The sequence below is a fragment of the Canis lupus genome, chromosome 33 (genome assembly GCF_048164855.1).
Source record: "Canis lupus baileyi chromosome 33, mCanLup2.hap1, whole genome shotgun sequence".
Taxonomy (NCBI): domain Eukaryota; kingdom Metazoa; phylum Chordata; class Mammalia; order Carnivora; family Canidae; genus Canis; species Canis lupus.
The window spans coordinates 29,134,123-29,192,608 of NC_132870.1; the positions used below are offsets into that span (position 1 = coordinate 29,134,123).

At 41.2% G+C, this 58,486-nt stretch overlaps 1 protein-coding gene and 1 long non-coding RNA gene across 6 annotated transcripts; both read right to left on the bottom strand.

Moving 5' to 3' along the window:
* Positions 1-12,313: 12,313 nt before the first annotated feature.
* Positions 12,314-21,632, bottom strand: LOC140623508 (uncharacterized). The gene is made up of 2 exons (XR_012023123.1): positions 16,792-21,632; positions 12,314-15,817 (listed from the first exon to the last, which is right to left on the bottom strand). It is a non-coding gene; the product is annotated as an uncharacterized lncRNA (long non-coding RNA).
* Positions 21,633-26,007: 4,375 nt separating this feature from the next.
* ETNPPL (ethanolamine-phosphate phospho-lyase) lies at positions 26,008-45,898 on the bottom strand. 5 transcript variants are annotated; one of them, XM_072810800.1, is made up of 13 exons: positions 45,880-45,898; positions 42,040-42,158; positions 41,604-41,763; positions 39,707-39,793; positions 36,155-36,245; positions 35,102-35,218; positions 32,953-33,035; positions 32,121-32,346; positions 31,065-31,219; positions 30,322-30,411; positions 29,941-30,071; positions 28,657-28,724; positions 26,008-27,302 (listed from the first exon to the last, which is right to left on the bottom strand). In XM_072810800.1, exons 2-13 carry the CDS (start codon positions 42,092-42,094, stop codon positions 27,174-27,176), a joined length of 1,392 nt encoding a protein of 463 aa, XP_072666901.1. In that variant the 5' UTR covers positions 42,095-42,158; positions 45,880-45,898; the 3' UTR covers positions 26,008-27,173. The 5 variants fall into 5 exon arrangements, with proteins under 5 accessions (XP_072666901.1, XP_072666899.1, XP_072666898.1 ...); XM_072810798.1 differs by lacking the exon at positions 45,880-45,898 and adding an exon at positions 44,901-45,124 and having other exon boundaries at positions 39,707-39,781; XM_072810797.1 differs by lacking the exon at positions 45,880-45,898 and adding an exon at positions 44,901-45,124.
* Positions 45,899-58,486: the final 12,588 nt, after the last annotated feature.

Below are 58,486 nucleotides of genomic sequence, written 5' to 3' on the forward strand. Positions count from 1 at the left end.
CTCAGCAAAGCGGGAAACCAGCCTGTCCACTGGATGAGATGGCGGGGAGAACTGGAGATTTCAGGGGAGAGGGGACAACACGAAACAGCTCTTTCCTGGAGAAAACAGGTATTCTCTATATGTTCAGAAGTTTATAAAACCCAACCAGTTGTCAAAGGAGAGATTTAAGCATAGACCGGAGAACATTTGCCAGTGATGACTTAGAGGGAATTCGAGTATCAGATTGAGGATGTAGTAAGGGTTAAATGTTCTTTTGAGCCCTTAATACTTATTATTTTGGAAACTTATGTCTGGAAGGATTTTTTTTTTGGTTATAATACATAAAATCACTGATTTGGTATAGAAATGTAAGTATTTATGCATATGTATAAATACATAAAAGTATTTGTACTTATATATACACTCTAATTTACATAAGACTTGCAGAATCCCATCTCATCAAAATATCAGTAAAATGCCTAACAGAACTCTAAAGATGAAAAAAACCTTGAATTTATTAAAATCTGAAAAATTAAAATTGAGAATTTTATCTAATAGCCTGAAGGGAATGTGTGCTATTTTATAAGCACTGGAAGTCCTCAATAATCTTGCAATAATAATGGTCATACACTCTCAGCACTCAAAGCACTGCTGGGAAATTGCCTCATTAACCTTTATAATACCCTTGTGGGGTCGGCAGGAATTTGATGAGATTTCCATTCTCTAGAGTGGGCAAATGAGACAGGGAGATTTGAAGAAAATTCTAGACATAGCTCAAATATAAGTAAATCTTGTATTGAGTCCTGTGAGAGTCATCAGTTTAGGGGCATAAGAATGAATTAAAGTCTATTAATCACCGTAAGATGAGCCAGTCATTTTTAACTTAAACCATAGATCTCAAGAATAGAAAGTCTTGCTAGGAAACATGGTGAAGGTAGAAGGTGGAGAATTTTATCCAGGACTTTCTGTTTCCATCTTTTAAACTGTTTCCAGTTGTAGGTGTTAAAGAAGCAAGTGCTAGGAGATAGCAACAAGTATGAGAATAAAACGACTGAACAAATACAGGAATTCTACAGTTGCTAAAATTAAAGGAAGGAATATGAATGAGAATCTTCTGAAACAGAAGAATCTTATGTGAGATGTATAAGGGAAGGAAAAGGAAAAGGCTCTGAAGTTTTAAGGTCTGGAAAAGTTGAGCTACTTTAAATCCTATGATTTTGCACTGACCAAAGTGTGTGTATGTGTGTGTGTGTGTGTGTGTATGTGTGTGGGTGTGTGGGTGTCAGTGTGAGTGTGTGTGTGTGTGGGGAGAATGGAAAAAATTGATAATCTCCTGGAAATAACAATTCCTAATTTGACACCCAAATGGCCTTCTATTAATACTAAGCAGCAGCTAGTATTTACTGAATTTCCCATTTTCCAAGTAGTCTTCTAAGCACTTTACATGTATTAATTCACTCCTTCCCACATATCTATGAGGCAAGTACTACTATTATACTCATCTCACCAATGAGTAAATTGAGTAACTGGCCCAATGTCAATCATTACCTGAAGCAGTCTGTTAATCTTGTTCAGGAATTTGTTTTGTACCTGCTATGATGAGCAGCTACATGTTAGGCCCATAGTAAACACCTGTTGAATGAACGAATGAATAAGTGAGTGAACAAACCAGTGAATAAATGACCTGGTAGGGTTCAGGTAATACCCAGTGAATGCTCAAAATACCCAAGGTCTCAATTGAGATATTTTGGCCTCTCTTGGACCACCTTTTCCTCCTTGGGATCCTTCTCACCCCAATTCCCATTGTTTTCATCCTGACCCTGGCTCCTTAGGTGTTTCCTTCACCCACTGAAACCATCTTTTTCTCAGAGTTTAAATTCAATGATCCACTGCTACTCTCAACTCTTTTTCTAGTCCCATTTTAGCTAAAAAATCAATACTGTTAATACTTGAACCCTTAACACCTGTGGTCAAAATTTGCCCACCAGAAACGATTCTCGCTTGGCAAGGAGGAGAGGTCAAAGTGGAGTCTCTAGAAATTCATCTTTGGCTAGATCTTTCCTGGGGATCCTCCTTTGATGGCACGGAAGCCACTAGATCCTCAAGCTCACAGCCCCAGAATGAGGAAAGCTTTAATAAATACCTTTTATATAGAAAATCTGGCAGATAAGCATGGAAACTCCAAGCTTCAGTAGGTAGGGAACTTGTCAAGATAAAAGCCACAAAAACTGATATCCATAAAGACATAGGTCTTTGTTATCCTTTTTGCACACCTATGAGAATAATAATAGCAATGGCCCAGTAACTGGGTTAATCACTTCTTATGTATCTTGTGATATCATGTTCACAGTGATCCTGAGGGACAAGACAACAGGCTTGTAGTAACCTTGACTAATGCAATAAATAAGTGGAGAAGCCAGGGTCCCAGTTCATTCTCCCTAAGTCCAAAACGGGTGCTGCTTGGTCCTTCATCAGCCCTGTGACCCATTTACTCTCTACTGGTGATCAGATGGAGACATGCATGGCCCCAGGCTCTCCACAGGCTCCCTGAGGGGAGCTTTGCAACAAATGCTCTTCAGAAAGCAAAGAAAGCTTCCCTCATCTGGTGCAGTAATTACAACATTTATTTTCTGAAAACTCTTCTAAAGTCAAATCCTACAGGCCCCAGGGAGGGACACATTCCTGTTCTGGATGTGGGACAAGAGTGTTAGCCATGGCCACACTGTTACTTCTTGTCACTGAAGTGACCCCGAGCAAACCAGGGAACGCTGCCTTTCTCAGCCTTACCACCCCGGGCGCTGAGGATGGTGCATTTGCACAAATTCCAGCATCTTCCTAAACTTTGAATTTCAATCCTTTTTAGAGAGTTTTCTTTCTGTTTATCCTCCTCCTTTTCTCATCTACCAGACTGTTTTTGTGTGTCTGGATCAGTCTCTGATATTCTTGAGTTGTTATCTTGTTTCATCGAATGCGCTGCAGATCCCCCGTAGGGTAAGCCCCCTAAGGACGGGGATCTTGGTCATGCTGTATATGCCCAGTGCCTAACTCTGTGCCTGGTATACAGCAGAAACTCAATAAATGTTTGCTGAATGAATGAGACAGTCAAACTCCACTAAATTGAAGAAAAATAGCAAACTACCTTAACACCTTGGCCCTGGGGTATTCAGGAATTTTACATTTCCAGACCTTGCAGTAGATCTGCAGAAATAGAATCTACATGGCAGGAGCCCGGGGAATTTGTATTTTTAATAAAAACACCAGACGCTTCCTAGTATTAGGCACAATTTAGAAACATGGCCCTGGGGTTTTGAATAAATATCCTTCACCTGGTCATCAGTGTCTCTTTTTCACACTCATTTATTGAGCAACTACTACAGAACTTCTGAGTTAATACCAAGCATTTGTCTTTTTCCTGTTATGTCACATTGTTTACATCGGTTCCTAGGCTGTTTTTAAGTTAATGAATCCTTTCACTTGTTCATTCATTCAACAAACACATATTGCAAGTCCATCCTCGGCCAGTTGTGTCCAAATACATTTGGTTGAAAGAGGAGATGTTCACTGAAGTTTTATCTCCGAGTCCCTGTTCGGCTGTTTTCACTGGGTTTGACAGGCAATTTCTGGGGAGGCAGAGGAGCGCGGAGAGGGGAGGAGCAGGAAGCGATGTGGCTTGGCCCTGTGTCAGTCCTGCAACACAGTCCTGCCCTTGGCAGTGAACGGACTCCGAGGGGCTGTCCGATCCCTTTATTGGCCACGAACGTGGTTGGATAAAATATTATGTGCCGCTAGGGCTTGGTAACTATTGCTTTTTCAACACAGAGATTTTGGGGGCAGTGGAATGTAATGCAGAGTGATTTTCTTCCGCTTGTGCAGGAAGGGTCATTTAGTCTCCGAGTCTATTTTGTTCTCGCGCTTTGCCTACGACCTTTGGTTTAAGCTGTGGAATCCTTCTTGCTAGAAGGTACTATTTATTAAGCAGAGCTGAAATTCCAGCTGAATTTGTCAGCTTGCCCCTCTGCAATTTTGTGTGTGTTCATGGATGTCTTACTCACAAGTGTCAAAGTCAAGTTAAATAGAGTAGGTGTGTGGACAAGAAAGCCCTCTGTGCTCCAGAGCACTGTCTGGGCCAGGCTGGTGGTTCCTAGGAGAGTGTATCCACCCCGCCTCCTCCCCTGCCCCCTCTGTAATGCTATCCCCCCGACTTTCCGGGTTTCTCGTTTTAGCCCTTCCATGTCAAAAAGGAAGAAAGCTGGTAAACAAGCCCCACAGATATGTCAAGTGTATCCCTTATTATATATATATTTTTAAGATTTTATTTATTTATTCATGAGAAACACAGAGAAAGTCAGAGACACGGGCAGAGGGAGAAGCAGGCTCCCTTCGGGGAGCCCCACACAGGCTTGATTCCAGGACCCCAGGATCACACCCTGAGCCGAAGGTAGACGCTCAATCACTGAGCCACCCAGGTGTCCCTCCCTTAATATTTTTAACTATCTTGTCACAGCCGTCTCAGTTAGTACTCAATTACTCAATAAATAATTATTACTCAGTTACTACTCTGGCCCCAAGTCTATCCTTCCTTCCTCCTTCCCTCTCTTCCTCTCTCCCTCTGGTAATTTTTTCTTGAGCATCTATTATATTGGGAGCCCCAGTAGTGGGGGCCCATGGTAGAGGAAACCGTATAATTGGTAAACTATTTCCCAAAAGCTGTCTGGGAACTGTGTGCATCAGACTAAGCTGGAGTGCTTTTGGGGAAAGACTTCAACCAATCCAGACCTACTGAATGGAACCCCCATTGGAGAGGCCAGGAGTGCATTGTTAGTAAGCACCCCTGGTGACTTCCATGGCACCAAAGTCAGAACAATTTCTCTTCCTCAGCTAGAGAAATTCTGGGGTCACTGTGAGGGATGGAGATGATAAAGGCAAAGCACAGTTTCTGGCACACAGCAGGTGCTTAATAGATGGTTGCTACTTAAAACTACATGCCCTGGAGGATAAAAAAAAAAAATTTAGTCAGCAGAATTCTCATCACCTTTTCCTAAAACCAATGCTTCTCTACATCAGTGATTCTCAGCGAGGGCTGCTCATTAGAATCATGTGGGAGGCCAGGCAGTTGTTTAAAATCCTGATGTCAGGGACCTGTACCAAGTCCATCAGAGTCCCTAGGGGTGGGACCATGCATCATGGTTTTAAAAAATACCCAGGTGATTTCAGTATGCATCTGGTTTACATTTCCTTCATTCTGTCCCATCCCCTTCGTCCGTGTCTAATAGTACACTTGAGCCCTCAAGTTCTTTTTTTGGAAAATAGCCTATGGCTATTGTTAGTGATCTAGAGGAATGCACTTTTGGGTTGTTTTTAAGGGGCAGGTTCTGATGCCTATCCTGTTACTGTGAAGACGGGAACCATGTGGCAAATCTGGGATTAGGGCCACAGAACAATGCTGATGAGAAATGTTATGAGCAACATTTGAAGAGCACAGGTGGAACTAGACAGGGAAGCTATGAGCAGAGCACGAGGACCAGTCACAGGGACAGACACTGAGGGAAGCTCAGAGACTCTGCAGGAAGGACTGACAAATGAAAATTCTCTAAGCTTTACTGTAGGGAAGGCGGGGGGGGGGGGCTTTTCCTCTTAAACCCCTCTTCACACTGAAACTACTTTGAGATGAAAACTCACCAGCCAACAACTATGGATATTAATGAAAAGGATAATGAGATGTTTGAGGAACCCAGAACAGTATTCGGTGAGTTCCAGGAGGAGCTGGAACGAAGAACTACCAAATCCTCAGAGCTCTTTCTCTTAACCTCATTTTGTTGTTGTTCTGTTCTGTTCTGATACAGAGAGCATGCTTGGGCGAGCACGTGCAGGTGATGGTGGGGTGGGGAGGAGCAGAGGGAGGGGAGAGAGAATCCCAAGCAATTCCATACTGAGCATGGAGGCTGATGGGGAACTCAATCTCAGGACCCTGAGATCATGCCTGAGCTGAAATCAAGAGTCCGATGCTCAACCGACTGAGCCACTCAGGAATCCCCTTAACCTCCTTTTTCTACTTATCTTTGCACCACTGTTTCTCTGCTCTTTGGGGCACAAGGCATATTGTTCCTTCACAGCTCTCGAGTTTATGTGTTAAATTTCTGGCTAAACAGGGGCGCCTGGGTGGCTCAGTTGGTTAAGCATCAGACTCTTGATTTTGGCTCAGATTATGATCTCAGGGTTGGGAGATTAAGCCCCATGTAGGGAGCTCAGTGCAGAGTTAGTTTGAGGTTCTCTGTCCCTCTCCCCCTGCCCCTCGCCCCATTGCTGTGTCCCAGCTCTCTCTCTCTCTCTCTCTCTCTCTCTCCCATAGATAAAATCTTTAAAAAAAAATTTCTGGCTAACCAGACTCAAACCACTCTGTTCCAATTCCAAATTTTGCAGCAGAGGGCCTGATTGGTTTCTGATCAGGTATTTCTTGTGACCACAACAATTACTTTCTCTAACTGGAAACTGGAAACTGTTTTGCACCAAGTCAGTAATTTTCTCTCCTTCAGCTGTGGAACAATTGGGCTACAAAATGCACTTGTGATAACTAGGGTTGTAAGATGTGTGCTCTTCTTCTTCTGTCCTCTCATTTTGACCATTAAAATTAATACTCATTGAGCCAGTCTGAGCAGGGGACTCACCATGATGATCTTTTAGTGCTCTGACATGTGGTCATGAGTCCTAAAAATCACACAGGTTGGAGAACATACCACTATTGTGACCGTCAATCATCACAGAAATAGAAGATATGACATGAGCCAGTTTGTGTGCATGAATGTGTATGTATAGCTCCTATTTCAGCCTGAAACTTGTTAGTACACAAATTTACATATATAGTGAAGATCTCCACAATTCAATAGTTCTGGGACATTGGGTAAATCATCACTTCTCTAAGATCTGGCTTATTGATCTATGAAATGGGGGCTAAAAATAATAGTATCATGTGAGGAGTAAAAAAAAAATAATAATACTCCTGAAGTACTGAGCAAAATACTTGGCATATATAGCAATCACTCCAAATATCTTAAAAATTATTGTTTTAATTTTTATTATTAAGGGACTAATTTGGGTGCCTAACTCCCAAAAGCTATGAAGGACATACAGGTGCTCTATGGCATTATTTTAAAGTGGTATCAATTCAGAACAAATTATTTAAAAAACTCTACCACTATCTGATGCAATTTGGCAGTGCTTACCCGTGGGAGTCAAAGGCTACAGGTTCACTTTCTCTAGAACCAAGGACAGAGTGAAAGGGGTGGGGAGAAAGCCTATTGCCAGTTGGTGACTCTGGCAGAAAGCTGGTTTAGAGATAAGCTTTATTGAACGAGTTTCACTTTGCCCTACACCTAAGGTGATGAAACTGACAGATGTCATGATTTCCAGAAAACGCAAGAGATAACGTCACTGTCTAGTCAACATTCCTTTTGTACAGGACATGGTGTAAGTCCAAGGCTGCATGCTGGGGACTCCTGAATACATAACCCTCATCGAGGTTGTCCTCTCATCTCTGGCTGATTCTATTAGAGTTTGCCATGGAAGGGGAAGGAAAACAGCATATTTTGATTCTCTGGCATGTGCTAAGCACTGTACTGTGTACTGTTTGCTATGTTGCAAGAAGAGACAAATCTGTGATGCAGGTATGAACTCTATGCTACAAATGGGAAAAATAAGTCAGGGTGGGCAAGGAGGGAGAGAGAAAGAGACCAATGTAACTAAGACTAATGCAACAACTAGCAAGAGGCAGAATTAGAATTGTTAAAATATTTTATTATGAAATGCACATACAAAAAATTAGGTAAATCAGAAATATACATCTTAATAGGTAATTATAAGGCAGAGACCCATATAACTACAAGAAACAGACAAAGGCTCCTCATGTATCCTTTTGAAATCATCTCTCCTTATTTCCCTCTTAGAAATAACCACTTTGGGGTGCCTGGGTGGCTCAGTTGGGTAAGCATCTGCCTTCAGCTCAGGTAGTGATCTCAGGGTCCTGGGACGGAGCCCCACATCAGGCTCCCTGCTCAGTGGAGAGTCTGCTTTCCCCCCTCCCTCTGCTATTCCCCTTGCACACACACTCTCTCTCCCTCTCTCAAATAAATAAAAATCTTAAAAAAAGACAAGTAACCACTTCACTGATTTTGTGGTAATCAATTCCTTGCTATATTTTAAATTTACCAGTATCTAAACATTATAGATTAGTTTTTCTTAGTTTTCAATTTTGTATAAGTGGAAGCATACTGTATGTATGTCAGTTCTTCCCAAAGTGATGTATAAATTTGGCAATCCCAATAAAAATGCCAGCAATTACACTGACGGGCTGATCTTACGATGCATACAGAAATGCAAAGAGCCAAGCCACGGATCAGCCTAGGATGGGGTGGCCTGTTTTCCACTTTCTTCTGAGAGTCAGTAGAGTGAGACAAACTGACAAATCAGGCAGAATGGAGGGGCAGATGAGAGTGTGGAGAAAAAGTTTAAATGTTGGCTTAGGCCAATTCTGTTATTTTAGAGGAATCAAAAATGCTCAGTTCTCTGCCCCATATGGATGTTCATAGAAACAGAGGGAATGACTTTGGTGATGGGAGGAGGACTGGGGTGAGAGGGTGGAACTCTACCCTGTTTATTTTCCCTTCTTTTGGATATTTTCCCTTAGCTGCCTTATCAACATAATTATAAGTAACCAGAGGACAGGATTCCTTTTTAGTTCTGCAACTGATTTTACTCTTTCCTTATTTAATATTACATTACACTAAATGATGTTTGGGAAGTAGTGAGGAGCAATCTTTAAACCAGTTAAGGCATCAAAGAGTGGCCCTGACTCCCTCATAATCTCCATCAGCCACCCCCAAAGACAACCTCCAAACTCAGTTAAGCTAAAGCAGAACAAGTTGCTTACCTTGCAAAAGCCTCTCCAAGACCAAGAGTCTAATTAGGCTTGTTGCCCCTCAAAGCCTCCATCTAGAAAATCATGCCTCTTGATCTCTATTTGATATATGTAATTCTAAAATTATGTAACCATATTTTCCTTATGACAAACCCAGAAAAAGCAGATATTTTGATGATATCAACACTAAAAATGTTCTGAGTAGCATGAAGAAGAATGTTGTAATGAGGTGGTTTTTCTTGCTATAATTTATTCATTCACATTCATTCAGCAAGAAATACATATGGACCTGTTAGATAATGTTAGCTTGCAAAGGAGAAAACCCATTTCAAACTAGCCTAATGACAAAAAAGATTTATTGGCTCATTTAACTGGAATATCCAGAGGAAGAGGGTTGATTTTTTTCAGCAGTTCGGCAATGTGCTTCTCCCATAGAGCTGCTACTTTTATCCTCTTGCTGGTTAAGTGTCTGTAGAAGTCCCAGATTTTTATCTTCACACCAGGAGAGCTCTTCTGTTCCAGTATTGACTCTACTGGGAACAGCTTACGCCAATGGTCCATGGACTGTGAGCCAAGGAACAGAAAACTGTTTGACTACACCAATGTGTGTGTGTGTATGTTAAATATCCATGTGAGAATCAAGTATTGTTAAAATAAGGGAAGAAGAGAGGCATGCTGGGTCAGCAGACAACAAATATCTAATGTAGAATGTGTGTTCCACTTTGTGGGAGATAAAAATGTGAATCAGAGCAACTAGTGCTCTCAAGGACCTCAAAGGGAAGTATTGAGATAAGATAGACTCCCTGAGTACCTACACATCACTGTGCTTTCCCCACCTGACCTAACTCTGATGCTATTATCAAAGTCTCGTGAGAGAGAACATTGTTACATTGTGGATGATTCGTAGGCAATGCCACTCTGGAATCACAGCACTTGTATAAGGAACACACACATGCACACATTCTGCATTGGTATAAAGAAAATAAAACATGATATTCTTCTTCCCTAGAGCTCCCTTACGTTAAGATATTCCCATGTATCGTATAGGTTCATTTGACTTGTCTCATTTGGAAACTATCATTGTGGTAGAGTGAATCATGGCCCCCCAAGGATGTCCTGTCCCAATGCCTGAAGCTGTGAATATTATTACCTTATATCCAAAGGGACTTTGCAGATGTGACTGAATTAAGGATTTGGGGATGGGGAGATTATCCTAGATTGTCCAACTGAATTCGATGTAATCACAAGGGTCCTAGTAAGAGGGCAGCCAGCAGGTCAAACAAGGAGGAGCTGGGATGAGATCTGGAAGTTGGAGTGATGCATTTGGAAGGTGGAGGCAATGGACCAGGAGCCAAGCAATGCAGGTGGTCTCTAAGCGCTGGAGGAGACAAGGAAACGGACTCTTCCTTGGAGCCTGCAGAAGAAATCACCCCTGCTAATATCTTGCCTTTTAACCCTGTAGGATTCTCTTTGGCTTCTGACCTCCAGAACCCTAAGGGAATAAATTTGTGTTTTAAGCCACTACGTTTGTGGTAGTTTGTTACAGCAACAAAGAAAACAAACCATCCCAGCCTCCCTTCCCTACTTTCAGATTCACCTCTTTGCTCTCTACCCAGCAGCTGCCTTAGAGAGCTTTATAGAATGCAAATCTGTTCACTTAAGGCTCTTCAAGGCCCCTCACAGTTTAGGAGATGGTGTCCAAATTCCTTTACAATTCTTTCATCACCTTCTACCACCCTTCCCTTCTCTTGGTCCTCTAGTCTTCCTTCTTCCCTTTCTCTTTCATTGGTCCCCACTGCAGACCCTGGGCTTTTGCATGTGCTGTCTGGAAGGGGGTGTTTACTCTTCTCTGCCTGGGAGATGCCTTTCTTTCCACATCTCTTGGACTCTGCAGACTTGGGGACTGCTCCCTTTTCAGTGATCCCAGCACGCTCTTCGTGCATCTTGATGATATGTAGCACATACCACCCTGCGCTGTCATCGTGTTGTTTACATCTTGTCCTGGCAAGGACTGAGCCTAAAGCAGGCATGTGGGAAAAATCCAAGAAATATTTGCCAAAGGCACTGATGATCATGCTGGCATCGCCCCAGCCTGCCTCCGGGTCTCTGGGGAGCCAGGCTGTCTCTCTTTTCCGCCTCCAGCACAGTGCAGAGGGACTTTACAATGGTTCCTTTGGGTTGGCACTTACCACAGAGACCTACATCTCAGTTGCAGGCTTTCCAGCCAATGAAAATGCTCCAGGAGAGGCTGGTTGGGAGACAGATGCTATTAGACCATGACCATCGTACATATGGACACAAGTATGGAGACAGTAGGCCCAGCATGGAACTATTTTTAGAAGAAAAGATAGACAAAATTCTACAAATCATCGGAGGTTTGTCAGAGTTAATATTTGGTCTTTAACCAGTGATTTCAAGGTACTTTGGAAAAAAAAAAAAAAACACATGAGGGAGGTGATGCCTTCATTATTGTGTTTCTCACTTCCCAGTCTCATGTTCCCTACTTCCCGACTCCTGCTTCCTGGGATTATTTCCAAAGCAAACTATTTGTCCCCAGGCCCTTGTCTCAGTGTCTGCTTTTTAGGAAAACCCAAACTAATGCACAGTGTAAAACCACATGGTTACCCATTAGGGAAAGTCAAGACTTTTATGACTTAATTATGGGATGGAGATAAGAAAATTTTGCTGCTCTTTCATTTTGAAGTTTCACTGCCTATCCTAAGCATTTGTAAGTCAGACAAGGCTCTGCTTCTCTTCCCCCTGACTGGCAGCTACTCCCCCTCCAGGGGCCCTGTCAGATGGACTCCCAAGTTCTAACACCCAGAATCAAGCCAGATCAGATAGAAAACTAATGCAGGACTATCTAACGCAAACATGCCATTAAAAGAAAAAAAAAAAAAAGGCTGTTTTCTATCATTCTTGGACTTGACCTGTGAAGCTTTCAGAAAGACACATGGAAACAATCATAATGAAAGGATTTCATGCATTTTTGGAGCAAAGCTTATTTATTCAAATTATCTTTATATTTGGATCCCATCACATTAGAAGATTTTAGAGAAAGTCCTCGGTTTTCTTTTCAGAGCTACAGATTTCTTATTTAATAATTTATTATTATTATTTGGTAGAGATAAAGTGATTCAGTTCGAGGGTTCAGTTAGAATTTTGTCTGATTCACTGGAGATTTTTCCTATTGAATATGTAAACTGACAGATTTGTTTGAGGAACCCAAAGAAGTTCTTGGTAATAGTGATAACTTTTCACATTTTCATGGAAAGGCCAACTTCATGTAAAGTACCAGCTATAGAGGCTATATTCTTTATTCCAATACATCAGAGCCATCATGACTTTTTTATTTTTATAACTGAGTATTAATAAAAATTCATCACCCTGCTCTTATAAAATAGATGCATCTGGGCCTCAATGTTTATTTTTTAAAAGATTTTATTTATTTATTCATGAAAGACAGAGAGAGAGAGGCAGAGACAAAGGCAGAGAGAGAATCAGGCTCCCTGTGGGGAGCTCGATGCAGGACTAGATTCCAGGATCCCGGGATCACAACCTGAGCCGAAGGCAGACGCTCAACTGCTGAGCTACCCAGGGACCCCTGGACAGCAATGTGTATAATAAAGATGATGAAATTAACCTCAGGTTGTTATGTGTCTGACTATGGACTCCAAGGGCAGGGAAGGTCCTGACTTTCTGAAGGATAGAACTTTGACTCTTGACTCAAGTGATGACACTAAGGAGTTATGTGAAATCTCAACCTGACTCTTACCTGGAAGGGGGTAAGAAATCACCCAGCTCTTGGGTTGCCCACAGAAAGAGTTGATTCTCATATTTCCCCATCAGGACTTGATTATAGGCAAAGAGTTTCTCTGAGTGCTCCTATGGAAGTAGGAGGTTCTTTACCCCTCCTCTCCCAAACCCAGTATAACTCTGAAGATTTGAGCCAGAAATACACTCTGTGGGTATGCTATAGACTGAATTGAACTCTCCTCACCCCCAACAAACTTGGGTGTGAAAATCCTAACCCCCAGTGTAATGGTATTCAGAGATTAGGTCTTTGGGAGATCACTAAATTTAGATGAGGTCATGATGGTGGAGTCTTCAAGATGGGATAAGTGCCCTTATAAGAAGAGATACCAGAGAGCTTACTGTCTTTCTCTCCCTGAGATGTGAAGACATGGTGAAAAAGCAGTTATCTGTAAGACAAGAAGAGAGTCTCACTAGAAACCAACCATGCTTCTACCCTGCTCTTGGACTTCCAGCTTCCAAAATCATGAGAAAATAAATTTTTGTTGTTTAAGCAAGCCATCTAATCTATGGTATTTTGTTGTGGCAGCCTGGGCCAAGTAACACAGAATATAAACTGCAGAAGCACCACTTAGATATGTAGAGAGCTCAAATATTCTTACCTCTCTCTTTGAGACTTTTCGTAAAACATATAGTTATCCTGACAACCATGGCTCCTGGAATCAAACACACACTGACCGCAGACCAGAAAGAAGGGGTTCTGGCTGCTTCTACACTCTTTATATATGTTTGTCAAATATGAAGTATACTATTAATATACATACCCAAAATGGGTGAATTTTACTGTGTATAAATTGTATTTCACACATAATTAACCTTGAATTAAAAAAAATCAATGCTTAGGAAACAAATTTCTATGAGAAGAGCCTAGAATAGCTGGAGTTGTTTAATTTTAAAAAGATAAGTTGGGAAGTATTTTAATAGTATTGGAAATCCAAATGCCAGTTTCCCCCTTCCACTTTAAGGGTCATTCTGCACCATTATGTTTGGTAAAATGGGGGGAAAATGGCATCCAGTCATGACTAGTTTATTGGCTTCAGATGGTGTGCATTGGGCTTGGCGTGCCATTCCAGAAGACCTGTATGGGGGGCTGTTGAGTCCTTTAAATCTAATCCTCTTTAAGGATTCATTGCCAGGATAAGTTTTGCAGATATGCTAGTATACTTTTAAGTGTCCTCCAGGTACCTGTTGGAAAATAAGCATGCACACGCACACACACACACACACACACACACACACCCCTCCCAAGGACCGATACCAATACAAATTATCAGAAATAATATGTACTATGTACTAAACACATAAAAAGGCATTTCCCTAATTGACTCATAACTTACAAGATTTTATGTGTTTATAGTAGAGTTGTCCTTAGTCGTTCCATTACTGACTCCTTAATGGCAAATTGCTTAGCTATATAAATATCCCTCTTGTTTCAATTCTTTATCCCTCTTGTTTCAATTCTTTAACCCAGTATTTCTCAAAATATGGCCCTCAGACTACCTATGTCAGAATTATCTGGAATAATGGTTAAAAATGCAGATACCTGAAAATGAATTTCTAAGGAATCTGCATTTTAAAATGTCCCCAGGGAGCATCTGGGTGGCTCAGTTGGTTAAGGGTTCCACTCTTGGTTTCAGCTCAGGTCATGATCTCAGGGTCAGGCGATTGAGTCCAGCGTCGGGCTCCATGGCAGGCATGAAGCCTGCTTAAAGATTCTCTCTCCCTCCTTCTTCCCCTCCCCCTCTCCTATTAAAGAAAAAAAGCCCCCAGGTGATTATTATACCACCAAGACTTGAGAACACCCATTTTAACTGCTATTAGGAAAGGATTAATTTTTTTTTTCTCTTTCAACTGGATACAAAATAAGGGCAAACTCTCCTTGCCACCATTTTAGTTTAGACTTTGTGGTCCTAGGAATTGGTTGCAAAATTGAATAGTTCTTGTATTCTAAAGATTTAAAAAAAATAAATATTTTTTTATGAAGATGGATGCCCATCTTTGTGAAATGGCACAAGGAGGGCAAAGCATGAAGGGAGGCAAAAAAAAAAAAAAAAAAAAGATGATTCACAAATAAATACCCAACCAACCAGTGTGTATAGGGCATTAGGCTAAAGCTCTGTCTTGAATGACTTCTGTTAATTCTCTAAGGTTAGTGGTTTCTTCCTTCTATCTGTTCTTTCTTCTTTCCCTCCCTTCTTCCATTTAGAAAACTAATATATATATGTGTATAGAACTGAATGAATGCAGTCCCTGGTTTGTGAACTAATGACCATCATTAGTTCATGTATGGTCTTTAGTTAGTTATTGGATTATTTTAAATAATGCCATAAATATCTGAGAACATAATACCTAAATTGAAAGCTAGGACCTTGACAATAACTTAAAATTAACCACATGATACCTTTTTTTTTTTTTTCACATGATACCTTTTATCAAACTATCCTTTTTCATCCCACACCCTCATCCTGTGCTCATCACAACCTGCTTTGCTTTCTATATACTTCTTTTTGGTATTTAAATGCATTATTAAAAATATGTTGTATGTGTGTGTTTATAGGAAGGGTCTCCTGTTTTATGTAATCTTTCAGACATATTTTTCCACCTATGATTTTATTGATAAAATTATCTATATTGTGTGGCATGGCAGTTGATCATTTTTTAAAAAAGATGTTACTTATTTGACACAGGGAGAGAGAGAGTACAAGTAGGCAGAGTGGCAGGAAGGAGAGGGAGATACAGACTTCCCACTGAGCATGGAGCCTGATGCGGGGCTTGATCGCAGGACCTTGAGATCATGACCTGAGCTGAAGACAGAGATGCTTAACCAACTGAGCCACCCAGGTGCTCCCCAGTTGATCATTTTTAAATGCTATATTATAGTCCACTGTGTACATATTTCATGACCTATTAACCTACCCAACCGCTGAGGGGACATTTGCATGTTTCTAGGTTTTGCTGTTATGAACAGCACTACTGACAATATGAAATACTGGAGAGGACATGGGTCTGGAGGATTTCTTATAAGTTGCCATTGAGCGACTTCCCTGACTCAGGCCACCTCTCCGAGTCATGGAACCTCGCCCAGGAGGGCTCCCCATTAAAGCACTCTCGAACCTAAAAAAAAAAAAAAAAAAAAAAAAAAAAGTTGCCATTGAGAAGAGAAATTGAGGTAATGACTTGGGTGGGAATAGTTTAGTATTATCTACTTCAGTTGAACATTCACATACCCTACACACTCGGTAATTCCCTTCTTAAGCACACACTCAGCAGAAACTAGGGCAACGTGCAATCGGAGATGTATAGAAAAATATCCAGAATGGTGGGGCAGTGTATTTGGGACAAGTTTAGAACCCTCAGGTTTAGGGAATGGGACTGGAGTAGGGGTGGAAGAGCTCGAGGGAGAGCGTGGCAGGCATCAGAAATCCAGGCCCCCACGGCCACCACTCCTCACCAGTGACTCCACCTGGCTTTGCTTGCCAAGAGCAGCTATGAAAGGGAGAAAGGCTTAGATTGTAATTCCTAGCCCAAGGGTTTGGAAGATGAAGAGAGGTGGATAAACAACTGTCTGAGGTCTATGAGTCCCCACCTACAGTTCTCCTATTGACCTTTCAAAACAACTGTGACACCAGTGCTAGGGACCCTTGGAGCTGAGGTCTGAAGGCACTCACCTGGCAACTCAAGGCAATGGTGAGGGTGAGCCCAACAATCTCCCTTCTTATTTTCTTTTCTCCACCAAGCTGAGCTGTCGGGGCCTCCTTCCCCAACCACCCTGCCCCCACCGTCAGACACCAAGGTCAAGCTACCCTCACCCACACAAGTTTCCTCTCATGGTTCCTTTGACCTCTGTCTTTGGGGAAGAACTAATAATCCCTCAGCAACCTAAGGTGGCTGTGTGGGTGTTTGCAAACTTGGTCCTAGGAGCTTCATTAGCAAAAGCTGGGGCTTCCAGGCACCCTGCTTATGTATTCTCTCATTTCCTTCTCACAACCACCTAAGAGGTAGCAAGCCCTGGTGTGATTACCTGATCTTACAGACGAAGACACAGATTTGGCAAAACAAACGAGTCACCGAGGTCACACGGTGATTACCTGGCAAAGCTGGAAGAGAACCCCCGGCTTCCACCTGGTTCTGGAACACTGCTGTGGCTTCTGAGAGCAGAGAGCCTGAGCACCCCCTGGGCTGGTGTTCTCCAAGCTCACCTCACTTATGGAGGCAACCTAATGCCCTTGAGCACACATCAGTGTCTCCTTAGATGTGTGGCTAATTGTAAGGACAGGTTTCTTGCAGTTGCCATTCCAAAGCTGCTCTCTCGTTAGATTTTTTTTTTTTTAAGAATTATTTTTTTGTGACAGTAGAAGGAAACCATGTTTTTAAATGCTGTTTCCATGCTCACACACCATAGTGAAAGATGATGCCTTTCTGTCTCAAAATAAAAGAAAATGTGTTAGACGTCTCATGACAAATAAATTTCTTCTGAAACCCTTTTTAATGGATGCTGCTGATGCCCTGCCCAGATAGACCCTTTTATCAGGCTAGCACACCCAGCCCCCAGCTACTCTTAAGTGTTGACTGCTTATGGCTCAGGGCTTCCCTTTCTCTGGAGAATTGACCTCTGCCCAGTGGAGCTGGCTATCCCAGAGATGTCTGGAAACAGCCCTCACTTTGGCTTGCAGCCAATGACTGCCTGATACTGTAAAGGCCACAGCCCCTTGTCTGAAGGGGGTTAATTGTATGGTGTTATTATGTTCTAGAGGTAGGCTCCTGCTAAGGATAGCTTTGCTATCCTTAAAAGAGCTTTGCTGCTCTTTTCCTGACTTCTCCTCTCCCCTTACTTCCTTAATCCACTCTTCCTGAGAGCTCTTCCAATAAGTCACTTGTACAAGAATCCCTGTCTCAGGCTCTGCTTCTGGGGAACCCCACCTAAGATACCCTTCAATTAATAGAGGACGTATTAATGTATTCTAGGTGCTACAGAGTAGCATGAAAAACTTGGTATATTTGCTGTTCAACATTTCTAATGTCATTTGAGACTTATTTGATTCATTATATATTCTTTAAGATTTTTAATTTATTTATTTGAGAGAGACATAGAGAGCACAAGCAAAGGGAGAGAAAGAGGGAGAGGGAGAAGCAGGACCCCCCGCTGAGCTAGGAACCCGATGTGGGGCTCGATTCCAGGACCTGGGATCATGACTTGAGTTGAAGGCAGACACTTAACCATCTGAGCCATCCAGGCGTCCCTGACCCATGATTTAAAAGTGTGTTGTTTTGGGGCACCTGGGTGGCTCAGTCAGTTAAGTGTCCAACTCTTGATTTCTGGTCAGATCGTGATCTCAGGGTTGTGAGATTGAGCCTCAGGTCCAGCTCCACACTGACCATGGAGCCTGCTTAAGATTGTTTCTCTCCCTCTCTGTCTGCCCCTCCCCATCCCTGCTTATGCTCTCTCTCTCTCTAAAAATAAATAAATAAATAAATAAAAGTGTGTTGTTTAATTTCCTAGTGTTTGGAGATATTCCTGTAATCATTCTTTTATGGATTTTTAGATTAATTCCATTATGGTAAGAGAATATATTTTGTATTATGTATCAGTATTGGTCCAATAATAAATGAAGAACCACTAGTATATCTATATAGTATATAGTATAGTGTGTGTATATATATATATATATATATATACACACACACACACTTATATATATATATATCCTAGTAAGTCTGCTTTTCATATACGTACACATATGTTTATACTTATATTACATTTATATTTATAGGGATTTGTTACAGGGATTTGACCTTATGTAATTGTGTAACAATCTCTGTAAGGCAGGACAGTCCTAGCATCTATTTGAAAAGGCAAGGCTGATGTAATATGGCAAGAACAAGATCTGGAATCCAAAGCATAGAAGCCCATGAGGACAGACTGAAACTCATGTCGATTTTTGTTGCCTCTGACCCTAGTGGTGTGAGTGTCATGCGTTAGCTGGGTCCTTTATCATGGAACTCAACACATACCTCAAGTCCAGGAATTGCAGGAGCTAAGGGGACCCAGGGGAAGTGGGTAAGTTGCAGCCCAGTCACTGCCTCACATCAAACAGGTGAGTCAGCACATCGGTGACAATGGGTATTAGCTACAAAGTGACTTCTGCTTCACTGCCTCATTCAAAGTCTCAAACCCGAATCTGTCTTATGGCCTACCCTAACCAAAAACACACAGGAAAAGGAATTCTTGGAAATACAGTTCATTCTAGGCATGCTGACACATTACAAACCCAGCACGCCCTTCCTTCCTTGACTTGGAACCTATGTGCATCTCCTTAAACTGTATTTAAACTCCAAATAAAGACAATAGCAACTTCATGTTTCCACCGACCATGACACACCTATACCACATGCAACCCCAAACACACATCCCTTTCCCCCAGAAAAGGATACAAAATCCACTCCAACATACACTTTAAAAAATCTTTGGGTGAGGGATGCCTGGGTAGCTCAGTCAGTTAAGCATCCAACTCTTGATTTCAGCTCAGGTCATGATCTCAGGGTTGTGAGATTGGGCTGGTATAGGACCCTGCACTGGGCATGGAGCTTGCTAAAGATTCTCTCTCTCCTTCTCCCTCTGCACCTCATCACCTAAAAAAAAATTTTGGGGGTGATGTTTATTTTTCTCTTGCATTCCGGAAATACTCTTCCTTACCCCTATTGCCTCCTAGTAACACTATTTCTGCTTATGATCAGTGTCAATCACTCCAATGAATTAAAACAATCATCCTCTTTACCTGTTGATTCAGTGGCATGACAAATCCAAAGTGGCCAGATGGCAGTCTCAGCTTTTAGAAGGGATCATTGTTGTGTCCTTTAGTGGAAGGATTATTTCCTTTGGAACCAAGACTTCCAGACCAGCAAAGGCTAAACTTGTGGGGATGGGAAGTAAAAATTGTTCTAGTGGATCCCTGTGGTTAATAGTTAGAGGATTCCCTTTCATTTCCACCCTGTGATTCCTAGTACCGTGAATCCTGGCTGTAGGAGAAAGAACACCATATATTGGTCATTAATTTAGACTATTTGCTCCACTCTTAAGAGCATTTCTCCAGCCTTGCAAGATGCTGGCACCATAATCTGGTCATAAAAAGGCCATTCCACCATTCTTGTAAGCTAATTATGTCAGGATGGTGGAAAACATGGAAGACCAGTGAACTCTATGATCATGGACCCTTTTCTACATTTCATTATTCTGTGAAATGAATTCTTGTGTCAGAAGTAATGTAGCGTCTAGTACCATGACAGTGGACTTATTCTGGAAATCTATGAATGATGGTTTTGGTAGGAGTATTGCAGGGAGGAAGGGAAAGTCCATATCTGGAGTTAACTATCTCCTCCAGTAAAAATAAAGCACTACCCCTCTCATGGTTGAAGCAATATAATTTAATCAACCTGCCACTAGTTATTTGGCTGGTTCTCTGGGTAATGGTGCTATACTGGAGGTTCAGCACTGGCTTCTGCTGTTGACAGATTGGGCAATCGGGAGTGGCTGTAGCCAAATTGACTCTGGTAAGCAGAAGTCCATGTTGCTGAGTCTGTGCATAACCCCTAAGCCTGCTGTGATGGCCAGGTTTTTCATTACCCCATTGGGCAATGACAGGAGTGACTGGGTGACTGAATCAGACCACCACAAGGAAATTGGTGCTTTTATAAAACAATTTGTATTATTGAAACCCTTTAGGAAAGAGAAATTTAAGAAGCAGTTCTGGAAGATAAAAGGAAAAGAAACAAACTTAGGATCCAGATCGACACCATAGGTTAGTAATCTCAAGAATATCACACAGCAATATTATTAGTGAGGAATTAAAGCAGATTAATGAATATTTGAAAGGGATGGGGGATTATTTTTCTCTCTCCATCTTCTTTATTTCTTCTTTTACAATTCTTACACCAAGAAGACCAGAAACTGTGTGTGTGAGGCATGAGGGGACATGGTTTCACTCAGTCCTCAGTGTGTTCTGAAGGAACAAATGTTAGGGGACCATGGCTCCTTGCAAATCATTTTTGCTCTCGAAATCTGCATTTTCTGCTCCCATAGTTCTGTTCCTCCTTCAAATCCTGTATTATTACTGAAATTTTCTTCTCTTAGGGGGTGGAAAATGCATCCCGGATTTCTACTTTCCTTGTTTATTTCAGTTCACAGATGATATTGCTATTGGTATAAAAAGTAGCAAGGATGCATAAACCAGCATCTGGCGGCCAATATTATATTACATACAGGTCAATATTGGCTAGTAAAATTATTGTGTATTTGTTACTGTATCATTTGAGTTTCCCTAATTAGTATTTTTGTGTCTGTCACTGACTGATAAACTGTATTTTCCTTTTGCTTCTAGTATTTCAAAACCATTTATCAAAATAACTAGTTTTATATTTCATCAGGAGATTCAACCATCTATGTCAAAATTGTCAATTTAATGCCTCTGATCTCTACATCTTAAAATGATGTGGAGGGAAAAGCACCAGCCCAGAAGTCAGAATGATCTTGATGCCAGTCTTAACTTTGCCTCTAAAGACTGTACTTCATTAAGTCACTTAACATCTATGGCCTTCAGTTTACCAAACAAAGAAACTGAACCAAGAACCCACTCTAAAAGCAAATAATAAAAGGATGTTGTACAATAAAAAAGGAAAATAATTGCAGAGGGAAGGAAAAAATGAAGAAAAACAAAAAGTATATATATAAAAGCATGTATACACACACATATGCCTAAAATTACAGACTTAAAACAGTAACATTTAGAGAGGCAAATGAAATAAAAATATTACAAAGTCTCTGCATTAAACAAGAAGAGGATAAAAATTCTACTTAATTTTGCATTGTTGAATTTTAATAAGTACAGGTTTGGTTTGCCAGAATTGAGTTTAGGATTTTTGTACATACATACATTTAAGATATGTATCTGTCTCAAATTATATATATGCCTATATATAGAATATATATAAATATAAAATACAATACAAAATATGTAATACATATGTGTATGTGTGTGTGTGTGTGTGTGTATATATATATATATATAATATATATATAAAAAATTCCCCATATAGTCTATATATAGACTATAAAACAATGTATCATGATGAAGTTAATTTCAGGTTAGTTTTCCATTTGAAAATAAATCTAAGTATATTACCTATGTAATTTTTCTGCCAAAATATTTAGCCTGAATTTAATCATGAGAAAATTATACAAATTCAAATTGAAAGACACTCTTCAAAATGTCCACCTGGCTTGTATTCATCAAAAATGTTAGTGTGATGAGAGAAAAAATAGATAGGAAAATATTCTAGATTAAAAAAAACTAAACAGAAGTGACCACTAAATACTTTGCCAGATCCTTCCTAGGATTCTGAATTTTTAAAAAAGGCTATAAAGGACATTATTGATGCAATTTAGGAAATTTGGATATGTGTTGCGTATTAGATAATATTATAAACTAATCTTAAATATCCTTAATGTGATAATCGATGTGTGGGAGAATGCCTTTGTTTGGGGGAAAAACAAGGTGACATATTTAGGGTAAATGCCTGGATATCAGCCACAAATCTCAAATGGCTCAAATGGCTTAACCAAAGATAAAAAATTTGTGTAGTAGTATATAGATAGGAAACTAAGTGGGCCAAAATATTACAATCAGTGAATCCAGGTGAAAGATACAAGGAATTTTCATTACTATGTGAAACTTTCTTAAAGACTTAAAAATTTTCAAAATAAAAACTTGGGGGGAATAAAGAAAAAATGTAATATACAATAAAATGATACAACAAAATATAAAGTGATTATTGATGTCAAGGAAAGCAATAATGAAATCCAAGGGGTAATGCAAAGTGGCGTTAAGAGAATACATAATTAAGGGAATTCTATGCAGAGAAGACTGGAGCATTGATGGGAAACACAGAAGCATCACAAAGGAATAAATAAAACTGTCATTATTCTCAGATGATATGATTATATATGTACAAATCCAAAAGAATTTACAAAGTTTTGGAATTTGCAAGTGAGTTTAGCGAGTTTGCTGAAATCAAAGTCAATATGCAAAAATCAATTGTATTTCCAACTACCTACCTACCTAAATAAATAAATTAATTAAAAAAAAATCTAAAAGGATGTAGGGGCGGCTGTGTGTATCATCTCTTAATTAGCTGACTTGGCTTCTACTGAAATTAAATGACAACTGGAAAATTACTACACACTATCACAAGCTCAACCAAGCAGTAAGTAGCCCCAATTGCAGCTGCAGTGCTAGGCATGGTGGTGTTGCTAGAGCAGATTCATAAGGCCTCATGTACATGATATGTGGTCATTAATTTTGAGAATATGCTTATTTTAAACCAATCAGAAAATAAAAATGAGAACCAGTTTGCATTCTTATGGAAGACAATATTCTTTACACTTTTGCCCCAGAACTAGAATAATTCTCCTGCCCCCTGTCATAACTTAACCTCAAGAGATCTGCACTATCTAGGTATCCTGAAGACTATTGGTGATAAGTTACAGATGACATCATTCTGATCCTGTAGGAAGAGAGGTACTATACTGGAGTACACTGTACGGTATACTGGAGGTATACTAGCATGGAGGTATACTAATATACTAGCATTAGAAACCTCAGTAGGATATGTTTGCTCAGGAAGATGGGAGATAAACCTTACTAAGAATCAGGATCTATCATTTCAGTAAAGAGGATGATGGCCATACTCAATGATGGCCTTGAAAGACAGTGACAAGGGAAAATCTTCCAATGGTAGAACTTTGAGCGGTACACGTGATCACCCCTCAAAGTGAGCACATAAACAGACTCATGAGCAGTGGTGAATGGTCTGGTTAGCCAGTCAGGAGCCTGAAAGAAAGTGTTAGAGTCCATGACAAAGGAGGTACCGGGTAAAGGCATAGAACTGTATACATGGAGTAAATAACACATGCTAAAATTTGTTTGTGTCACATGTTAATGTACATCAAAAAGCACCCAGCATGGAAGAGGCACTGAGCAACCAGGTGAACAGAATGACTTGGCAATTGACATCAGTCAACCTTTGACATTAGCCACTTCACAATGGGCACATGGACAGAGTGGTCATAATGGCAGAGATGTTGGCCCACAGCATAGACTCCCACTTACCAAGAAAGATCTAGCTATTGCCCCTTCTCCATCCCCAATCTGCCTGCAACAGAGACCAACAGTGAGTCTCTGACATGACACTATCCCTTGAGATCAACTGGCCACTTGGTGACAAGTTAAATGCATGGGGTTCCTTCTGTCCTGGGAGAGGAGAGCCAGTGGTTTATTTGCACAATAGACATCTATTTAGGGTATGGGTTTGCCTTGGAGTTTCCTACTTACAGAGCCTGAACCAGAAGCACAATTTAGGGGCTTATGGAATGCCTGATCCATAAGCATGGAATCCCACAAAACATCACCCAAATGAGGAACCCACTTTACAGTGAAAATGTGCAGGGTAGAAATCGACCAGTTGTATTACACTCACATTACTCTGAAGCTGCCACTTTGATAGGGTATTGGAATACCCTCCTGAATAAAGGTGTAGCCAAGGTGCTGGCTCAGAGGTAATACTCTGCAAGCATGGGGTGCTATCCTTCAGATGGTAGTATCTGGACCCAGTCAGAGACCCCCATAAGGCACTGTCCCCCCAGGAGAATCCTAGATTAAAGAGGTGAAAGCGTGAATGGCCCCACTTACCATCAATGACTCAGTGGAGAATTCTGTTTTTCCTATCCCTACAGCTTTGGGATCTGTAGGGTTGGAGGCTCTGGTCCCCAAAGAAGGAGTCTTGCTAACCTATAAGCTACCTATGAGCATCTTGGACTCCTTGCAGCTAGGCAGTTGGAGTCACCATATGGGCAGGGTTAATTGACTTTGATCTCCAGAAGGAGGTAGGGCTTTTGTTCCACAGTGCGGGAGGCAGGATACCTGTGAAACTCTTATGTCTCTTTGGTACTCCTTGCCTAATTGTAACTATGAATGGACAGTCCCTCAGCCCTGGCCTGGAGAAGACATGGTTTCCAGAGGCTCACACGCCTTAGGAATGAGGGCCTGGGACACACGACTCTAGGACATCCAGAAGTGATGGCCGAGGGTGAGTGGAATTTCAGTAGTGGAGAAGGAAAATAATGAGTACCAGTAGTGGCCCTAAAACTATTTGTAGTTACAGGAGTTGTAGTTTGCTCCACTAAGCTCACTCTTCTGAGTCTCCCCTGAGGAAGAGAGATGCACAGGAACCATTGAAGGCCTACTTCCCAAACGTATGGGGAAGTGGATGTATGTGGCACAAGGGGCAGACCATGGCAGCCACGGGGGTGTGCTGCTCAGCTCTCCCTTCAACAGGGAGCCTGTGGTGAGAGAGCAGTCAGCTGACGGCCTCCAGCTCCAGCATCTTCAAGATCCACAGCACCATTCAAGCCGGATATGTGCTTCCTGGAGCTCCTGGTCAGTGAGGGAAGCCTGTAGAGCTATCTAGGGCCCTGTCATCTCTGCCCGCGGTTCTTTATGTGCAATCTGAGAGCCTGTGTCCCCAGTGTGCTGGCAGAGACTTTTCTCAGAGCTTTCTTGTTCTCTGGCTGAGGCTCTTCCTACTCAAATCTCCACTCTGGTTCTTCTCTTTTCATACATGTCAGGCCCAAAAGCTTTTCCTGACGACTCCTGCTTCTCTGCTCCTTTATCTTTCACAGGCATTACCCCTAAACTATTACTTGTATGTCCAACTATCTTGGTTTTGGATCTGTCTTGGGACTTGATCTAGAGACCCAGGGGACCCGAATGGACACAACCTCAGTTGTGATGTCATAGAAATGAGGCAGTTACCAGGAGCCTCACACACAGGGAGTCTCTGTTGCATTCAGGAAGGTGTCACTTACTTCTAGATCTCTCCTCTTATCAAGGAAACCTAACTTATAGGCAATGAAGAAGAGTGCAGTATATCAAAGAATAAAGTCTTAATTTTCTATTATTTTATACTTGGAAAACGTGTAACACAGGGTTATTTTCTCCTTCCTCTGTTGAATACCCACTCCAAAATGAAGAGGACAATTACTGTCTGCACATGCCCACAGGTGGTGCTCAAAGGGGTGTTGATCTGTGTTGTGAAAGATCCAATTACTTGTTCCATAGAAGCCAGCCACAGAGACCTCTAAACCCCTAGTTTTTGCCAGCTCCTGGGGACCAATCTCAGTGTTATCTAGCCAGAATCCATAGAGTCGGTTATATTTTTTTTGGAGGAAAAAGTATTTAATAATGAGACCTTGCTTTTTAAAATAGCATTTTAATTAATGACAAACTCAGAAAGGAGGATTTTACAATCATTTTCCTCTCAACATCCCTCTCAGCTGCCATGAAACAGACAGCAAAATTATTCACTCTCCAGTAGGAACAAAAACCAAAATGCAAAGTTTAACAAGTCTTAGGATGGCAAGACAGAGAGAATGCACAGTCAATATGAAAACAAATTTCTTGCAGTTCATTGGCTTCCAAGTGAATGTCTTGTGGTCCCAGCATGTTACAGAGAGACTCTTGAGGTTCCAGATTTCCTCATTTCCCTTGGCCAATGTCTTATTAAAAATGTGTGTGTGTGCTCCCACTCTCATGTGGGGGTGTGTTGGGTACTGATAAATCTGATGAGAAAGGAAGATGACCGGTTAACTTCTTACCTGACAGCTAAGTGACTTGCCAACGTGACATAATCTGACGTTGACAGAGCCGAGGTCTCCTGACTGAACACAGCGCTTTGGCTACTGCTGCTGTGCCAGCTATGTCTGCGTGAGTGTTGCTGGGTTTACTCCTCATCCTCCTTCCTGCTGGCAGGACCCGACCATGACTCCACAGGATCATGACTAACCTCGTCCTTAGCCAGAGGTCCGATTTCTCCACTAACTTCCTAACATTTGCTGTATGTGATTTTTTTCCAAATAGCTTTGATTTTACTACCCCTAATATTCTCTTCAAAAGAAGGGTACACTTTCCTAGTAAACATTTTTTGGTTTACCTCATCTTCTATTATAGCCCAAAATATACACATAAATTACATCAATAATGATTCATTCATCTTTTAAGGCACTAAGTATCCAAAGTTTAGGAACCTATTGTACTTTGCTCTCTCATTTCAAACATTAATACATGAGTAGTAAAACTGCCAACCCAAATTTTCAGTCTGAAGCATAAGTTTAGTAGAATAAATAAAGTACTTTCAGAAACCTCAAGTAAGGAATTAACAGGCAAGAGGCTGAACTAATCATCTTGACATGGGTTGATTACCACTTGGCTTATTCTTTCTACTCCCTTATCTTTTTATTTACACATCTAAATGGAATGCAAATTTTACTATTGGAGGGTAGGATCCAGCTACTAACAGAAGACACACTTCCATTGATTCTCTATAACCCTGGACACTCATCCTGCTTTAAAATGCTAATCTCTCATGTCTTGAGCCTCTTACTGAGCAGGGAATGTTTATCTGTGCACAGTCCATTTCTCTTTTGGCCGGGATTTTCTCTGGGGTCCGAGGCGCCCTCACCAAGCAATTCCGAGTGTGCTTCGTTAGGCATCTGTAAGACAGGCACACAGACTCCAGCAGGCCCGGCACTTCTGACCTGCCCAGCCTCTGCACAGCTGACTCAGCAGGCAGCGGGCAAACATAGCACCACACAACACTGCAGCCCTGCTCGTTCCTCCCCCTTACCCTGCTGAGTCTCTTCCACAGACATCTGAAATGTCATGTCAACATAAAATGTGGGACTCCGAGCCAAAATTTCAGGAACATGTGTGCTAACTCCAATGTGCGATTTCCCATGGTGAACTCCCTTTTTCGTAAGCTTCTTTTCAATGCTTGCTTAGTTCTCAGCTACGATTCTGTCCTGGGCTTGATAAGCGACTCTCATGCTCAGATAAGAATTGATTTCTACAACTGGTGTGTGTTCCACCAAGAGACAGAAACAATCCTGTTAGCAAATCATTTGCTCTCATTCAAAGGGCCTAATGTTTTTCCACCAGAAAAAGGACTTTGCTGACTGCACTGTACGTGCAGGCCGACTCGAGGCACTGAGTGTTCCTTTATGCATAGAAGTCATAAACAAATAGCAAATTATGCAACAGAGCCTCTCAAGTTTTCGCCTTTCTGTTTTCTGAGCCGGGGAGCTCTTTCTCACACCCTGGGCAGCTCGGGGAGAGAATGGAAAGGCCCTCTGCTGGAAGCACATCAAATGCAGAAACTAGGCCACTTGGTGCCAGAGGGTTCCCAGGCCCCGGCTGCCAGTCGAGGTTTATGCTTTAGTTCACTTCAGGACCAAACCCCGGCATTTTGGAGCCTCACTGCCAATGCTTCTGCTGATTTTAAAGAGTGATGTGTAGGTGTCAGGTGGCCCTCAGACAAACAGGAAGGAGCTTAGGACATTTGTCATCATTTCTTTCTATATTTTGCTGGTTCCCTTAGCAGGCATGAGGGATTTTTTTGGTTATGGGTATAATCCTGTAAGAACGGCTCTTTGACTTTATTTCTTTTTTTTCTTTTTTTTTTTTTTAAAGATTTTATTTATTTGAGAGAGAGAGACAGAGATAGTGACAGAGAGCACAAGTGGGGAGGAGAGGGAGAAGCAGACTCCCCATTGAGCAGGGAGCCTGATGTGGGGCTCCATCCCAGGGCCCCAGGATCATGACCTGAGCTGAAGGCACATGCTTAACCGACTGAGCCACCCAGGTGCTCCTGCTTTATTTCTTTCAAGTGGTATGACACTTGTTTTGGAATGTAATCGTGCACTCAAAATTGCAACAGCAAGCCAACCCTAGCAAAGGTGGATTCTATTCTAAAGGTTATTGTACAATTTTTTAAAACTTTGCATTACTTTTAATTTTCCAAAGTTTTAAAATTTTCCCCTAAAAATAGAGTAGCAGACTCTTTCTTACCTTTGCTCTGCATGGAGTATTCTCAGAGATTACACTCTCACTTTTGGCTCCGATGGCTTCTTCTAAAACTACATCAAAGAAGATACAATAGAGAAGACAGGATAACATAAAAATCTTAAAAAAAAAAAAACTTTTTGCTGTCTATAAAAATACTTTTTTAAAAATAAAAATACCTTTAATGAAGAACTGAGAAGTAAATGTACTGTGTTTGAAACATGTCACTATTAGAATTGCTGCTTTTAAACTTTCATTGTAGCATTTCATCATTATCATTTACAAGCGACACTAAACCTGTGTTAGGTATGCCCCATTCACTTTATTCAAAGTAAGTTCTTCACCTCACTGTTATTAATGCTCAATCTCTGAGATGACTCTGAAGCAAGGGTACAGACTTGCCCCATCCTATACTCTTCTTTCCACCTGGCCCTTCACGCAGGTGTGTGAAGAATGCTTGCCAAGTGTGGGTGTGAGAGTACTCTTGGTTCAAAGACAGTGACCATATTAAAGATAACTTGGGCTGGCTCTCAAGTTTTCCAACACTGACAATCTATTTTGTATGATATATCAATTCCTGGCTTATCGGCCTTGCCCTAACCCCAAAAGTCTGAGAAGGGAGCAGAGAAGTTGAATCTTGAAAATATAACTAAAGCAAAATAAAAAATGTTCTAACATTTGACAGTACGTTACGTTTTCCAACATGGTTTTACATTGCTAGTTCACTTTTTAAGCTCAATTTATGTTCATAACAGAAAAACAAATGAACTTAAGTATATAATACAGGTAGTAAGCAAAAGATAAATTCCTATGACAAGGCTAATTCTGAATGGCAAACAGAAAGCCTCAAGAGTTAATGTAGTAAGTGAAATACACAAGTCAAGCAATTCAGCATATAGCAAATGATTGTTAACCTGTAACCTATAATTTTTATTATTAATGTTTCTCACATTTCCAAGGCAAAATGCTAACACACTGTACACTGCAGCATCTGTGGTGCTCAGTGTAAGGCAGACCTGCAGCTTTTTTAAAAAGTGAAAGTAGAGAAAAATAAAGTTGTCTTCAGGTCCTTAAAAACCCAGAGCTGGAGCTGTGGGAGCCCGGGCAGAAAATTTAGATTTAATGAAGAGTCTACATAGTTATTACCTTTTCAGCTACCTTTTTCTAGTTCTACATACAAAGTTGCACATTCATTTCCAATCTCTTTCACTTCTGTTGTGAAAAACCCCACGCACGTTCTGTATGACCCAGTGTGGGACAAGGTGGCATCCTAAATGTCAGTGAACAGACCTGTTAGGATCTCATCGAGTTGGTCCACCATAAATTTCGCATCTTCTTCCGTGAAGCACATAGGTGGTTTTATTTTAAGCACATTTCTATGAGGTCCGTCGGCACTGAGAAGGACTCGCTTTTCTTTCATCCTAATTAGCGCAGGAAATATGCGTGAGTGCATACAACTAGTAACAGGTTATTTAAGAATGATGTGAACACAGAGCAGCTCAGTATTCTCATGCAAGCAGCCCACATTTATCAACTGCATGCGTCTCAAACTTCCCTTATTTGGAGATGTGGGGGGGAGTAAAAGAAGATTTCAAGTTATGGGGGGGTACGGGGGGGGAGAGGGGACAGGTGTCAAGGCGGGAGACCAGTCGGGTGTCGGGGTGCTCTTACTTGTAGATGACATGTTGAGCTTCATCTGTGGCGGGGGTCCTTTCCTGCCGGTCCTTCACCAAGTCAATTCCGATAAACAGGCCGATGCCCCTGAGGAAGGTAAAGAGAGAAAACATGACAGATGCTCTATAAGATACTGCATTGTCATAAAATATTACCACTGTCCCCAAACTTCAGTTTAATTTGAAGCTGGATATAATTCCCTGTAGGGGTAACCTGTTATTGATTCTAACTAATCCAAGATATCAATCCAGTGCCACAGGTCTTTCCAGTTTTTGAAATCAACTTGGTTTTGTCACCCAGTTTTTTTTCTTTACTTAATTATAAAAGAAAAAGTCTTAAGAAACAACCTTCTTATGCTAGTTTCTCAGGACAGTAATGATGATAAATGTTCAATGTTTATATATATGAAAAATACCAAGTTTTCCAGGATGTAATTTTAATAATTTTTAATAAATCTTTTAGAGTTACTTTAAGTTACTTCTTCTCATCTCTTAGGGGCTAAAGTTATACTGGCTTTATTTATTTTTTAAAGTATAAAAGTTGGGAACGATATATACAGTGGTTAACAGTGGTTAATTTTTATATCAGGGTTCTAAATTAACAATGAGGTTTTTAAAAATGTTTTTTAGTGTTTTCTAGATTTAGTTTTATGTAATTTATTTTAAATTTATAAGATAAAGTTTAAGCTATTTTCATTTGGAAAAATGAATAGCCACACGACAATTTCATAATAAACGTACCTGATGTCTCCTATCAAAGTGTGTTTAGCCTTCTGTTTATTGAGTAACTCAGTAAGATAATCCCCCACTCTAGTGGCATTTCCTTGAAGGTCTTCATTTTCAATTACATTCAGGACAGCCAAACCAATAGCAGAAGATACTGGATTTCCTCCATACTGCAGAAAAAAGATTTAAAAGAATCCACAATGGTTGAATTATTGGTATTGCTTCATCTACGAGAAATTGGCTCATACATAAGCAGGTAAAGATATAATTTCAGTGAATTTTTCTCTTGTGATGTAAACTTTTTAGATTTGGAATATAGTGTGATTCTATTTGTTTACGACTGAGTGAAAATTAATTCCAAATTTTATTCTCCATGCTGCATAATTGGTATGAAGGACTATCAGGGAATTTATTAGTTCATCTAAACAAAAACCAGACATTGCACTGGGAACTAAGAATTTCAGAGTGTGGTTCGCTGAGGGGGATAAGGGTTCTACCTCTGAACACTTGTGTAAAAACAGCTAAGCAATGGCATTTTCTCTCAATAATTTATGTCCTTAGATTTGAATCTTACTTTTCATTGTCACAAGTCCTATTACACATATGGCACAAACTACAATAATTTTTCCAAGCTTAAAGTTCATGACTTTTGGGGGGTAAAACCAAGGAAATAAAATTTCCCAAAGATAGAAACTTTAGTATCTCCTGTGACAGCCATATAACATTTATAGTACTGTATCATCTAAACACTTTAGAAATGTTTGGGGAATTTAAATGTGATACAAAATAAAGAAGATCATACCACCTGTGAATGAAACATCATAATCTCTAGAGTTTAGCAAGGCAACCATTTATCACTGGAACAATTAATCATTTTAGAAAGGGGAAAGATACACAAGGAAAAATACAAGAATTATGCCAGAGAATGAAATATAGTTAGATAAAAGTTTGGCTAGGGTCCTGGGGTAGTTAGCTGGCAATACTAAACTTTATTTTTTACTACATTGGCAAGAAGTATAAGAACACACAATATTTTCCCCTCTTAGCACAAACCGGGAGGCCAAAATTTACCGTATTGAAGTATTCCATCCCAGAACTGCTGAAGGCTTCTGCGATTTCTTTGGTTGTTACCACGCATGCCATTGGGTGGCCATTGCCCATTGGTTTCCCCATTGTGACGATGTCCGGAACAAAGTCTTCGCCCTGCATTTGGAAGCTCCAGAAATGTTTCCCAACTCGGCCAAAGCCCACCTGAACTTCATCAGCAATAAACACACCTCCTGCTCTGTGTACATATCTGCAAAGCAAAAGGGAAATCTAATGTTTTCAAGTCATCGAGAATCCCCAAACCCACCCACAAAGATACCGATTATGGAGGGCCTAAGAAAATGTTAACTTGAGGTCTGGAATCGTTGTCAAAAACATTTCCGTGCTCAAATCCCCAGTGACATCTCCATGATGTCACTGACTTTGAAATATAATCACATAATTTCCAGAGTAGACACATTCTTATTATTTAGGTTTGTGCTGCTTCAAGTAAGCTATACTGTGGTATTTTAAGTGGGAAGAGAGAGAAGTGAACAAGAAGTAGTGTTTAGCAGGGTTAATCTTCAAAGTTTTACTAATTGGTAAGGCATGGGCACCAGCCAGGGAGGAGGCCAGGCTGGGGACCGGAGCCCAGCCCCGGAGGCTCCCCCTGCTGGACCGGTGTAAACCCTTTATCCCTTTATTTGCTGGATCTTGGGAAGGTAGAGGGGTTCTGGGGAGTCCTGGTGTGGCAGGCATGCCGAAGTGGCTATTGACCAGCTAGTCTGGAAGTATTTCAATATTTTAACCAATATGGCCTCTCAGAACTGTCACAGAGCCTTCAGTTTGACAAAGAATGCCCAGGTCAAGTACATACTCTGCCACTTTCTGGAAGTAGCCTGCTGGAGGAATTATTTGTCCGCCACAACTCTGCATGGATTCAGCAATAAAGGCAGCAATCTATACAAGAGAAGACGGCGTCAAAGTCCATTAGGTCCCCCTTGAACCCCCTAAAAAAGAGGACTTCTTAACAGAGCAGGTAATTTTCAAAATGGTTGGGAATGGACCTATGTCAAGTAGCAAATAGGCCACTTGATGACAAAAAGAAAAGATGTTCGCATTGGAGAAGCAACTGATCTGAAGCACCTGTTTCTAAAATTCTAGAGTACCAGTGGAACTACCATGAGAAATGGAGGAAGGGCAACCTCCAGTTCTCCATTATTAAATTAAATGCAGGGGATCCCTGGGTGGCTCAGCGGTTTAGCGCCTGCCTTTGGCCCAGGGCGTGATCCTGGAGTCCCGGGATTGAGTCCCACATTGGGCTCCTGGCATGGAGCCTGCTTCTCCCTCCTCCTGTGTCTCTGCCTCTCTCTCTCTCTCTATGTCTATCATGAATAAATAAATAAATAAATCTTAAAAAAAATTAAATGCAGTGTTTTCCTTAGGATCAACTGAACAAGAATGATGTTTTGAGCAGTCTTTGATACGAATTTCTAAAAAAATTACCCAGGTTCTAAACCCATTATCGTGGTGCCTGTTTCCTCAGCTTGGTGAAGGAGGACTGCCTGAGCCTGGAATTTGCTCTCAGGAAAGTCCAGGGTGACTTCTGGCCGCACACTTTAGTTACTATGCTATATTTCTAGTTCTTACCCTGAACCGGGCTTAACTCAGTGGAATCAGGCAATTCACAAGAGGAATTACAAAGGAAATGCTCTAGAGAGGAAGAAAGGAGGAGTAGAAAATAGGTACCATTGAATCAAGAAGAGAAAGCATAGGCAGAGGATGAGATATGGAGTCAACAGAACCAAGGCTCTAGTCCAGACTACATCCAGTAACTATATTACCTTGGCTTAAGTTCTTCACTTTTAAATATTTCATTTATTAGCTATAAAACAAAGCCATTGGACTTAAGAGTTTGCTGCTCTAAAATCCCCTGACTTTGCAAGCACATCTAATATTCTGAAGCCTCCATCTTCTATTTGCTCATTGCTTTCAGCATTGTTAACAGAACAGCATCAAGTCAGTAACTACTGAATGTTAATGTAATTGAAAAAGTTATCCGAACCTTCTAGCAGCAAAAATACCACGTGATCCGGGTAATGTGAATTTTTTTTCTAGAAGCACTCTTTACCGTTGTGTAAGAAAATACAGACTACCCTTGAAAAAGAAAAGCATATAGAGCTCCCCATAACAGGTAGCACTTGGGACTAGTTGCGCAGCTACAAACAATGAATTGGATGGGAAGAAAACCGTTAAATACAAATGACTCTCTAGTCACTAAGATAAATATATTTGAATTGGAAAAAGCAAAGTCTTCATTTTTTATCTCAATTAAGATTTTTGTATTGCCATGTTGATGCCATAAGCCAGTTTAAAGGCAAAGCATATATCAAATCACTTTAAAACTCCACATAAATAACCCCCAAATGGGCTGAGTAGGGTGAAGACTGAGAAAACGGAAACTCTTTTTCTTACCAGACGATTCTGGTTCTGTCTTTGAAGCTCAGGCTCAGATTGGAGAAACATTTGTTTTGCCTTTGTTAACCCAGGGTCTTCAGCTTCAGGAAAGTTGTACCAGTTCAAGGGAAGCACCAAGGCTTCCTGGGCCTAGGAACCCTCATTGGTTCAGAGGCCCCAAGGCCACTATGCCTCTTCCCCTTCTTCCTATTTCAGCTTCCCATGCTACTTTCATTTGGAAGAGTCTGTCCATGGCCTATCACCTTTCCTAATCCTCTCTCCCTCTAGCCCTTTGGACAAGAGTCGGCATCCCACTGGGAAAGTGAGAATTAGGCCACCAGTCCTGGAACAGGCATAGTGATTGCATTTCCAGAATAAATAAAAATAGATAATCTTAGAGGATGATCATAATAATGCACTTTTTGAAACATGAGCTGAATGAAATGTAAGTGGAGAAAAATAGAAAGGGAATTGAGATCTAATCCTTTTCCACCTTTCCAGTGTGTCACAGTGATTTCAGTCCACTTCATAAAAGATGTTAAGCTGTTTTCAAAACTATAAATACAAACCTTCCTCCCACTGTTATGAGCTTTTTCAATAATTTCCTTTACTTCATCTGCATAAGCATTGGCTGGGTCTGCATGGTCTTCTCTGTATTTTCCTCTGTAAGTATCTGGAGCTGGTGCCTGAAAACCAAATGGTAGAGTTTCTTTAGATTCACGTCTTGGACAGATGAGCTATTGCAAAAAGGCACTTCCCCACAAGAGCATTTAGAAAGGTAACTATGTGGACTTAAGTGACTCTAGGTTCTTTTGTTCTTTTTCCTTAACATTCCTGAATTCTGTGAAAGCTGAGGTCTTTGTATTGTGAACAGGAGCTTGGATTTGCTCCTAGACCCTTGTAAGTCAAGACTGCATCCCTATTCAAATAAAGAACACATTCAAATCAACAAGTGTGATTGCTGTATTTGAAAATTTCAATGGATGAAAATTTTATTAACTATTCTATATTGAAAATAAACCAACACTTACCGACTATATGGCAAACTGCAATCATCCAAAAACTAGAATGCTTTAGCACTGATGCCAAGTCTTAACATTTTGGAAGAAAGAACTGACAATTCTCTTATGAAAGACTACTGATCCTTAATTAAACCAAATGAGTTTTTATGTTTCAACAATGACTTGATTGGTTTCTTTATTTTTTTTTTACTTTTCATTTTACTTCATAACTCTATATAACAATTTAGCATAGAGCAGTTTAAGACATTCATACATGTTAGATTTAACTCCAAATTTCAAGCTGGCATCAGTGACAGAAAACTTGAAGACCAAAAGGTGAGGAAAATAAAATGATAGCAATGAATAATAGCTTTCACTACCACTATGCTAATTTGCTGATTGTGATGCTCATCAATGGATTTTAAACCATATCCTGTCATTTTCTGGCCTTTTGACTTTAGTAAGTCACATAAATGCTCTTGATCTTAATTTCTTTTTTCATAGCTTCATTTTGATGGAAGGATCAGGCTGGATTGTCCTTAGGCATTCTTCCAGTACTAACTTTCTGATTTTTGGATTCTTTTTTTTTTTTTTTTGATTTTTGGATTCTAAGATGCTTACCACATGCACAAATTCTTTCTTGACATCTTTGCCCTTTCGGAATTTATATGGGCTGATCTCAATTAAAGATGATAAGTGACCATGGTAAGCACTGAAAGAAAAAGAACAGTAACTAAAATCACTCAGAGAAGGAAGTTTTTGTAGTATATGAAAAATAGCATTGTACGTCATCAAGGGAAAATCTCAACCTTAGTGCCAGATAGAACTATACAGGATCTAATTCTTCATGGCAAGATTGGCCATTTAATTTGTCCAGTTCTCTTTGTTCATGTAATAAAACACATAGGAAACCAAGTATGTATCCTCATAGACAATTTTTTTAAGCAGGCAAAGAAAACTTAATTTCTTAGGATGATATTAGGTGTGCTAAATTAGGTTGTCTAAATGTAAAAATTGTTTTCTATAGCTTCATGAAAAACTTGAAAAGTATGTATCCTTTAAATTTATTTGACAGTTACATTCTAGTAAATTCTAAAAACAACTTTACATCACAGAATGGGCTGTGTTTCTGTCTGGAATGGTTTCTATGGGATGTCTGATTGCATATGCTGGGCAAACACAAGTTGGTAAGAGCAGGAGGTCTCTTCAGGAAGAAGTATGATTGAGAGATGGCCAAGTGGCTGTGAGAGTCTTTTCTCTTGCTTAAAATATAGGTGGTTATAATATTCCCTTTTCTGTTTCTTGCACAGAGGCATAATTGGGAGATCTGGAAAAGAAATTTTTAAAAAGCCCATGAATAGATAAAACAAAGAGAGAGGACTTCCCTTAGCAAGATTAAAGCATGCTACAAAGCCACAGTAATAAAGTTAGCATGCATCCAAATGAGAACAAACTGGAGACTGGGACAGAAGGTCAAATCAGAGACACACCCACACATAAATGTAACACAGGGGTAGATTTCATACGAGGCAGTAGAAGAAAATGAAAAAGAATATCTTTGTGCTCTGGGGATGTGGGAGGTGTAGGGGGAGAGATATTAACAAAACTTAGAACACATAAACCGTATGATGAAAATTTTATTTATTTGATCTGATCAAAATGAAAGATTTCTGTTGAAAGATACCATGGACAAAGCTAAAAGACACATGATAGTGTGGGAAAAGATTCTGAAATGTTTCAAAGTAAAATGCTCATTCACACTGGTGGTTCTCAACTCTGCCCACATGGTAGAAATACCTGGGAAATTTAAGAATATATAGTGTTTCCTGGAATCCACTTCTGATTTTCTTTAATTGGTCTGGTGTGGGACCTGGGCATTGGCATTTAGGGAAATTTTTTCCCAGGTAATTTTAAGACACAGTCAAGGTTGAAATCTTTTGATCTAGACTATATCAGCAAACACAAACCAACAAGAAACAGATGGGAATCCCAAAAGAAAAATGGGCAAAGAATATGAACAGGTACTTCTCAGAAGAGAAATCACAAATGCATGTATCTGAAGAGATACTCAAACCCATAATTAGGAAACTGCACATTAAAACAACATTGATACCATTTTAGTTATTGGACTGGCAGAAGTTAGAAAAAAATGAGAAAGCAGGGTACTATAAGGTTTTGGTGAGAATAGGGGAAAATGGGACCTTTCATGCAACCGTTCTGGAGACTAATCTGGCAGTAGTTAGTCAAATTAACAATGTTTCTGGGACCCCTAGGGGCTGGCAATCCTGTTTCTGGGTGTTTATCCCTAAGACCTTCTTAAAAGGTCCATAAGGTCACACGTACAAGGATGCTCAATGAGAGTCACTTCCAGAAGTGAGGAGAAAAGGAGAGTGACAGTAGCCTCCTCTGTGGGGAGGATGAGGCAGGAGTTTGAGCTGCACTGTCCCCTATGGCAGCTACTGCCCACACATGGTAAGTGTAGGACACACATTGGATTTTGGAGATTTAATAAAAAAAAAAAAAAAAGAAAAACTCAATATATTTTATATTAACTGTTGAAGTGATATTTTGAATATATTGACTAATAGGAAATTTTAAATGCCCTATGTGGCTCATACTATATTTCTACCAGACAACACTGAATTAAGAGACTAGATGTACATCCAGTAATACAGACTTGAAACAGTGCCGAGGGAAAAAAGTTCAAAACAGAAAGAGATTTATAGCAGTTTTTGTAAAATTAAAACAGATTCACATAATATATATTAATAAAAATACAAAAATAGGGAACCTGGGTGGCTCAGTCAGTTAAAAAAAGTGTCTGCCTTTGGCTCAAGTGATGATCCAAGGGTCCTGGAATCCAGCCCCGCATCAGGCTCCCTGCTTGGCAGGGAGTCTGCTTCTCCCTCTACCCCTGCCCCCCATGCTCTCTCTCAAATAAATAAATGAAATCTTTAAAAAAAGGAATACAAAAATAAAAGATGTACATCTAACAGATTAGAACAGTTGTTTGTAGGTGAGGGGGGGAAACGGGAATAAAAGAGAAACAAAAAATGAACTATGGTAGGCAGAACAATGCACCCCCTCTCAAGATGCCCACATTCTAGTCCTAGGAACCTAGGAATATGTTACATGGCCAAAGGGCCCTCACAGATGTGAGTAAATTCAGAATCTTGAGATGGAGAGGCAATCCTGGAGGGTCCAGTGGAATCACAAGAGTCTTTACAAGCGAAAGGAGGAGGCAAGGGGATGGTGGACAGAGGCAGAGGAAGTGAGGTGAGGCTGGGGGCAGTGGTGGAATGGCTGGCTCTGAAGATGAGAGGAGGGCTCCCGAGCAAGGAAGGCAGGCAGCCTCTAAAAGGTGGGCAAGGCAAGAAAACAGAAGGAGCTTCCAGAAGGAGCACACAGTCCTGTTGACACCTTGATTTTGGTCCAGGGAGACCCATTTTGGATTTCTGACCTCCAGAACCATGAGAGAATAAATTCATGTTGCTTAAGTCACTACATTTGTGGTTAATTTCTCATAGCAGCAATAGAAAATGAACATATGGTCCAACGCATAACACAAGAGAAGCCTATTTAATGGCAAGAAATGAGGTTTGTGTTCAATTTAATCTTCTGTGACTGAGATTAGGGGGGCAGAGAGGTAGAAAACAAATGAAAAGAAAATGAATTTATTTTAAATGTAATAAATTCATGTTAAAGAGATGAGATTAAATAATGGCTGGTAATAGTCATAAACTAAGGAGAAAGTACTTGGTTTCTTATTTTCTTTAAAATTTGCTCTAAATTGTTATCTTTTAAATTAATTACAGTGGATAATCACAGTAGTGATGTGAACGTATAGAGTCTGAAGAAATCAATTCTATTTTTATTTTGAAAGATATTGAGTAATGCATTATAGTGGCTCAATAAACAGTTAATGATTCATGCAAAGCCCATAAGGCCATGATCACAGCATCCAAGAGAGCCCCCTCCATTTGCAGGAACTTAGACGGAATTAAGTATCTTGCAGGCCTAAGCTGGCCCTGATACCTTAATACATAATAAAAATCATCATGCCATGTATCCACCCTCCTCCATATATGCTTGTAGTATTACTATGGACAGGAACAGTAAAATTTTGTCTCTTAAAGGAGCTTCTTATTTAGAAGTCTTGCACCTACAACTTACTGGTCAAGAGTGATCACATCTTGGTGGCCTCTGAACTGCCGAGCCAAACGTAACGCTAAGTCATTGGCTTCAGATCTGTTAAGACAACTCAGAGAGAGGGGTTATACGTTCTTTTTTAAAATATTTCAATACACTCTTTCAAGTATTTCAAAATGTTAATTACAAAAGTTGTAAGATCCCAGTCATTCAGAAATGTACGGGGAATCCTCTCTCTCCCCTTTGGTCTTGCCCACTCGGTGATCTCACTTCATCCTTCCAACACAAGTTTCCCAGATATCTTCAATAAAGAACGAGACACACAGAAGAAACCCAATTCAAAGGATTCACTGCTCATTTCAAACTTCTGCCCAGTTCAGCAGCGACATCGGTAGGTGACTAACGTTGAGAATATTGGGAAGCCCACATTAAGCCTGATCTCAAAGGGAGGAATGGGAGTGGGAGAGCCCATCAACTTGACCACTAAACTATGTTGTGGTTGTACTGACCCAATAGTCGATCAGTTCCTTATCGATAAAATAAAGATCATAATTTTTTTCTATTTGGCTTAGATAGCCTAAATATACTACTCAGACACAGAAAAAGAAAACAATCATTTGTGGGATGTTTACTATCTGCCAGACATCATGCTCAGTGTTTTGTTTGCATTTATTCTAGTAACTCCTTTGCAAGGCAAGGGTTGCCATCTCCTTTTTAGGGATAAAGAAACCTCGTCAGAGAGGTGAAGGAGGCAGAGGTTCTCGCAGCTAGTAAGACATAGAGCCAGCATCCAGACTGAAGTCTGTTTAACTTTAAGATTATTCTTTGTACTGTCCTAAGTCTGTCACCTCCAGTCTCCGGTGACAGCACTCTTTGACAATAGAGGATTCCTTAGAAATCAAAGTCAAATATTTAATGTGCTGAAGGCAAAAATGCTTTAGAACAATAAATTAGATCCTAAAATACCTTAATTCTTTACAACGAAAAAGGGACAATCTTCTGCTTATAAATTTGGTTTAAAATTTCATTGAAGACAAAAGTGAATCACAGTATCATATAATTGAACATTTACAGAATTTCTAATAGTTTTAATACATTTATACATATACATAATTTTTAAAATATGAGTTTTTGCTGTTTGTACAGCTTTCTTCCCAATATAACATCTCATTTTGAGCTTTTCACCTGTCATTAGACATGTAGTTCCAAAAACATATTTTTAATGTCTGCATAATAGTCCACAGAATGTATACATAATAACTTGGATTTACAGAATTTAAAGGCTGGAACACATCTATTCTTTTGAATTTCCTCTTGCCTTTTTTGTATTTGTGTTGAGGAAATGTTGAATGCCTAAGAAGCAAGTCAATCAAAAGCTTTACCAAAGTTATGGCTTGTTTAGTAGGATTCTTTTTTTGCTAAAATCCCTCATTCATGCCATAAAAAAACTATCCAGGCCCACTGACTCTTTAGCTACTTACTCTACCTTCTCAGTAGGTGAGAGTCATTTGACTGGTTAGGTTTTCTCACATGAACGGCGGGCTTGGATATTTTTGCCATTGTTACCACCCAAGGATTTAACCTTTAGGGATAGGAAGGCATACCAGGTCTGCTTTCCCCATCTTTCACCAAGGAAGCCTCAGTAATAAAAAGTTGAGTGGCATGTACATGTTAGTGTCACTGACTGGGTCAGAAACCCTGGAACGCACTGCTGGGGGTCTTATCTACCACAAGCTCATGAAGTAAAGCCAAAGAAACAGAACCATCAGGCCCCATCGGGTTGTCATTTAGTAAAGGGCAAGAATCTCTGGAAACCTTAGCCGTATATGCTCCACCAGGAATAAAAAAGAAAGGTTATGTGTGAGAGGGTAAAAAACCAGACTGGTGGGAATGGGGGCAGGTGCGAAACCTCAAAACATACCCCGAGTTTGTAAAATAGCAAACGGAGAGTTTCTCCGGCAGGGTTGCTGACAGGCGCCTGGCATACTCAACAATATTGTCATGGAGGAATCGAGAATTTGTGTTCAGCGCTTCCATCTGTTCCAGGGCAGCCTTGACCACTTCTGGGTGACAGTGTCCCACTAAAATTTAGGAGGCAAAAACCCAAAAAAGGAATTACAATTCTAAATTCCATGGGAAGTGAGGGGAATTCTGAAGCAAGGGGGAGGAAAAAAAAAAAGAAAGAAAAAAAGCTGAGTGGCTTTCCCTGCCACAGTGCGCTGTGACTTTGCCAGGCTAGCACTGCGCCCCCCCCCCCCCCCACCCACCCAGAGGCCCAGGCACCTGCCGCCCGGGGCACATCTTAGTGATGCTGCGTCCGCCTCGCTCCACAGCAGGGACAGGACCAGGACGCTTACCGTGGGCAACGTTGTTGATGCAGTCCAGGTACTGGTCGCCTCGCTCGTCAAACATGTACTGCCGCTGGGCTCGCACTATTTTGACGGGATCCGCAGCAAAGAAGACTTTGCAGGAGGGCCTAGAAATAATGAAAGGAAACACTTCGGTCTGGAAGGACTGCTCCGTGTTTTTCCTTCTCAGTTGAAGGTCACGATCAGTGGAAAATTTCAATTACATAAAGGAAAGGGAAAAACACAATCTGGGTGACATACGTTATTTTTTTTAAAATTATCATTTCACAATAGCATGGAACCTTCTACTTTAATCCCCCCTTTGTGACATTGCTCACAGTTTATATGTTTGTTATATTAGGTTTGCCACGATTTGACAACTCTGTTTAGAGGTACATGGATCAACTCTGACAGCTCTAATTACACACATCAATAACTAATTTTTCTTTGGGAAGTTTTATTCTACCAGAAAACAAAACAAAACACAACAAAGGAAAAACCAAAAACCTAACTTTTCTTTTTTTTGAAGTTTACTATGTGTCAGGAAGCAACAAGTATTACAAGTATTTCATTTAATCCTCCCAAATATCAAATGAAGTAGGGGCTATTATTCACATTTTTATAGGTGAGGAAACTGAGGCACAGAAAAATCAAGAAATTTGTTCAAGATCACACAGCTAGGGCAGCCCCGGTGGCGCAGCGGTTTAGCACCGCCTGCAGCCCAAGGCATGATTCTGGGGACCCTGGATTGAGTCCCACATCGGGCTCTCTGTATGTATGATGCCTGCTTCTCCCTCTGCCTGTGTCTCTCCCTCTCTTTCTCTCTGACTCTATGAATAAATAAATAAAATCTTAAAAAAAAAAGATTACACAGCTAGTAAGTGAAAAAAAACAAACAAACAATTTGGAAGTAGACTGTCCAAACCACAACCCAAGACAGTGCTTGCTTGCTTTCTCTCTCTCCTCTTCTGATCTAATTAAAGAAATGAATAACACTGAAAGCTAAGTACAAATAAATTGATAATAAATACTGTAGAAGAGATTTTACAAGAGACTGGTTTAAGTCTTTTAAGTGGTGCCTGTCCTGTATCAAATGGATTTACCATTTTTAAATAATGAAATCCAACTATTCTTCTTACCCCTTAATCCATTATTTTGAGCATAATAAAAAGTCATCCATATTCTTGGTTATTTGGATGAATGTCTGGAGTATAAATTTTAGCAACAGAGAAACATCACAAAGTTTTCTGATGTTCACCCTCTGAACATGTAGAAACTAAAATGGAATATGTTATTTTAACTTTGGTGACTTTGCCTGCACAAAGAAAATGGCACGTGCACTGGAGGTATTTTGAAGGGTAATTCGATGCTTATATATTAAATTGATATGCAACTTTTTAGAAACTGTTTTAATTATTGTGTATAGGTAATCTTAATTTAAAACTGCCTCAGCTTAAGTGTCATCAGTTAAAATGAAACTAATATTCAATGAGAATTTCTTATTGGTTCAATCCCAGCTGTGAGATTATATACCTGTGAGTTAAAAGCCAAAGAAAACCTTTGAGTCATGAATGTGGGCTGTTCACTGCAGACTTCACCTTCCCTTGCTGTGGGTACTTTCCACCTCACCACTCAGACTTCAGGTAAAATTCTATCAGGCTGTCCACGGCTCCACTCCTCCCTTCACAGAATTGCTTCGGTTTAGTTTCTCTGAAATCACTGAATTTGCATTGGAATCTAACTACTACATGGGACTGAAAACTAAACAGAACAGACTGGTGATCAGAAAAGAGTAACGGGCTGCCTGGCTAATGAGGGAGGAATAGGACCCTTTGGGCTTTTCCTATGCGGGGTTGAGAGTTCCAACCAGTCTCCTAAGAGGCATCTAGAAACCTCCCCGGTTGAGACCAGCAGATGAGTAGGAGCAACCGGCCAGCACTTCTCAGAAGAGGACACCAATTCTTCTTTCCTACGTTCCCCAGTCCTGTCTCGAGTGCGCCCGGGACAGCGTGGATTCCGCGTGAACCCTGCGATCATCTTTCATACTCACACGTGCCTTCTTAAAAACCCGATCACGCTTATTAATAATCTCACGGGCTCGCTCCTGTGAAGCAGAATGTGACTCCTGCTTCCGCAGAAGGGGAAATTAAAGTAACTGGACAGAGGTCGCACAGGTGACGAGACACCGTCCTAGGACCAGGGGCCAGGTCCCCCTTCACGGCCAGTCCTGGACGCTTCTAACGCGGGCAAAACAGAAGCGGACCGGCGAGAGCAGCGCATCTGCAGAGCGCAGCGGGGGCGCCGCTTGGGCGAGCACGTCGGGAGAGCTGCATTCCACCCCCCTGGGTTAGCCCTCGATCTGCTAACCAAGCACGCAGGAAGAAAGGGTCCGCTGGAGGCAGAAGTTGTCAGAATGAGTTTGCTTCACGGCCGCGGTGACAACTATTTTGAGCCCATAAATTCTGAGACACGTTCGAGCTGGTGGCCCGTGGCGGGGAGCTACCCATCTCCCGTCGCAGCGCCCGTCCGGGGAGTGGAGTTCCCGGGCTGCGGCTCGGGACCCTCGCGGGTCAAGCCCTCCAGCCGCCGGCCGCACCCCCCCGCCCCCTCCGCCCCCTCCGCCCCCTCCGCCCCCTCGGCGGGCTGCGGAGCGCGGGCAGCGCGGGGACAGGCGGCGGCCGGGGACCCCCGGGGGCGGGCGCGCGCGCGCAGGTGCGGCGGGGACCCCCGGGCGGGCGCGCGCAGGTGCGGCGGTGGCGGGGACCTCACCCCCGGGGCGGGCGCGCGCAGGTGCGGCGGGAGGACCGGCCACAGCCGCCGTCTCGCGCCCCGCCCCCCCGCGCGCCGCGCCGCGCCTTTGGAGCCCTCACCCGATGTGCTTCCTCCGCAGCGCCAGGGTGTCCTGCTTGCTGTACAGCTCGCACATGGTGGCGCGGCGGCCGGGCGCTCCCCGGGCGCTCCCTCGCGTGCGTGTGCCCCCCTCGCGAGCCCGCTCCGCTGGCTGCCTGGCGGGGGGCCTCCCCGCCGTGATCTCTCGTGGGGTCCCTTGCCCTGGGCCTCGGAAGTCACTGGCGGCCTCAAGCAGCTGGGGCCATCTCCCTTTTTAAGTCTTGGCTTGCCTTTGCCCTCCGCAAGCCCCACCCTCCCGGTCCCCTCCTCCGCCCGGTGCGGGCTTTGGCGAGTCGCCGGACTGGCAGCTCCTTCGCCGCCACCCTTGCCCCCGGCCGCCCTGGCTCCCGGGCCTGCCCTGCCCTTCCCGCTCCGCGCCCCCGCCCCCGCCCCCCATCCTTGCTACTTATTCCATTTCCCTAGCTTGGTCTTGCCTTTGCACCTCTTCCTCTTCTGCCAGAGAATTCTTTCCTCCCCACCCCCACCCCCCGGCCTTTTAAAAAGATTTTACTTGTTTATTCATGAGAGACACACAGAGAGAGGCAGAGGGAGAAGCAGGCTCCATGCAGGGAGCCCAACGTGGGACTCGATCCCGGGTCTCCGGGACCACGCCCTGGGCCAAAGGCAGACGCTCAACCACTGAGCCACCCGGCTGGCTGCCCTCCTTCCCCCTTTCTTTCTTGTTTATTTTTAGTGTATCCCGTGATGTTCTTGTAAATATTCAGATAGGCGCTCTCTGGAGGTGACCCAGCCCTCCAGTCGTCTCCTTTCTCACTCTGAGCCTATGTCAGTACCTGTAACCCACAGAAGTAACGAGTCACAAGACCTAACCATCTAAGTAACAGGGACTCAGCCTGCTACTTGTTGGAGTGATAACGTATAACGGGGTTTCAAAGATCTACTTTAACGGTAATTACACTCCTAATTTCTCTACTATACAGATTATAAGACATACTTTACCTGGTTCAGTCCTTGAGACGATCAGGAGAGTTATCATGCCATTACCGTATGTCCCATGTTGCTGGTGGTGCCCCTAGAATTGATTCATAGGTTTCTTGACTTCCTTTGGAACGATCTTCGCACACTGATCAAACTAGAAGTTCAGTATCTGGACAGAGTTAACCCTAATTAACTATAACATTAGGTCACGTTATTTTGAGAACTAGACAGCCTCTGATTTAACTCCCCTGTTCCGGAGATAAGAACAGTGAGGCGCAGGAAAGGTGAAGTTTTATTCAAGGTCATGCAACGACTTAGCCATAGAGTTTAACCTAGATCATTTCATTCTTTCTGTTTTGAAAGACAGAAAAGAAAGCTTAATTTACCTATAACAACACACTTGAAAAATGTTTGCTGATGATCTTTCTCCTGAAAGAAGCTATTTAACTTATATTAATACACTGCAGAAGTGGTATTATTGCATTGCCTAAGATAGGTTGAGAAACTGAGTCCTACGAGGAACAGTGTGGTAAGAATGTTAGATATTATAAATGGAGGGCAGAAGGCACTTAGGAAACTTGCAAAAAATCCCCAACATGTAATCTTGGTCTAGTTCCGTATATGAAAGATGATGCCAAATGTACATTTATTCTCAAAACCTTTAGTCCTGGTAAAGGCACAGATAGTCACGCTTTTTCTATAAACCTCTGTAGTTTCCTGTTATTCCCAATGCTTTAAAATATGTTCTGTAAGTAATACTGGACCAAGAGTCTTGGGCGTAATCTGTTTCTTACATAAAGTAGTTGAGCTTCTTGACCTTTTGGAGGCCAGATTTCTTTGTACTTAAAATTAAAAAAAAAAAATCTCTCTTTGACTCAGCATTATAAGGAGGGCTTAAAAGAGGGGATGATTGTGGAATGTGTGGCAGGATCATTGTTAAGATCTTGATGATCCTACCCTTTTTTTGGTTTGTTTTTGTTGTTGTTTTTTAAATTCCTGACCTCTCAGCAGTAGACCATTCCTTTGTCCTTGAAGCACTTACTCTTTTGACTTCTTGGCACCACCACACTTCCCTGATTTCCTTCTGTCACTTAACATTGAAATGTTGGTATCTCTAAAGGTAAAGTCTTGGGCTCTTTCTGTTCTCTATGCTCTTTCCAAAGGTAATCCACAATGATTCCTTTGGATTTAGTACCCATCAAGGTGCTTAATTTACATCTCCACCCAGATCTTTGTTTTTAGTCCAGACTGTAATATCTACTTCCTTTCTTAACTTCTCTACTTAGAGGCCTCATATATACCTCAGACTGAATCAGTCTAAAATGGAAGCTTTGATCCGCACCCCCAAAACGATTGCCTCCAATAGGGTCCCCCAAACCAGGCACTCAGTGGTTCATCCAAAATATATCAAATGCTCACTGTGTGCCATTGAATGTTTCAGTTGCAGGAGATAGCAGCGAACAAGACTGAATGGACACACCCTCGGTGGCTCATACTATGTGCACTGTCGACACATAGCCACTAGCCACAGGTGATTTTTAGGAACTTAAAATGTGGTAGTCTGAATTGAGATGTGCTCTCAGCGTAAAATACACACTGTCTTTTGATGACTTAATACAAAAAAAAAAAAAAATCTGCAAAACTTCTTGTAAGTGTTATATTGGTTATTTGTTGAAAAAATATTCTAGGCATATTCTAGATATATTGAATTAAGCAAAATAAATCATTAAAATTAATTTCACCTCTTTTTTAATGTGGCTACTAGCAAATTTAAAATTACATAAGTGGTTTACCTTACTTTTCTATTGGACAGGATTATTCTAGATGGACAGAATAAACACATAAATATATTAACAAGATAATGGCTTCAGTTGCTTTAATTGTGGTGCTTTGAAGGAAATAAACTAAGAAAAATGATCCTAAGCCAGAAACCTAGGAGTCTTGGGTAATTCCTCTCTTTTCATCAAGCCCATCCCCATGTCAAATTATTTCTAAGCTCTATTGACTCTACTTCAAAATACATGTTAAATCTCTCTGTTACCACCCTATCTACTACCATCATATGGAAGCCTTCTGCATCTCCTCCAGGATCTATACAGAAGCATTTCCTTGCTTCCTCTTCCCACCCTGTGTGCACAATCCTGTCCCCTTCTTAAAACCCAGGAGTGACTCAAGAGTCCGATACTAGAACTTCGTGATGCTCTAAGATGCAGACAAGGATCTAGGATATGGCTTCAGTTTATTTCTAATGAGTTCGTTTCTAACGATGAAGGCGTCCAGAATATGCCACTGTGGCATAAAAATTATTTTGAGCTATAGGCATTTGAGAGTCAGGAAGGGGCTTTCTTCCTTAACTCCCTTTATCTGTCTGACAGCAGAGTACCCACTCCCCCAGCAAGAATTCAGCTGTCATAAATCCTGTTTTCTTCCTCACAACCAGGGAAGGTTGATTCTTACTATCTGGATACAAGATCACCTGAACATACATAGTCACAGAACTACCAAACATGACATCTATTCTAAGGGCCCATTTAGCTTTCCTAAATGTCATTTGTTTTGTCATAAGTACTCTTTCTTCTTTTCCCTTTCCTCCATTAAGATGGTATATGAGCTCTGGGGCACCTGGGTGGTGCAGTTGGTTAAGTGACCAACTCTTGATTTTAGCTCAGGTTGTGATCTCAGGGTCATGAGATCAAGCTTTGTGCTCAGCCCAGAGTCTGCTTAAGACTCTCTCTCCCTCTCCCTCTGCCCCTCAACCCTCTCTCTCTCAAATAAATAAATAAATAAACTTTATTTATTTATTTATTTATTTAGATTTTATTTATTTATTCATGAGAGACACACACAGAGAGAGTCAAAGACATAGGCAGAGAGAGAAGCAGGCTCCCTGTGGGGAGCCTGATGTAGAACTCGATCCCAGGGCCCTGGGATCATGACCTGAGCCAAAGGCAGATGCTCAACCACTGAGCCAGCCACATGCCCTTAAATGAATCTTACTTCAAGAAAAGATGGTATATTAGCTCCAGATTCTAACCACCCTGTGGAGTCACATTTTTCTGTGTGCTTCCCCATAAGCGAATACAAATTTGTCTTGAGTGAATTGATAGAGAGGCTAATTGGATAGACTGCAAACAGGTTCCTTCTTACTCCAACTGGATGCTATGCAACCATGCCAGTTCTGAACAGAATTTTCCAAGGACATAATCCATGTGAGGTCTTGATATTTTTCCTCCCAGAAGCTGGCAGAGGTAGGGGGCGAGTAACAAAGTCCCAAGTTCAACTACTTCTGGGCTGGGGAGGTACTTTGCTCTGAAGGACGCTTACAGAATGTAGAATTAAACAAGTGTTCCATTCCATTGCTCTCCATTCTAACTGTCCCTGGAAGTTTCTGCAGTTACATAGTGCCTAGCTTCTCACCTCTCTTGGCAGCTGTATATCTATCAGGGGTCAAAACACTCATGTTTCAAGGAACATATTTTAAAAAATACCAATATAGATAGTCTGAATGTTGAAAATACTATAGCAAAATATTATAAGAGAGAGGAAGAGGGTGTGCTGGAGGACACAGGGCTTACACAGGCCTTGCTCAGGAGCATGGACTGTATCCCTGAGGAGAGTGGGAGATCGTGAAGAAGGGGAGGGGGATGATCCCGCTGTCACATTAAAAGTGTCACTCTGGCTGTGCCACTATGTGTCACTTCGTGCTTAATTTAGTTCTAAGTAGCTCAAGTATCACGTGAACTAAGAGTAACTAAGAGTTTACACCTTATTCCTCCACTGGTTGGGGTCATAAAAAGCACAGTCTCTGGAAGGTACATTTTAGGAGATGTCTGTTATTCCTGGGCTAAGATGTCCTTGCCTCTTGGTGGAGTGATACCAGCAGCCTCCTGGGTCCCCTCTGGTGCCCCATCCTCCAAGCAGCCTCACTGCCTGTGAAAGCTGGGTTTTCCCACTCTCCTACAAATACTTGTACATAATTTCCCGCTCGTTTTAGGAATGCACCCCATGCTCCTGAGCAAGGCCCGCAGGCCCTGTGTCCTCCAGCCCTGCATCTGGCTCTCCCCTTCTTGCTTGCTCAAGTCCGGGTGCATTGGCACTCCTCAGAGCTTCCTTAGCTGGGTCCTCTGTGGGAAGCTGTGCTGAGGCCCAGGTTCTCCCATTTCCCCCTGTTCACTCAGGCCTCAGCTTCTGTGGTGCTTGCTCGGGGTCAGCCACAGCCCCCACCGCCCCTGCCCCACCTCAGGAAGTCACCGCAGCCAGTTTATCTTTGTTTGCTGTTTCCTCAGTATCCATACTTTCCCTCAGGAGCACTTGCCACAACAGTAACTAATTAATAGATTAGCTGTATCATTCATTACACATTGAAGGTCTGTTTTTCCTCCCTAAAATTAAAGTTCCATGGGCTGGAGACGGGGTCTGACCTTTTCCCACTGTATCCTTTGTGTCTGGTCCAGGGCCTGGCACATAGTAGCTACTCAATAAATACCTTTAAAATAAAGATCATACTTGGTAACTAGTGTAACAGCAGTAACAGCTACAAATTATTATCTCCATTTTTAAAGAAGGGAATTGAGGCTCAGGTCACAGGATATACTCCAGGCCACAGAGCTGCTTTGGGGTAGAGCCAGGACAAGATCTAAAGCTCATGCCCTTATTTCTGTCCAGCTGCTTGGAGCGTTACCTGGTGCACCATAGTACCTACCTTCTCGGAATTCCTTCCTCAGGAATCTTGTGTTTATCTTCTTCTTCACGCTGCCAATCTAGCCTGCTGATACAGGGTTAAGATAGCTCCTGGCAGCTTTAGCTGAGCCTGATAGCATCAGCTGTTTTTCCTGGAGAAAGTCTATGTTTGAGGGTCATAGTGAAACTGAAAAGCAATTTTTAGAGTCATGAACGAGGCAGCATTCAGCTGATGTGTTAGCTTGCTTTTATGTGAAAAAAGTCCAGAGACATCAGTAAGTCTCCTGAGTCACAATTTGGGTGACACTTCAAGAATAGACGTGGGACACAGGAGTACCGAGGCTTCCAGGCAGGCTGCCAGGACTCAGCCTCCCTGGGAACTGGCAGGCTAGGAGCCACGTGGCTGCCAAGTGCTTGGCCAACAAGATTCCTTTCTTTCTGACTTGCCCCTGAGACTGAGGGATACAGAGGCAGGTCAGCCACAGCCAAGTTATGTAAGATGTATGTTTAACTTTAGCAATGGAGATAAAGCAGTGTCTAATTTGATGTTACGTGTTTGGTATCATAAAGTTGTAAAAAGTAAAATACACTGGGATGCCTGGGTGGCTCAGTGGTTTAGCATCTACCTTTCGTTCAAGGCATGATCCTGGGGTTCTGGGATCAAGTCCCACATCCGGCTCTCCTCAGGGAGCCTGCTTTCTCCCTCTGCCTGTGTCTCTGCTTCTTTCTCTGTTTCTCTCATGAATAAATAAAGTCCTTTTTTTTTTTAATGAAGTATACTGAGGTTTTTACAATATTCAATTTTTGTAGCCTTGAAATGATTCCCCAGCCCATAGTTTTCCTGATGATAAAGATCTGTGGTAAGTTTGGTAGCAGGGGGTGATTGCCAATGTGAAAGCCAGAGTTGTGCCTCCTCTGGGAAAGCGAAACGCCTTGAAAGGTTTCTAGATATGAAATTACAGGCCTGGGGAGGGGATCTTAAATAAGAGAGGCCGAGACTGAATTTCTCAGCCTAGAAAGGGGGAAGGAATTCTTGCTCTGGAGACAGGGGCTCAAGGAAAGAGGACAGGAGGGTGAAGGAGAGAGAGATGAGCGTCATGATGAGAGGCTGGGGCTTGGGTGGGAGAGAAGCTCTGAGAAACTTTCTTATTTTTAAACAGAAGAACAGGGCTTCCACCTGGGACCACCATGGAAATGATGGGGACAGCGCTGAATTCCAAGAGGAAAAGGGGAAGAGCGATCAGCAGGGGCAGGATGGCCCTCGACTGGAGTCGAGGATGGCCAGGACAAAACAGCACCCCTGACCACTCCTGGGGCAGGAGAAACCCCCATCGACATATGAGGTGCATCTGTAAAGCTGGCTCCCTAGACCCATCTCTTCTTGTCTCCATCTGTGACGCCTCATTAGAGAAACTGTGGTAGAAGGAATAGGGGTTTTGGAGGTAGAGTGGCCTGAATTTGAAGCCGAGCTCTGTTTCAACTGCTTCACCTGTTTGAGCTACAAATTTGTTAGCCATAAAAAGGATCTCACAGGATACAAGATTACGGAGATGTTCAAATTGTCACACCTTTCTTTTTACAAAGTAGGCTACGTGCCCAGCATGGAGCCCAACACGGAGCTTCAATTTATGGCCCTGAGATCAAGACCTGAGCTGAGATCAAGAGTCAGACCCTTAACCAACCGAGCCACCTAGGTGCCTTGGGGGATGCTCAAATGACATGGCGTGTCACACGTGGGTTAGAGCTCAGGGCCTAGAGTCAGACTGCTGGATTCCATCATTTGTTTTCTGTGTGAGTTCTGGGCAAGTTATTCAACCTCCTCTTATGGAAAATAGGGCAAATAGTAGGTCATTAGGAGAATCAAAGGAGATAATACAGGAAAGCATCTCGAATAGTGCCTGACATTACAGCAAGTGTTTAGTAAGTGCTAGTCATTACTCTTGTTGTTATTATTATTACATATGTAAAATATCTGGTCTTGGTAGAACATTAATTATTGATTTTTGCTGTTAGTTTTAGAGAAATAAAGATCTGGGAATTCCTATGCTACCAACACCTCCTTTCCCCAGAGGGGTTAACTAAAAGAGAACCAAATGATTGCAAACGTCAGTGATGGAGGTTCATAAAAGCCTCGAACCTCTCTCCCCTTACTTTATCCTGTGTAAAGATTTTTGGCTATCAGGATTTAAAATGCTGTTGACACATAAATATATTTTATTTGCAAAAAAATGTCAGTTCTAAGAAATATACTTTCTGTTCTTCCTTAAACTTCAACAATCGCCCTGTAAATTTTTAAAAAAGATTTTATTTATTTATCTCAGAGAGGGACAGAGAAGGAGAGAGAGAGGGCATAAGCGGGGGGTAGATGGGGAGGGAGAGGGAGAAGCAGACTTCCCACTGAGCAGAGAGCCTAATGTGGGGCTTGAACCCAGGACCCTGAAATTATGACCTGAGCCAAAGGCAGACACTTAACCGACTAAGCCCCCTCAGGACTGCCACTCTCCTTATAAATTGACTGGCAGGTGTTCAGGCTCTGCCTGGGAGAGGATGCCCTGACTTAGTGCTCTTCAGTTTTCTCACATGTACATTCATTTTCTTTGTATCGCTTTAGGCTGATTATTAACAACTTTTCATTATTTGCAGCATACATCCACATGCCAGAATTTTGAATGCCATACTAAATAAAGGGGTTTGAAAAGAAGGTTCTGTAAAGTCACTGTTTCTGTAGATTGTTCCTTTCTGTTCTTTGTTACTTTTGGACTCTCTCCACTCAAAGGATGCCCTTTAATATTTCTTGCAGGGCTGGTTTAGTGGTCACAAATTCCCTTAGTTTTTGTTTGTCCCGGAAACTCTTAATCTCTCTTTCTATTCCAAATGACAGCCTTGCTGGATAAAGTATTCTTGGCTGTATATTTTTTTCATTTAGCACATTGAATATGACATGGCAGTCCTTTCTGGCCTGCCAGGTTTCTGGGGATAGGTCTGCTGCCAGCCTTATGTGTCTACCTTTGTAGATTATGGACCCCTCATCCCAAGTGACTTTCAGAATTTTCTCTTTATCTTGTTATGAATCCATAGAGAAGATGTGGTACAGATACACAGTGGAATATTACTCAGCCATCAAAAAAGAATGAAATCTTGCCATTTGCAACAATGTGGATGGAACAAGAGGGTATTATGCTAAGCAAAATAAGTCAATCAGAGAAAGACAAATACCACATGATCTCATCATATGCGGAATTTAAGAGACAAAACAGATGAACATAGGGAAAGAGAAGGAATAAAATAAGATGAAAACAGAAAAAAAAAAGAAAACAGAGAGGGAGGCACTATAAGAGACTCTTAACTATAGGGAACAAACTAAGGGTTGCTGGAAGGGCAGTGGGTGGGCGGATGGGGTAACTTGGTGATGGGTATTAAGGAGGGCACAATGTAATGAGCTCTGGGTTATATGCAACTGGTGAATCATTAAATTCTACTCCTGAAACTAATAATAATAAAATAAAATAGGGGCACCTGGATGGCTCAGTGGTTAAGCATCTGACTCCTGATTTTGGATCAGGTCATGATCTCAGGCTCCTGGGATGGAGCCCCAGATAAGGATCCACGGTCAGCAGGGAGTCTGCTTCTCTGCCTCTCTGCCCCTCCCCCTGCTCACACACACACACACACACACACACACACACACACACACTCTCTCTCTCTCTCTCTCTCAAATGAATAAATTAATCTTAAAAAAAAACAAAGAAAAACAAGCTAACAAAAAAAAAAAAAAAAAAAAAACAAGTCCTGGAAAAGTAAGCCCCTTTCCAGCCCCTTGTCTTTGTGGAGCAGAACTGTTCAGTGCTTATGTTGAGGCACCCTCTCAAGGTGGAGCACGACTTGATGGAAGAGTTAAGGCTTTGATGGCAGGGAATCTGGGTTCAAGCACTGGCTCTGAGCTGATGCATGTGACCATGGTCACATCATTGAATTTTTCTTTTTGGTTTCCTCAGGTGAAGTAGAGCAGCTGATTCTGGGAGGAGGATGGGTAAAATTATCTATATCTTCCTGACATATGGTAAATGCTCTGTAAGTGCTGGTTCTTACTGCTTATTTGCTAGGATACATTAGTGAATAATTTCAGGCTCCAAACCAGACTCTTTCCCACCCCTAGTTCAGGAAAAAATTAAATCCAGTAGTGCTGAATTTCTGGGAAGGTTTGAGTGCAGGTGGTTGGTTGCATTCCCCAGCCATGAAAAGACGCCACCCTGCTCACGGTTGTGATCTTGAATTAGATGGTTCTGAATCCCCTGATAGTATTGTTGGAACTCCTGACTCTTTGGCAGACAGCTGCAGCTTGGTGAAAGATCTTGTCAGACATCTGAGATCCCTCTGCCTGGGGCTGGATTCCAGTCCCCACGCATCACTTTCTACAGGGGACTTACAGCCAGGTGTTCACTTTCCTGAACTTGTTTTTATTGATTCTGCAAAATTCAGCTGACATAATTGCTGTGAAATGATTTTTAAATTGGGAAATATTAGAAAGATATTTTATAATAAGTTGATATAAATGTTTATAGAAATAAAAACTCAGGCTTGCCTAGAACTTGTTTTTGTTCCCTTTGGAATGATGTAGGCGATCTTAGGCACTTCATTTTCTCCTTTTACAGTGTTATGACACTTGGGCAAGGTCCTAGATACAAGAAAGGCTGTAAAATGCTTATTAGTCAAATTTGGCTAATTTTTGGTTAGCCACAGTCAATGATCTGAAGGAGAAAGACAGAAATTTTGAGGGGATTATGATGTGAAGTTAAACTATCCATGTGTTTTAATTTGGATGACTTTGGAGAGTGTTGAAAGGGCTGCATAGGGATCCCTGGGTGGCACAGCGGTTTGGCGCCTGCCTTTGGCCCAGGGCACGATCCTGGAGACCCGGGATCGAGTCCCACATCGGGTTCCCGGTGCATGGAGCCTGCTTCTCCCTCTGCCTGTGTCTCTGCCTCTCTCTCTCTCTCTGTGACTATCATAAATAAATAAAAATTAAAAAAAGGGCTGCATATAAGGCAACATATTATAGATCCTTGATTTCAAGCTCAGAAATGAATGAAAATACACTTTTCTTTATTTCCAAATGTCTGTTTTTTCCCTGAATTCCCAGTCCACTTTCTCTTTTGTATCTTAGTAAATACAGCTAATAATTAGTTGAGGTTGAGGGAGAAAGTACATGCTGTTTGCCTTAGTCTAACTATACTCTTTTCCTGGCATGTTCATAAGTTTGAGCATAACTACTTGCTGGGAAACCTTCCAAATTCTTCTGACCTTGGGGGTCATCAGGGCCCAGAGTCACTCGTCGTTATGGGGACCAGCCCTAGGACTCCAGTCCACTCCCAGACAGGCCCCTGCTCTGCCGGTATGGTGTTTGACAGTAATATATTGCCATCCCTTTCTTCTTCCAGTCTTTTTCTTCCCTCCCTCCCTTCCCTTTCTACCTTCTTTTCTTCTTCTTCTTCTCCTTCTTCTTCTTCTTCTTCTTCTTCTTCTTCTTCTTCTTCTTCTTCTTCTTCTTCTTCTTTTCTTTCTTTCTTCTTTCTTTCTTTCTTTCTTTCTTTCTTTCTTTCTTTCTTTCTTTCTTTCCTTTTTTTCTCTTTTTTCCTTTATTAAACGTTACCATATAATTGCAGGCTCCTTTGTTCCAAACCCACTCCTCCCCAATCCTTTCTCTCACTTCCAGAAGTAATGCCAATCCTGAACTCTAGGGCTATCTTTATAGCCCAGCTTTTGTACTTTGCTTTATTCCTCATCCATAACAATGTAGTATTGTTTTGTGTTCAACTATATATCAGTGTCATCATCCCATACATATATTTCTGTAACTTTCTGCCTTTTCTCAGCATTATGTTTTTGAGATTTACCCATGTTTTTGCATGTAGAGGTAGTGAATTAGTTTTAACTGCTGTATAGGATTCCATTGTGTGATTATACTACTATCCTATCCTGTACTAGCACTATACTCTAGCACTATATAGTGTGCTATGTTACTGTATTACTTCTTTAACTTTCTTTCTTTTAAAGTTCAAGAGTTTTAATATTTTACATGTAGGTCATTAATCCGTATGGAAGTTACTTTTCTATGTGCTATGAGGCAGAAATTTTATTTTCTTCCATATGAGTTGTCCTCATATTTTTTCAACTCTTTTACGTTATGTATGACAAATCTGAGGTCTATAGAAGTGGAATGGCTTGCCCAAGATCACACAATGACCTTGTGGCAGGACTGTGTCAGAGAATACATTTTCTTTTTTCTCTTTGTTGACCTGACAATGCAGTTATTTTTATATTACATGATTCTTTATGAATTAGTAAAATTAACAAAGCTTACATTCAAATAACTGAATTTTTAAAATTGGGGTATAATTGACATATAATGTTATATTAGTTTCAGGTGTATGACATGATTCAGTATTTGTGTATACTGCAAAATGATCATCACAATAAGTCTAGTTAAGATCTGTCACCCTATGTTATTACAAAAATTTTTTTCTTATGATAAAGACATTAAAGATCTACTAACTTAGCAACATTTAAATATACAACGCAGTATTATAAACTATAGTCATCATGTTGTACATTACATCCCCACAGCTTAGTTATTTTACAACTGGAAGTTTGTATCTTAATTATTTATAACTGGAAGTTTGTACCTTTATCTCTTTCTTATATAAACTTATACAAACCTCTGGCAAGTGTACCAGAATCTCTGCTAAACTCTTGAGAATGTCCTCACTTGCTAAGAAAAGCCCGATTCAGGACTTAAAAACCATGACGATAATATGAAAGCGCTTTTCTTCTGTTTAAGACCCATGAGTTCAAGAACTATTTAATATTTCTTCTTGCTTTCCTCCACAACACTTTCTTTGTGCCATCATTATAGAATTTATTTTATGATGTCCAGGGCATTCCAGTGGGTTGATTTTGTTTATATAGATTGCAAATAGCTTGAGGGCAGGAGCCTCGTTATGCTCATCTTATTCTGGAGATTTATGTATGTACTAAAGTGTTTTTGACTTGAAAAAAGTGTGTGAGTGGGGAAGCTAGATCGAGAAATATAGGGAAAAGTATTAAACAAATTTCATTTTCTGAACATAAATAATTTTATGTTAATTGAATTGTTAGAGCTTGCTGTCCAAAAAAGTGACTATAAAGTGTACTATTATTGCTTTTAAAAGCACTTACATAATTTATTTAATTTTTAAAAATCAATAAATTCATTAATATTTAGGCAAGTTCTTTCCATTGGTTTTCCATTGGTTTGCCTTTTTGGGAGCAAATATTTTGTTTAGAGTTTATTTTAATTGAAATATATATATAAATCTTGATTAGCACACAGATTTTTGGATTTCATCAAACACACATCTTTCCTTGGATTTACTGGGAAAACCTGCTGGCTGCCGACCTAAGATTTTCTTCTAATTCTTGTGTTATTTAGATTTGAGACTTGTAGAAACATTTAGTTTGCTTATTTGCTTTCTTTCTGATACTTTCTCTTAAAACAAGAGGGCATTATTTGAGACAGGAGATGTGTATATAAAGAAATTATATTTCAGATAAGTGAATTAGATTAGGGGTCACTAACATAATCAGGAAGACTTGCAGCTATAATTCTTCATTCATCTGTGAATTTATAAAGAAACTGGTTGAAGGTCATTTAAGGATACATCACTTTTCTGGGTATTCAGGGTCTGCCCTCTATTGGTGAGATGTGCTGGAAAAAATGCCTTTATCCCTCAGAATTCTGCACTAGGTTGAAATAAATTTTACTAAGTAAGCATAGTGTTGATGGGAAGTCAGGTATGAATGAGATAGAAAACTTTAAAAACTCAAATTTGGATTTCATTTTTTCTTAGTCTGGGACTTGTTAAACAGAAGGAAAGATTGCGGGAATGCTAAAGAAAAATAGATAAATTAT

What these genes read in the sequence shown, in the direction of transcription:
- ETNPPL (XM_072810797.1), bottom strand. Translation starts at nt 44,956, where the DNA reads ATGTGCGAGCTGTACAGCAAGCAGGACACCCTGGCGCTGCGGAGGAAG. An exon ending in GATGTGATCACTCTTGACCA is followed by an intron (nt 36,246 to 39,706) that starts GTAAGTTGTAGG and finishes TTTTTCTTTCAG; the next exon opens with TGCTTACCATGGTCACTTAT. An exon ending in CTCATAACAGTGGGAGGAAG is followed by an intron (nt 33,036 to 35,101) that starts GTTTGTATTTAT and finishes TCTCTTGTATAG; the next exon opens with ATTGCTGCCTTTATTGCTGA.